At 57.5% G+C, this 69231-nt stretch overlaps 1 protein-coding gene across 10 annotated transcripts; it reads left to right on the top strand.

Moving 5' to 3' along the window:
- Positions 1 to 7284: 7284 nt before the first annotated feature.
- On the top strand, positions 7285 to 51671 carry PCDH1 (protocadherin 1). Of its 10 annotated transcripts, none has more exons than XR_014697981.1 (6): positions 7285 to 7648; positions 12309 to 13123; positions 14481 to 16673; positions 29808 to 30027; positions 31964 to 32298; positions 33150 to 33728. XR_014697981.1 is itself a non-coding variant. In XM_084535888.1 (6 exons), exons 1-5 carry the CDS (start codon positions 7603 to 7605, stop codon positions 49280 to 49282), a joined length of 3300 nt encoding a protein of 1099 aa, XP_084392014.1. In that variant the 5' UTR covers positions 7286 to 7602; the 3' UTR covers positions 49283 to 49299; positions 50827 to 50963. The 10 variants fall into 10 exon arrangements, 9 of the variants coding, with proteins under 9 accessions (XP_084392009.1, XP_084392010.1, XP_084392014.1 ...); XM_084535888.1 differs by lacking the exons at positions 31964 to 32298; positions 33150 to 33728 and adding exons at positions 49257 to 49299; positions 50827 to 50963 and having other exon boundaries at positions 7286 to 7648; XM_084535883.1 differs by lacking the exon at positions 33150 to 33728 and having other exon boundaries at positions 31964 to 32960.
- Positions 51672 to 69231: the final 17560 nt, after the last annotated feature.

The following is a 69231-nucleotide window of genomic DNA, read 5'->3' on the forward strand; positions in this document are numbered from 1 at the left end:
CGTCCATCACCCTCAGGGCACCTCCTGCACTTGGCCCCAGTAGCTTTGCTTTCATTTCTCTTGCACAGAGCCATCATTTTGGTGAAGCTGGGTTTGGTGGGTGGGAGCAAAGGCCATCTCCTGCCACACAGTGCTGTGATCCCTTCTCTCCAGCTCCTCCGAGGGCTGCAGCTCCCCGTGAAACCCCGCTGCTCTGGGACCAGGTCATGACAGTTTTGCCATGGGCCTCAGCTGGGTGGATGGGATCTTGTTATTCAAACCTCCCCTCTGACTTTCTGACTTGCCAGAGACATCAGTCATACTTCTTGCTGCAGAGAGGTCCCAGACACCAAGGAGCCTTGTCCTTGTCTGCTGGCAGTGCTGCAGGTGGTGGCCGGGGGGCAGGGGGTGGCCCTGCTCCCTGCCCCCCTCGCCAGCTGGTCGGGCGCACACGTGGGCTGTGGTGCCTCTCGGGGACCTTTGTCCTCTGCCGAGGGAGCTTTTCTGCTCTTTGCAGGAATGAAAAACTTTCCTGAATCAAAGTGCCTGGGGTGGCTTTGAAGAGTTTCCCTGGGAGATGAAACAAGTCTGTTTGCCAGCCAGAGCCCTCGCTGCTGCAGCTGGAGCTGCTGGTGGGACGCCGATGGGGCTGGGTCAGTGGGTGCTCCAACACCCGGCTCCTGGCATCCCCCAAGCCGGGTGCTTCAGTGTGCTCAGATGGCTTCCAGCATCTCCTCTCGAGGCCAAAGGAGCCATCCTCTGGGCTGACATCTCCACCAGGCAAAGCCCACCACCACGGGGTCTGTCTAATGCACTTCTGACTGGCTGCACGCTGGCAGTGGTGTGGGGCGAAAGGCAGCCGACAAAGGAACACTTAGGGGGACTAGGCAGAGATGCTGGAGACATCCAAAGAGCACTCATCCCTCTGCGAGAAGGTGCTGCACAAACCTACAAGTCCCTGGCACCTATCTCAACGGGGGAAATAAATTCAGGTCCCTCTGCAGCCAACGAGTCTGAAGAAAGCCTCATCTCCTAGAGGAAAATGCCCGGGGTGAGTTGTTCTGCTGTGAGGTGCTGGATGAGCGGTGGATGTGGAGGGATAAGAGATATTTGTGGTGTGGACTCGGGGACAGGCAGAGCTGCCAGTGTGATCTGGGACCCACCGGCACAGGCTGTACCTGCCAGCACGCCCAGGGGAGCAGTGAGTGCCTGGGAAGGCAGCATGCATATAGATTATTTGTTGTTTGATATTTCGCCTTTAATCCTTTTGTCCTAAAATAAATACACAAAAGTTCAGGGCCCTGCAGGTTGTGTCTGTTAGCAAGAGAAACGGATGACTGAGTCAGTTATTGCTTTGGAGCAATCGATGCCATTTGTTTACCAGGATGGGCAAAGTCTGGTCTCTGCGGACACATCCTGCACGGCTCTGCGTGAACCTGCCCCAGCACCGCCCCAGCACCCTGCCTGCACAGCCCTCTCCTCCGCCTCCTGCATGGTGCTAGGAAACCTTCCCTGCTGCCCTCCTGGGCTTTGGAGGCTGCTGAGGACTGAAGGGGTCCGCAGGGGGCTGCAGGCCCACAAATCTTCCACTTCAGGCTCTCTCTCAGGCCAGGCTCACGCCGTTTCTGCACGGGGCTGGATCAGGCCTGCCGTGCCCAGCCTGCTGGGCAGGGTTTGGGTTTGGTTTTCCAGAAGAACCCAGCGTGCTCGTCACTCGTTCCGCGCTGAGTTTCCCTTTGAGTCTCGCTCTGGCCTCTCCGGATTTTGCCCTGGAAGAGCGTTGTTGGCCCCGGGGATATCGCAGAGCAAACAGAGAGCAGAGATACGGCGGAGGACAGCCCCGCGCCAGAAAGCAAACACTGCAGTGGTGGCGTCGGGGCCACAGAGGTCCCCTCTGTCCCCTCCCTCCCCAGGCCACCACTGTCCCCAGACCCCTGCCTGGTGGCACAGGGGGGTCTCTGGCCTCAGGCCTACGTTGCCTGCACGTCCTCCATGCTTCCCCCTCCCCACATGGCTGCCCCCAGCCCACCAGGCCCCCAGAGCCCAGCGCTGCCTCCTCCTGCCCCCAGCACACACAATCCCAAGGCCTGTGGGAGCACGGCTGGCAGCCTGGGCTCCCCAAAACCCCCACGGCAGCCGGGAGCGGGGCCGAGGGCAGCCTCTCCCTTCCTCCCCACGCAGCACAGCTCCTCTCCTGCCCAGCCAAGCCCCTGTGGGCAAGTCAGAGCGTGAGCTGCGTGAGCCGAGCTGCGTGAGCCGTGTCTGCCACCCTGCCTCCTGCATCAGCTGCGGCACACAGGGCAGCTCCAGCCCCATGCCTTGTCCCCGTTTTTCCCCCTGGCTCCCCCAGACTGCGGGCACAGGGCTGTCAACCACGGCTGGGCCTCCTCTTGGCCTCAGGTGGAGGCTGGCAGGAGGCAGGCTGCCAAGGAGGAGACCCTCGGACTGAACAAAAGCAGGAAACGGGTGCGATTCTCCCTGCGGGGGTGGCATGGGTAGCTGCTGCCCCGGAGGAGGTCAAGATGACTTAGGGATGTGGTGGCTTCAAGGTCTTGCAAGGCTGTGCCTCCAGAGAGCCTCCAGAGCTCCCACCAGCCTCTCCTGCCCTTGGTGCAGCTCTGCAGCCCTGTGCCGGCATGATGTGAGCCCAACGTTGGCCCAGCTGAGGGTGGACACAGGCAGTAAAGCAAACCCCAGGGTGCCTTCCCCTGGACCCCCACCCTGGGCAGGGTGGAGGCACAGAAGGGGATATGGAGGCCCCACATCCCCTGCATCTCACAGACCCCACTCCTCACACAGGTGTACCCCCATGGAGTCCCCCACACAAGCCATTTGATGCTGTAGGGCACTAAAGCTCCTCTCAGGTCCAAATCCCAAGATCAGCTCAAGCTTTGAGTACTGTGGGCCAGTGGGCTTTCAGGAAAAAAAAAAAAAAAAAAAAAAAAAAAAAAAAAAAAAAAGCATTTCTGCTTTTTTTGGTGCTCCGCTCTAAGAAATCTGAAGAGGCTGGGTGCAGACTGGAGAAAACTTCCTGTTCTCTGCTGACGTCTGCCTGAACCCCGAAGCAAGAGATTGATTAATCATTGCTTGAGTAATTGCAGGGCACTGCGAACAGCCTGCTGGCCACGGCCTGCGAGGGCAGGGTGAGGTGAAGGCCCATCCCCACGCCGGCCTCGGAGGTGCTCCCAGAAGCTGGATTAAATGGTTCTTTTCTCTAAAAGAGACCTGATCTCCATACAAAAGCTGGAGCAACGCTGTGAGCCCATTGGCTCCCTAATAAAAGCTTTTCCAATGTTCAGGTGCCTCCAGCTTTCAATTTGAGGCTGAACCTGCCTCTCTTCAGCTCCTGGTCTCCTGGTAGCCTTCTGCAGGAACCAGTGGGGCTTTTCCAGGCAGGAGGACTTCCTTCGATCACCAGGCTTGTGCTGATCCCCAGCTCTCCCCATGGCCATGGGCACCCACAGCTAGCTGCTCCCAGCTCATTTTGGGGAAACTGCTCATGCTGCCCCCAAATTCCTCTGCTGTGAGCAAACCTGCCTGGCCAGGCACGGCAGATGGCCCTGGGAGGGCTTCAGGTGAGCTGCCCTGGTTAAAGCCCTCTCCACTCGGTGCAGACACACCCACGGTCCTGGCTTTCCAAAATCCAGCCCGCAGGCTTAATGCCCAGCCTTCGTATCCATATATATCCCTGTGTTTATCTGTATTCAAATGCACCCTGACCATTGAACCAGGTGATTCAGCAGGAAACCATCCTCCTTCCTCTCTGTCTCATCACTCCTGGTGTCATTTTCAAGCTTTACCAGCAAAGATTTCATATCTTCATCTACATCATTGATAAAAATGTTTAATAGCGGTGGACAAAGAAGTGCTCCCTGGGGGGAGGTAGGTAAAATCGTGCTCCGCGCGGATATCTGCCCATTAACGACTACCTCCGAGATCTGCCGGGGAAGCAGTTTTAATCCATCTAATATGTGCCCTGTTAATTCCTTATAATGCAAGTTTTAATCAAAATGTCAGGTGGAAGTAAGTCAAATGCCTGGGAGAAATCCGGGCGTACTATATCAACACAATTGCCTTTCTCGAGCAGCCCGGTAATCCTGTCGGAAAGAGACAACAGGTCTGTGTGACAAGCCGTCGCTGTGCCGGCTGAGACGCCGGGACATGGGGACCCCGTGTTACCACCACCTCCTGCACCCCAGGGTCCACACGAGGAGCAGAAAAACCACCGGTGACCAGGCAAGCCCCCTGGCCAGCACCCTTCCTGCAGCTGGAGCCCTGTTCCTCCTGATTTTCAGGGATGTTTTGGGGGGAAGGAGGTCCCCACGGAGGGGGATGAGCTCTGGAGGCTGGACGAGGAGGTGTGCGGTGCTCAGCCCCGAGGACCTGGCCCAGCACGGTGGCGGTGGAGGCCGGGATGAGGCTGGGTCCGAGTGCTGTGGGAGGCCGAGAGCTCGTGGGCTTCCCCGGCTTGCAGGATCCTTCATCCTCCGTCACCGCAAAGCCGGGGCCAGCTCTGTCTGCATTTGCAGCAGCCCACAGAAGCTGCCTCTGTTGTCTTATTTTTGTTATTTTTTCAGAGGATATTTTAGCGCTGAGCACATTCCCTCCTGTTGCCATGGCAGCCGTGACAGGGGTTATATACCGTGAGAAAAATACCAAAATTAATGAGTGAGCGAAAGTGCAGCCGAGAGAAAAACAAGGTTAAAAAAAGAGTTAAAACAGTAATAAAAACAATCTCACAATAATTCGGCTGCGAGCGTCCCACAGGCACGAGAGGCGCTGACCATCTGAGTCGCTCGGCCCCTGCGCCGTGCCCGGCTGCTCTGGCATGGCAGCGTGGTCCAGGGATGCTCCTCTCCAGCAGCATCCCACGTGTGCTCCGGGTCGGGGCCAAAACCGAGCCCCTTCCTCCGCAAACCTGCAGCCCTTCATTACGCGGCAGGCTCGCGGAGGAGAAGTTCTTTAATGTGTTCATTTCCGCGCATTTGGCTTTGGAGGATCTTTTGTTTTTAATTGTAGAAACAAGCGAATTGTCAGAACATCTGTGTTATTAGCATTTGCTGCCCAAATCCGCGCTGCTGCTTCTCCTGCAGAGCCCTGCGCTGATGAGAGAGAGAACAGAGGAGCCTTTGAACTCCTTGCAGCAGACGGCAGCCAGGTTGCTGCGTGCATGTGTCGGGGAGGGGGATTTAGTCTCTTGTAAGGTTCATTTGCTCTCTGTGTTTCCCTTTCTTCTTGCTTTCCCGGAGATTTAGCTGGATGCTCTTCCCTCGCGGGCTTTGTTCTCCTGACGATGCCCGCTGGCACCGCGAAGCAGCTGTCTCCGTGCGGCCGGGCCGGGTACCGCGGCACAGCATTGCCAGGGGTGGTGGCACCAGCACCGCCGGGTGGGACCTGGTTGGTGTCACAAAATACCTCGGGACAAGGCTGCTGTGGCCAAAGCGGGGGTGGGATGCTTCCCCCTTGCTCAGGTGGGCTCTGCTTTTTGGGAAACGGGGAGGCCAAGGCCTGGGGCAGCGGCGTGCATCAATGCACAGGGAACGGCGATGCTGGTGGCAGGACTCCTGGTATCCAGAGGGCACGGGGTGCTCCGGGAGGATCCAGGCAGTGGGCCAGGCAGAGAGGTTGAGGCAGATGAACCCCATGCTCCTACAACTCCTACGACATCCTCAAAGTGTGCCTGAGCAGAGGATGCATCTTGCAAACCCCGTGTGTGCCCGGCCTCCGCAGTAAGGAGCGCACTGACTGCCTGCATCTCGTGTGAAATGGAAGCCTCTGGTCACAAGCGCTCTCTGAAGCTTGCCTTCACCCCCCCCCCCCCCTCCACTGCCCTGGGTGCACAGGGTCAGGGCTTGCTCAGCTCTTCCCATCGCTCTGGCTCTCCTCCCTCCCAGGGGGACTGCCAGAGCCGAGATGTCAAACCTCCCGCTGTCCCCGGGGAGTTTTGTTCCCACTCCCTGTCCGGATCCCGGTTCACGCTGTCTCAGCAGGGTAAGCCCTGACAAACCCGCAGCTCCTTTCCCCACCCTTCCACGGTGGGCTTCGACTTTCCCTGGGCTCTCGCTTTGCATCCTGTGCTAAATTAGCTTCGGGAGAATTCCAGCCCGGAAAAAAATCCACGCGCACAGACGTGGTAAAGCCACCGGCACTGATTAGGAGCTGAGACGGCCCCGCTGTGGGGAAGCCTGGGTTTTCCTCCCAGCGGGGTCACCCCCCAGCCCCTGCCCAGCAGGGAGAAGCCCTGCCGGGGGCTGAGCTGCCTTCTTGCGGGGGAGATTCGGGGCTGAGACAGAGCCAGGGCTGCTCGGAGCCAGCCGGTGCAGCCTCTAGATGGTGCAGTCATCGCAGCCGAGCTGAGCATGTGTGCAGCGAAGGGAGCTGCGCAACAGGTTGCCGTAGCTCAGCGGGAAGCTGCTCCCATCCCCGCGCTGCGGAGGAGAGGAAAGGACTTTTCCAGCATCCCGGCTGCAGTCCCGAGGGGCCAACGGAGCAGGAGGAGAGATGCTGGGAGAGGGGGCCCTGAAGGTGCCCGGCTGTGCTGGGTGCTGGTGGCCACCCCGGCAGCTCCGGCTGCGAGCAGAGGCCTTCGGCAGGGCCAGGCTGCGGATCCCCTGCGGGGACACGGGGGCAGCGAGAGTGGGGACACCCTCAGACCACGCTGTCCCCAAGCCCCGGCCACGTTTGGGGCTCACCCTCACCCACCCCACGTCCCATGGGGGGCAGCGTGTGGGGTGGCACGGCTCCGCGCAGGCATTGCGAGGGCAGCAGGCGGGTGCTCGCTGCTCCCCAGCCCTGGGAGCCTGCAATAAAAGCGTGATTCACCCAGGTGGGGCGGGAGGGGATGGCTGATCCTGCACGCCTCACCCAGGCAGGGCTGGAGAGGGGAGGGGGGATCCGAGGAGTCCTGCAGGGTGCGCCCCCCGCACACCCCTTCCCTCAGAGGGCGCGCATGGAAGGAATGAATGAAGAAATTCAGGAAGAAATGAATGGGTCTAGCAGGGACCGAGCGGGACGCTCGCCCTACACCTGAGACCCCGGGGCGAGAGGGGCCAAGCCGGGGGCGGGTAGGGGGGGTTCAGAGGGGGATGCTGCGACCCCCTATAGGGTTTGGGACCAGGATCGGGCCCGCTCGGCCCGGCTGGGCTCGGGATCAGATAAGGAGCCGGAGCTCCACCTCCCCGTGGCGGCGGCAGGAGGCGGAGGCAGCGGGGACGGAGAGCGGGGAGGGGGGGACGGGCGGGCAAGGCGGGGGGGAAAGGGGCCGTGCCTGCGCTGCGCTTCCCTTGCACATCCTCACACACACCGAGGGACGGAGGCGGGCACGGACGGAGCTGCCCACCGGGGGCTGCCGCCAGCCCTGCCGCCGCCGCTCCGCCGGAGGAGCCGCAGCCCCGGCCCGGGGGAGAGGAGAAGGAGGAGGAGGAGGAGGAGGGGGGGGCGGTTCCCACGGGGAAAAAACATATAGAAATATAGATATATATTTTTCTCCACCCCCCCTTCCTTTTTTTTTTTTTTTTTCCCCCCCCCCCCCGTTTTTAAAAATTTGATTTTTCATCCGTGGATAACGAACCGGAGGAGCCGGGGGGGTGGGGGGAGCCCGGTCCCGGCGGGGAGGAGGAGGCGATGCAGACGCCGCTGGATCAGCGCTCCGGGGACCGGCCGCATCCAAGTAAGAGCTGCGGCAGGGCCGGGAGCCCCCACGCGCAACCGTGGGGCTGCCCTGGGGCCGTGGGAAAGGGAGGGACACGGGGGGGGCACCGAGGGGGAGCAGGGCTGGGCGCTTCTCGCCCCGCTCCCGGTATTGCCGGGGCTGGCTGGGGCGGGCGCTGCCACTTGTTGTGCCACACAGAGCCGTGCCCCCGCGTGGGTGCGTGGTTGGGCGGTGGGGGCGCAGCGTGGGGGTGTTTTTTTCCCCGTCTGGGTGCGTGTTTGTGTGCCGGGGGGTCGGGGCGCGTGTGTGTCCCCCTCCCACGTCGGGGGTGGCTGTGGGTGTGGGCAGCGGGGGTGAGAGCGCTGCGTGGGAGAAGTTGCGGGTGGGCAGCGGGGCCGTGTCCGTGCGGCCGGGGGGGGTCGCGGGGAGGGGGCTGGCAGGTGTGCTCGGTGGCCGTGGCACCCGCGGCGTGTCCCCGTCCGTGTGCGTGTCGCCGGGCTGCGCGGAGGAGCGTGTCCGTGGGGCGGGTGCGTGTGAGCGCGCGTGGCAGCGGGCTGCGTGTGCGTGCGCCGTGGGAAAGCCGCGATCGCTGCGTGGGCGCCGGGGCTGAGCGTGAGAGCGGGGCCGGCGGAGCGGCTCCCGTGGGCTCCCCGCGGGTGTCCGCGCAACGGGCGCGCGGGTGCGCAGCGATGCGGGTGCGCGCGGAGCCGGCCCCCGGTCCTAGCGGAGAGCCGCTGCCTCCGGCTCCTGCGGAGGAGGCTGCTCCGGGCCCGCCACGGCACCGCCCGCCCCCGGAGCGGCTGGGATGGTGCTGGGGGGGAGCAGGAGCCCGCAGCATCCCGGAGAGGCTCGGGGGGGGACCGGGAGGGAGGACGGAGGCTGCCCCCCGGGAGGCTCTGACAGGTCTCTGCCTCGCTGCCCGGCCGAGTTGCAGCGGCGGGGAGCAGGAGGAAGGAGGGCCCTGGGCTTCGCCCTCTTCTCTTTCTCTGTGTGGCTTCCGAGAGGTGGTTTTGGGGTGAAGCTGTTGGAAGCGAGTGGTGCTGGGGGCTCGGCTTGGGGGGCCTGGGCCCAGCCCGCATCGATGCTGAGCAGCCGCAGTGGCTGGAGCCGAAGGAAGCGGCGCGTTGTTGGGCATGGGACGTGCCGCAAAAAGCCAAGGGTTCGGCCCATCCGTGCCTCGGCTGTAAGAGTGAACATCGGTGGCTGTTTTGGGGGAAATATTGTCCTTAATCTCATCCCCGTGCTGCTGGCTGGGATGTTGCTCCAGCTCGGAGCACCGCAGCGGGGCTTGGGGAGGCCGGGGGGCTCGGTGCGTGCGTGCCCAGCGCAGCGTCTGGGTGGATTTGTGAGCAGGGCTCGGAGCCGCGCCGCCAGCCTTCGGCAGCAGGGAGAGGGTGGACTTTGGTGCCCGTTCCCTTTTGGTGCTGCCGGCTGTGGAACGGGGCCAAGAGGCTGTGGGAATCGCAGGCAGCGAAGGCTTGTTTGAGCAGTTGCTTGAATTCGCAGTGCTTTGTAACCTCTCCTTCATTAGGGCTTGGTATTTAGGGGGGAATGACTGAATTCTGTCAGATTTTGCATGCCACTGTCCTCTGAGAGCTTCCCAGTCATGCATTAAGCAGCGTGACTAACGCCTCTCTCATGTGGTTCGGGCTTTCTCGCACTCTCCCCGTAGGGAGAATTGTGTGTGCGGAGGAATAGTTGTTTTGGGAGGGGTTTTTATTTTTAAGTGCTCTGTATTCTGCCAGCAGGTCGGAAAAAGGTGGCTGGCACCAGAGAAGAAAGTGTGGGATGGTCCTTAGATCCCATGGGAAAATAGCCCGCTGCTGTGCACTGGCCCCTGGGAAGCCTCCGTCTCCTGCACAGACGTGCTTTTCCCCGACGGTGGAGCTTCCACCTCCTCCTCACACCCTGCTCCAGGCTCTCTACGTCGGCGCTGTGTCATCCCCACCCCAAGCACCAAGCACCCAGCAGGATTTGTTTCCCCTCGCGGATCTGAGCGCCCGGCTCCCCCCTGCTCTGGTTGGGGAGACGGTTGCGCCCTGCCTCCAGCCTCCCCGTTTTGGAGGCTCCCTCCACCTGCAGGAACTTGGGGTTCAGGCTGCGGCCCCTTTCCCGGAGCAGGTCGCGTGGCTGCCGGGCACTTTCGGTGACTCCCTCCCTGCCCCAGGCTCCTGGCACGGCCCCGCTGCCGGGTCCCTGGTGCTGGTGAGTCAGGGCCGTGTGATGGCAGAGCCGTGGCCCCACGGGGGGACTTTCACCTTTAGCTGAGATCCTCGCACCCAGGCTTAGTCAGGAGGCTACGTCACCGGAGCGGCCTCGTGCAAACAGTGCCGTGCCGGATGCCTCTCCCAGCCCGGGCACCTTTTGGGTCCCTGTTCTCTTGCTCCCTTCTCCTCACCCCTCCTGCATGGCCAAAGTGATGGGGTGGCGGTGCTCAGCATGGGTCCGGACCCACACCCACGGGTGCAGATCCCCCACTCGGGGTGACATCACACCAGCGCACAGCCCGCGGTGACGGGGGCACGCGCACGCCGCTCCCCCCGTGCAGGCACACGCGGTGCTCCCTGCACGCACACGTGCGCGTGGTGCAGCAACGCGAGCCCCGATCCGCTGCGCACACTCAGCCGGTGTGGGCATGGATGTGCTCCTCAGGGCATGTGCACACCCTGCTCGTGCACACGAGTGATTTTTTCCTGCTCTGTGTGGGTGCGTGAATGGATGCATCACGCTCTGTGCACACGCGTGTACATATGCACTCGCTCCAGGGCTTGCTTGAATCGATCCAAAGCTGCGTTGTGCTCCTGCTCGGCTCCCTACCTCCATCCCTGGCCCCGTGCAGGGTGGGGATGGCTGCTTTCCCTCCTCCCTTCCACCCGGGACATGCCTCCAGGCGGCTGTGTGTGTCCTCAGCAGGGTGGGAATGCCTGTTCCCTTGCAGGAAGGATGTTTGTAGGATGAGGGAGCAGAGCGGAGCTAGGCTTTGGGGCCATAGCTCCGTCTCCAGAAGCAGAGCTGCCTTCCCTCCTGCCGAGGGAAGAGCTCCCCACTTCCATCCCAGCAGACGCCTGTCCGTGGGCGAGCGCAGGGACAGAGGGGCTGTGAGCTGCTGGCTGGCAGGAGGCAGGCACAGGGCAGACGGTGCCGGATGCTCCACTTGTTGAGGGTCTGCCTGACGCTGGGGCGAGCAGGAGCTCGGCGCTGAGCTTGGCAGCAGCCGTGTGGCACCGCACAGGGGTGATGCCAGAGGAGCACCCACCCATCCCGCAGGCTGGGTGCAGCGTGTGGAGAGGAGCAGTGGGAGTGGCGAGAGCGGGTCGCAGCCGTGGGGCCGTGGCAGATGTTGCAGATTCTGATTTTGGAGCATGCAGTGAGGCCGGTGTGCCTGATCCCAGCCAGGGAAGCAGGGGGCAGGGAAGCTGGTGGCCACGCACAGCACCGAAGCGTGTGGCTCGGCACAGAAGGGGGCAGTCCCCATGGGGCTGGCGCTGCCCCTGCAGCTTTGGCACACTGGGAGGAGGTTTCCAGTGGCCGGGCGCCTGCAGTGCAGCGTGCAGTGTGCGTCTGCAATGCAGGGGGGCAGCACTTCGGGTGCCGTCTCTGCAGTGGGCAGTGTGGGCACCGGCACCCGAGGGCACCCCACTGTGCGTGAGCAGCATCCCAGCCTGGAGTGGGCAGCAAGGGGAAGGAGCAGCGCGCCTGCAGCGAGCGCAGGGGATGTTTTGGGGCTGGCGCAGGGTGCGGGGTTGCCTAGTGACCGCGCAGCAGCGGGGAGATGCTGTGCCGACCGGCGCGGCGTGCAGGGGCTGTGCGGTGCCGCCGCGCCACGGGGAGGCTCAAGGGCTGTGTGCGGGGTGGGCAGCGGGGCTACATCACTCAGGCTCCGTGCTGGGCACTGCCCTGGCTCCTGTGGGGCTGTGGGCAGGGGGCAGCGCCCCACATGCAGTGCGGGGTGGGTGATGTGCGGGGCTCCTGCATCCCTGCAGCGCTGGATGGGTGGTGCCTTCGCAGTGTGAAGCTGGCAGTGCTTCGCCAGGGAGGGCCGTGCCGCTCTGTCCCTGCTGTGGCAGTGCCCCGTGTCCCTGCAGTGCTGGGCTCGTGGTGTTTCTGCAGGGCAAGCAGTGCCCCGTGTCCCTGCAGTGTCCCACAGGTGTCATCCCTGCATCCCGGGCACAGCCCCTGTCCCTTTGCTGCCTCCACCACGCAGTGCTGGCAGGGCACACAGTGCCCTGTGCCCCCAGGGTCCGTGGAAGGCAGTGTCCCCGCAGCTTGTGGCACTCGGTGCCCCCGTGTCTCCGTGGTGAGAGGCTGTGTCCCAGCCCAGCCAGCTCCCGTCGGGTCGCTGGCAGCAGGCTGCGTGCAGCCCGCCCTGTCAGCGTGCCTGGCTGGCTGTAATTACAGCTTGCATGCTGACGAAGAGGGTGGACGGTGGCAGGAGTGGCTTCCTGTCCCTTGCAGGAAGGGCCAGGGTTGCAATGATGGGGTTGCTCACTCGGGCAGGGCGGTGCAGGAACTTGGTACATGGGGACCGGTCCTGCTGGGCGCTCGTCTGTGGGGGCTGGGGCCGGGCGCCCCTTCCCCTTGGGGGCACAGCTTTGGGACCGCGTCCAGCCCTGCCGGCTGCACTCAAAGCTGCTGGGGCTCGCGTCGCTTAACCCGCGGTGTCTGTGTCTCCTTGCAGCTCCCCTGCGGCGCAGGATGAGGCCCCTCGCCTCCTGCCTGGGCCTGTGGCTCCTCTGCCAGCTGCCTGCCCTGGTCTGCGGGACGCGGGTGGTCTACAAAGTGCCCGAGGAGCAACCCCCCAACACGCTCATCGGCAGCCTGGCCTCTGACTACGGCTTCCCAGATGCGGGGCACCTCTACAAGCTGGAAGTGGGGGCCCCGTACCTGCGTGTGGATGGCAAGACTGGGGACATCTACACCACGGAGACCTCCATCGACCGGGAGAGCTTGCGTGAGTGCCAGCACCTCCTGCCCGGCGAGCCCTGCTACCTGGAGTTCGAGGTGTCCATCACTGACCTGATGATGAACAACAGCCCGCGCCTGCTGGAGGGGCAGATAGAGGTGCTCGATATCAATGACAACACGCCCAACTTCGCCTCGCCCGTTCTCACCCTGACCATCCCCGAGAACACCAACATCGGCGCTCTCTTCTCCATCCCCCCGGCCATGGACCGCGACTCGGGTCCCAACGGCGTTGCCTCCTACGAGCTGATGGCCGGCCCCGACGCGCAGGAGCTCTTTGGGCTGCAGGTGGCCGAGGACCAGGACGAGAAGCAGCCGCAGCTGATCGTCATGGGGAACCTGGACCGGGAGCAGTGGGACTCCTATGACCTGACCATCAAGGTGCAGGACGGGGGCAGCCCGCCGCGGGCGAGCAGCGCCCTGCTGCGCATCACCATCGTGGACATGAACGACAACGCACCCAAGTTCGAGAAGGCCCTCTACGAGGCAGAGCTGTCCGAAAACAGCCCCGTGGGGCACTCTGTCCTCCAGGTGAGTTTGCAGGGGCTTTCTTCTCCTCCCCAGCTCTCCTTGCAAGGACAAACTGGGGGCTTCCCTATGGCCACGTGCTGCCTTGGGAGGGAGAGCTCAGAGGGCTGCATGCCTCAGGAGCCCGCAGCATCACCCTGGGATGTCACCTCTGCTGAAATGCGGTGGGACAGGATGCTCGGGAAGCTGCAGCCGGGGTGGGGGCTGCAAGGCCATGACTGAGAAGCAGCAGCAGGGCTGGTGGGTCCGCAGGAGCACATCTGCAGGTTTTGGGTAGGGCTGGGACTCATGGTCCATAGAGGAGCCTGGCTTCATGCCTGGCTGGTCCAAACGCTGTCTGCGGACAGGACATTGACCCGTTTGCAAGTCAAATTCCCTGGGTTGCTCCCTGGAAACTCAGGAGACAGGGAGTACTGCCTGCAGATCTGGGGGTGCACGGGGCTCTGCCCCATCATGGGGAGGTTCGGGGGGGGGGTTGGCAATGAGATAGCAGCCGACATCTGTTTATCTGCAGCTGCCATCTTAATAAGCGGAGCGTGGCCAGCTCTCATCTGTTAATTCTGATGTGGATTTTTAAGAATTCATTTTTCACTGTTAAGAGAATGGAAGTTGGAAGCAGATAAGGGAGCTGCGCGGCCGGGAGGAGAATGGGCTGAGCCGCTGCTGCTGCCATTGCTCAGCTTTTATCTTTCGGGGAAAATGACTTCCGCCTTTTTTTGTGAGTGGAGGTAAAAGGTGGAATTTACATTTAACAACTTTCGTTCTCCATCCAAATCTGCTGAGCAAGATAACGGCGAAGCAGCAAATGGTGCAGAGAAGAGGCTGCTTGGAGAGCCGATTAGGGAGGCAAATGTTAGACAAACCTCATCTCCTTTAGAAAGCAAATAATAGGCAGGTTTATGTGAACGCAGAGCTGCTGGCTGGTGGGCTGGTGCACCCCTGCAAGCAGGGAGGGAGCTGCGGTGGCTCTGTGCAGCATTGCCATCCTCATCCCCATCCTTGCTGGGGCCAGGAGGCTGCTCATGCCCCCCACTGTGGCTGCGGGGTAATGAGAAGGGAGAGTCTGGGGGAGCAGGGGCAGCCAGGGCTGTCCCTCCCCGGTGCTGTCTGGGTCTGGCAGTGCTGCTTCCTGGAGGATTCCCTGCATGCTGGAGCTGGCCGGGAGGGGAGCTCAGCCCGACTGGCACAGCCGGTTTCTCTGGAAGAGCGAGGGACAGCCTCCGTGCCGGGGAGCCACTCCCAGCCGTCCTGCCGGTCCCAGGCTCTTTGCCCCATAGGTCTTGGCCCTAGAAGAGGAAATCCAGGTTTTTCCCCCCAGCCTGGCCTCTCCCGCTCACCATCTTCTCCCTATGTCCCGCAGGTGAAGGCCAACGACTCGGACCAGGGCGCCAACGCCGAGATTGACTACTCCTTCCACCAGGCCTCAGACATGGTGCGCCGGCTGCTGCGCCTCGACCGCACCACAGGGCTCATCACCGTCCAGGGACCCATCGACCGCGAGGACGTCAGCATCCTCAAGTTCTCCGTCATGGCCAAGGACAAGGGGGCCAACCCCAAGAGCGCCCGCACCCAGGTGGTAGTCACCATCAAGGACATGAATGACAACGCGCCCTCCATTGAGATTCGGGGCATAGGGCTGGTCACGCACCAGGATGGCATGGCAAATATCTCGGAGGACGTGCCAGTAGAGACAGCAGTAGCTCTGGTGCAGGTGTCTGACCGAGATGAGGGCGAAAACGCTGTGGTGACATGTGTGGTGGCTGGTGACGTCCCATTCCAGCTGCGGCAGGCAAGTGAAACGGGGAGCGACAGCAAGAAGAAATACTTCCTGCAGACCACCACACCGCTGGACTACGAGTCGGTGAAGGACTACACGATTGAGATCGTTGCGGTGGACTCGGGGAACCCGCCCCTCTCCAGCACCAACTCGCTGAAGGTGCAGGTGGTGGACGTGAACGACAACGCGCCCGTCTTCAGCCAGAGCTTCACCGAGGTGGCCTTCCCTGAGAACAACGAGCCCGACGACCTGGTGATGGAGGTGAGTGCCAGCGATGCGGACAGCGGCTCCAACGCCAAGCTGGTTTACTCGCTGGTGACAGACCCCTCGTCCAAGGGCTCCTTCACCATTGACCCCGACTCTGGGGAGATCCGAGTGAAGGCGGTGCTGGACCGCGAGCAGCGGGAGCGCTACGAGTTCTTGGTGGTGGCGGCAGACAAGGGCAGTCCCAGCCTCAAGGGCACAGCGTCTGTGGCCATCAACGTCATGGACAGGAATGACAACGACCCCAAATTCATGCTGAGCGGCTACAACTTCTCAGTGATGGAGAACATGCCGCCCCTCAGCCCTGTGGGCATGGTGACGGTGATCGATGCTGACAAAGGAGAAAACGCCCGCATCCAGCTGTCGGTGGAGCAAGACAATGGGGATTTTGTCATCCAGAATGGCACTGGCACCATCCTCTCCAGCATCTCTTTTGACCGGGAGCAGCAGAGCACGTACACTTTCCGGCTCAAGGCGGTGGACGGTGGGGATCCTCCCAGGTCTGCCTACGTGGGGGTGACCATCAACGTCTTGGATGAGAATGACAATGCCCCCTTCATCACTTCACCCTCCAACGCCACCTACAAGCACATCCTGCCCCACACGAGCCCTGGCCAGCAGGTGAGCAAGGTCAAGGCAGAGGACATTGACTCCGGCGTCAACGCAGAGCTGACCTACAGCATCACGGGAGGCAACCCCTTTGAGCTCTTCCAGATCTCCCCGCACAGCGGGGACATTACGCTGGAGAAGGAGATCCTGCGCAAGCACCACGGCCTGCACCGCTTGGTCGTGCGTGTCAATGACAAGGGCAAGCCCTCGCGGCATGGCACGGCGCTGGTGCACTTCTACGTCAACGAGACGTTGGCCAACCGCACGCTGCTGGACACGCTGGTGGGGCACAGCCTGGACACACCGCTTGACATAGACATCGCCGGAGACCCCGAATACGAGCGCAGCAAGCAGCGAAGCAACATCCTCTTCGGAGTCATTGCTGGCATCGTGGCGGTCACCTTGGTCATCGTGCTGGTCGTGCTGGTGCGCTACTGCCGGCAGCGGGAGGCCAAGAGCGGCTACCAGGCAGGCAAGAAGGAGACAAAGGACCTGTACGCACCCAAGCAGGCCAGCAAGAGCGGTAAGAGCAAGAACAAGGTGAAGAAGAGCAAGTCCCCAAAGCCGCCCAAGCCCACGGAGGATGAGGAGGAGACGGGGCTGCAGAAATCGCTCAAGTTCAACCTCATGAATGACTCTGTCAGCGACAGCCCCCGCATCCACCTGCCCCTCAACTACCCGCCGGGCAGCCCGGACCTGGGGCGCCACTACCGCTCCAACTCGCCTCTGCCCTCCATCCAGCTGCAGCCTCAATCGCCCTCCGCCTCCAAGAAGCACCAGGTGGTGCAGGACCTGCCGGCCACCAACACCTTTGTTGGCACCGGGGACAACAACTCGACGGGCTCCGAGCAGTACTCGGACTACAGCTACCGCACCAACCCCCAGAAATACACCAACAAGCAGGTAGGAGAGCTCATCCTGAGGCCGGCAGCGGCCCCCCCGCTGCACCGGGGAGCCATCTGGACCGAGGTGTGGGAGTGAGCCTGGACTGGCCCCCGGCGCACGTGGCCGGGGGAGGCTGGCGGAGGACGGCCACCACGGGGAGGGGACAGGGAAGGGGACAGAAAAATGTCACAGCCCTTGTCACAGCGCCCGGGGCTGGGACCTGGGTGGCGGTGATATGAAGGGCACTGCATGCCTGTGCCTCTGCATGGGGAGCACCGGGGGAGGGAAGCCCACCCGCCTGGGTCCCTTTTGGGGACCGGCACCCAGCAGGGTGATGCCACCCCGGGGAGCACAGAGTGAGGTGCTTGCAGTAGCCGGCTCCCCGCACAAAGCATCCCGAAAAAGGGAGCTCTGTGGCTGCCCAGGCAGGCGGGGCTGGGCTGGGGAGCAAAGCGCTGCCTTTTTCCCAGGCTCGGGTTCTGCCTTCCCCTGGGCTTGGGCCCTCTGCCATAAGCCGGCGCGGTGAAAATCCGCCTCGGTGCAAGCAGCAGAGCCTGGCTGCTTTTCTCTACGCAGGGCTCCTCTCTGGTGGCATGGGGCCGGCAGGGGAGGGTGGCTGAGGAGCGGGGCACCCGGGTCTCTGCTGCGTGCTGCGGTCGGGTCACTGCTCTCCGTCTGGCCGGGGACTTCTGCGGGGCAGGGAGGAGGAAGGACTTGGCTGCCAAGCGGGAAGGGCTGCTGGCTGGTGTGCTTGGAGGTCGCGGGAGGACCGCAGGGGTCCGGAGCTTGCGGGACCTTCTCTCCTTGGGCTGTCTGGCCAGTTGGCTTGCACCACGTTTCTGCTTTGGCACCTGTCGGGTCTGTCCTTAGCGAGCTAGGGAGGGAGAGTGGGGACGGGTGCCTCTGGCTTCACCTGTTCCCGGCCCCGTGGGTGAGGACCGTCCGCTCCGCCCCACGCCGTGCTGTACCCCAAGTGCCCCCTCAGCGGCAGGCTGGGCTCCTGCCGTGGGGCTGAGCTCTGCTGCCCTGTTGGATTTGACTTCAATAAAGTTTTCTATTTTTGACCACTTGTGCCTTATTTTCCGTGCTGCCCCTGAAGCTGCTCTGGCTCACGGCCATTCCCCAGGCAGCTTCACCCCAGCCCTGGCACCCAGAAGAGATGTGAGTGTGGGCCAACCGCCCCTGCTAACCTTCCTCCCTGCCCCCCAGAGTGGCCCCCACAGAGGTCTCGGTGTGACGCCATCTGTGGGGGCCGTCTGTGTTGGTCCCCTTGTTCCACATCTCCCATCTCCAGCCCTCTATGAGGAGACGCCTTCCCCAGGACACGGCGCACCACGCACACACCCCAACGCCCCTTGGCCGTGCTCATCCCCACATCCACTTGAGACCCCCCATCTCCCCAGGCCAGCACGTGGAGGAGCGGAGCCCTGCCTGGGTAGCATGACCCAAATCCTGCCGCAGTGCTGCAATGAGGACGCGGATGCAGATGGAGCCCGGGTGCGTCAGCAGCGCCGGGGGGGCACCGACGCAAGGCGCTCCCCGCCACGCCACGCAGCGGGCACCCTCGCAGTGGAGGAGCTGTCCTCCCAAGCAGGCCTGCAATGGGGCAAGGTGGCCAAGCTCCCCCAAGACCATAGTTTCCCCCCCTCCCTGGCCAACCCCTCCTCATTCTCAGGGTTTTTGGTTCAAACGGGGGCATGGGGAGGCACCAGCTTCACCTCTTCCCCAAGGGCTCCAACCGGCCCCACCAGCCCGCTGGAGGAGAGGAGGTCTGGTGCTTGGAGAGATTAGATCATCCGGGGAAACCAGTGCTTCTGGCTCTGGTGGTTTCAGCCCGGTGCCAGCCTTGGCTCTCCCAACCTCCTCGTTTGTTTTGCTAACAGCGTAAGGTTTTATCTCGAACCGCTCAGGAAGCGTCTGGGCCTCCTGGGCAGGCACGGCTGGGCCCCGCGGGGCGATGTGGTGGCTGCAGAAGAGGAAAGGAGACAGCAGCACCCACCCCCAGCCCAGCCCCTGCAGGGCTGGGCCGGGCAGGCTGGGGACCTGGCTCGGCGCTGCTATCTGCATCCCTTTGGGAACCGTCTGAAAGCCGTTTCCCTTCCTTCCTTGCCCTCAGCAGCTCTTTGATGAACCTGGAGCAAGAACGCAACCTCTCAGGTGCTCAAGTTCTTCTGCCTATCTCCCAGCCTCCATCCTTTGGGGCATTTTTTTGTACTTTTTAATTTTTTTTCTCCTTTATCCTCTCACGGCTGCACAGAGCTGGGGCTGCCCCGGGTCACTGCAGCCCCCCCACTGCCCCAGAAGCCGGCTGGAGTGATGTTGGCTTGGGCGTGCTGCTGCGAGCTCAGCAGAGGCACCTGCACCTGCCTGCAGGCTCGGGAGCACGGCGCAGCTTTAATTACTCTCCGCGGGTGAGGGGGAATAGGAGGAATATTGTAGCTGTAATGGACAGAAATGAAATTGTCTTGTTGTAGAATTTTGCTTAGAGTCTCCATAAATTGCAGGTTTAGGTGTTGGCAGATGTTTGGGAAAGTCTCCTGCCGTCCTGGGTCAGTGGATTTTCTCAAGGTCGCTCACGTGGAATGAGCTGATAAATGGATCCAGCGCCGAGCTGCAGATGGAGCAGAGGGTTCAGGGGGGACCTGCCCTGTTTTCTCCTGCTCCGGAAAGATTTCCCAGTCTGCAAATCAGCTCCTGCTCCCCACATCATTTGGGGCTGGTGCAGGTTCAGCGTGGTTGTGGGCACTGGGGATGTGGTGCAGGGGACCCTGAGCATCCGTGGGGAGTGCAAAAGGGGCAAGGAGTGGGGCAGGTTGGGGTGCTCACAGCCTGTACCCCCTGCCCATGGGCTGGGATGCCAGTGGGGTGCAGCCTGCATCTCCTGCAGGAGGAGGTGGCACGGGGGCAGGAACCAGGCTGTCCCAGGAGGAGGTGGCAGGGGGTTGCATGCAGGCTGTACGACACGGAGAGGTGACAGTGGGGCGTACGGAGCACGGCGACTCCTCGGTGTGCATCCAAGGGGGCTGTGGTGCTGACCTGGTGCTGACCCTGACCGTCCTCGTCCCGCTGGGGAGAGCATCGGGTTTCTTCTGATTGAGGCCCCTGGCCCCGCTGCCACTGGGGACCTCACCCTTGGCTCCTCTGATGGCTTGCAAGGAATAACTTTAATCTCTTCCTCTGCATGGAGCCCCTCTGTCCTGCGCTCTCCTCACCGTTGCTGCACGCCGGGCGGCCTGGGGGGCTCGCAGCTCCCCAGATCCCCCAGCTGCAGCCGGTTCCTCCTTCCCACCCCGCTGAGCCAGGTGCTGGCCTGCTCCCCTCTTCCCTTTGCTTCTCAGTCCTGTCCCCCTCACCCCCCTGCTCTCACATTTATGCCCAGTTCCCTCTCCCCGTCCCTCTTCCTCCAGCTCTCACATTTACGCCTGCCCCCTCCTTCTCTCTCCCCTGCTCTCTCCCCCTTCCTCCTGCTCCCCCCAGGCAGTGATCTCCCCTTTCCCGGTTGCTTTCCCCTCCCCAAACCCCGAGGGATGCTGAGCCCTGCTGAGTCCCTGCTGGCTCCGGCGGGTCCCCAGCGCGATGAAAGCGCTGGCTGTGGCCAAGGCGCACTGATTGATATTCCCGGCACCGCTCTGCCCGCTCGGCCGGGCTCTCAGCTGCAGTGCTGCTCCCGGACCCGCCTGGAGCAGGGCCCAAGCCTGCAGCCTGTTTAATCAGGCACCCCGATTGGGGCGGGAGGAGAGATTTCTGCAACGCCAGCATGTGTTCCTGGGCATTTTCCCATCCCTCTGCAAGGGGGGGAGAAGCGAGGATGCATCTTTGGGGTGGGATGCAGCAGCAGGAGCAGAAGGAAGGGTGTGGAGGGTGGGGTGAGGACATGGCTGGGACATTTTGGGAGGGGACGGAGCGGAGGCTGGGGTAATGCGAGGGTTGGCGATGTAGGGCAGGATGGGGTGGGGTGGATGGGGAAGGTGCATGGAGCAAAGCAGGCAGCTGTGGGTGGGGAGGGCAGCCCCACGGCAGCACGGGGCAGCAGTGGTGAGGTGACCACTGGGTGCTCGTGTCCGCCCCGAGGCACAGAGAGCAGGAGCTGCCCTTCATGGCTGGTGAGCTCCTGGGCACTTGGGGGCCCTGTGCGGCCCCAGCAAACCCCTCTTTTTTGTTCTTTTGAAAGACAGCTCCGGACCTGAGCCCTCAGGCAAGCCCAAAGAGCTTTCCTCCCTCCCCACCCTCCATGCCCACACACACCGGCCATGCCCATGAATCCCAGGCTCGGCCCCTCTCCGGGCAGAGCAGCATTCCTGCCCCGTGCCCTGCCAGCCAAGCCCTCCCAGCTGTGCTTGCACAACCCCAGTGCTGCTCCTGGGAGGCACCGAGGTGGTTGGCAATTGCTCCAGACAGGACTTCCCACGGCCCCCCTCTCCCAAGATGCAGGAGCTGTCCTTGGCCAGGATGCTTTGACTTTGGCTGGGGCAGGGCAGGGTTGAGCTCAGTGGGGTTTGTGCTCTCTGTTTCCCCCCCCAAACGGGGCTGCAGGCCCTCAGCTTCTTCTTGTCACCTCGAGCTGTGGTGTCCATCAGGCCCTCCTGGTGTCACCTCTGCGAGCCAGCTTCAGGCCCCTCAGCCCCCTGCCCCCACCAGCGGGTTTCCCATTGACCCCATCTCCAATTTTCTGGAGGGTTTGGGAGGTCTCAGTCTTCACCCTGGAGGCCCTTGAGAAAGAAAACTCTGCAAGATCCCTCACAAACTCCCAGTTATTTTACACCAATGGCATCTACGGTGGGCAGTCCTTTGGATGCTCGCAGGATACGGGGTGGGGGACAGCAGTGACCTACAGGAGGGCAGGGCAAAGCCCACAGAGCAGCCCCTATCTTACAGCCAGCTTCAGCCATGCCCCAAGGATCCTGCCCGGAGACCACAAAAGGTGCCCCCCGTTAGCAAAACCCCCTTCTGAGCCTCTCCTTGCCAGCACGGTGCCTGCTCTGCCATCAAGGCACGGCACCGCGCACCTCAGCAGGATTCATCAAAGCCATCTTTAGGGCCGTCATTTTGGGAGGGCAGCAATTCGCCACCTCTCCCACAGGACCAATCCTGCTCCATCGCAACCAAGCCGGAGCAGCGTGCCCTGATTCGGCTCCACGGAGAGATCTCTGAAGGCCCAAGCAACCTGAAAGCCTGGAGCTATTTTGCTCCCACATGGCCTGGTTTTCACATGCTCCCAACTCCCCCATGCTCTTGAGCATCTGCAAAGCTGCTGCCAGGGAGGATCTGACAGATATCAGTCCCTGCTGCGGGGGTATGGCTTGTCTGAACTCAGACTGCAATCCTGCTTTAAACATCTTGCTAATATGATGTCTGATGTTCCCTTACACTAATCTGTTAATCTTTCTGCTTTTTCATCAAATGTGCTCAAGCCCACTAGAAGGGAAATCAGTATTTCAGATGTCTGAAGAGCCCTTCTTTGTTGTTCAAGGCTGGGTGAGACCTTTCAGGGTGTTGTAACACTGATTCAAGGTGCCTGGAGGGGCTCAGGCTGCTTTTCCCTGGGATTTCAAGAAGATGACAGTTTATTAGGGAACATCTCTTGCACAGAGAGCAGAGCTCAGGAACCTTTAGTGTCAAGGAATTTTTATAAGAGCCACAATCTGCAAGGTCTGGACCAGGACCTGACAGGATTTGAGAACTGGATCGGGGATTAAATTAAGGACAGCAGATCTGCAATACCATTAGGGTGTAGCTGGGATGTTTCTGACTCTCTTGCTCATCTGGGAAGATTGTTGTATAAGTGGGCTCTGCACAGGAAAGAAGTGAAGCAGAAGCCGGTCCTCTGAGATGTGCTCCACAGCCTGCATCCTTCCACTCACTGCTCTTTAGAACTGCGGTTTTACAGGGGAATGGAGAGGGGCAGGCACTTGGGACATCCTCAGGGGGCAAAAAGGACTCTGAAGTTGTGGCCTACAAGAGCCTCATGCTGAGAGATCCTGACACTGGGCGAGACACGTGCATTTCACAAGTGTCCTCGCCCAGCTGGCTCCCTTTGGTGTGACTCCCCTTGCTCTTCTTGCCTGTCATGCCAGAGACAACATTGCAACAGGCTTTGCACCTTCTACCTTCCCTCTTCAGTGGCCTCCCTCAAAATTCCTGCTTATAATGGGCAGTCAAACCTCTCTTGTCCAACCACACCTTCATTTTTCATGCTGGGAACCAGCTCGGGCCTTAGACACAATGCTGGGCAGGATCCTGATTGCTGTCAGGTACACGTGGGTGCAGCTCACAACCCAGGGCATGACAAGGGCGCATCCCTTCTGCCCACACTTTTTTGGGTGCAGCCTCCCTTCTGCCTGGATCCCTCCAAGGCTCCTCCTGGTCCCTGCCCCACAGCCCTCCTCCAAGCCAAAACACCTCCCTGCTCATCCATACGTATCCCATGGTAGCAAGAGATGCCAGATATAAGGGGACCAAAGCTTGTCCATGTTGCTTGTCTCACCTTTTTGACCACTCCAAATGAGGGCAATAGCTCTTATCCAACCCAGAATTGTCACCAGGCGCAGCTTGGTTGCAGAGCACCAACCTCAGGGCTCTGCTGAGGTCCAGAGCTGCAGGGCACAGGCTCGTGGATCAGACACGATTCCTCGAACAACCAGGAGAAGCTTCTGCCCTTTGCCGATGGAAACAGAGTTGGTTAGGAAACAGGCTTGCCATCAGGGAGAATTTTGCACTTCAAAACAAACCAGAAAGAATTGATAATCATTTTGGATGAAATCAGTCAACAGAAAATAGATAGGTAGGTATATAGACAGATGGATATAGAGAGGAGTAGATAGAAAGATAGATAGTGAGATAGATAGATATAGATAGATAGATTTCCTCATAATTTATAGAGGCAAAATTTCTGGCTGACTTTTTCATTTAATTTTGTAACGAGTACTAGGTTTGAATTCTGAAGTGAAAATTACCTTTGCAAGAGCATCATTTTTTTTTTCCTATTTACACTCGCCTTGCCCTGGCTTTGAAACGAGAAGCCCATTTGCAAGAAGATCTGATTTCAGCAAATTGTCGTGTTCTCCAAGCAGAGTCTTCTGCTGAAGCATCCCTGGTTCTCTCTTTAAGAGGCCTGAGTCTACTGCTGGGGACCCCCTGCTCTCCCCAGAGCCCTCCGTGCTATCTGTCAGCTCCACTGGGTGCAACTGGGAGCTAGATTAGCTCATTATTTTCCCAGCATTATTTTCCCACTCGGCAGCTGTTGGATTCCTTGAGGGCTTTGTTCAAGTGTTTCTCCCAGTCCTGGAACCTTTTGCTCCCTGGGATCTTCAGATGGTTGTAATGCGATGATGAGACCTCCTCCTGTGTCCCGAGCGATTTCTGCTCTGTACCAACCATCTACAGAATGTCTCTATTATCAGCTTGAAGGTGATAGACATTTCAGGACACCATGGTCAGTACAATTTAGACATTATCCCATAAAGATTATGACCCCTTTAGATTTTATGATTCACCCTTCAGATGATTTATTTCCATATTTTCCTTTCCAGTCCTCATTTCAAACAAAGAAAAGCCAAATTGCACATCCTTGATGGGCTTGGAGCTCTGATAGGCTGAGAGGTTAGGCAATCTCTGTCCCGAGGCTGTCTAAATGGGTTTCTAATTGCGTTAGATCTTGCTATGAGTTAGATAAATTCGATCTGACCAGGCAGGTTGGCACCGGGCTTTGGCGGCTTCTTTGAGCAGCATGCAAATTTTGGGAGGCTTCAGGGCACCTATGCAGAGTCAGCCCACATTTCACCCAGACTTATTCATTAAATAGCGCCTCGGGATCTGATGTCCATTTCAGGACGGCTGTTCTGCCATCATTATTTCAGCAGGACTGGTAACACCTCTCCTCTGAATGCAAGGTCAGCACTCGCTAATTGCCAGAAACGGAAGCCATGCGAGCAGTCACGCAGAAGAGCGAGCAGGTGCTTCTCAAATAATGCCTGCTTTTGGGAAGAGCGATCCGCGTGAGGTCCTCTGCGTCTTCCCTGCAGTTGTGGGTTCCTTCTGTGGCCTCCCCTGTCCATAGCCAAGGAGTTAGAAGGTTGTTGGGAAAAACCTCGCTTCAGACAAAGGGAAAGGGGTGGGCACGAGGAGCAGAGCAGAGCCACCAGCCAAAACCTCATGGACTTTGGGGGGACCAGAGCTGGTGGCCCCATTGCTAACGTGCCTTGTGCAACCACGGTAGATGTGGCAGAGGTGGCCCCAGCAAACCGCCCTCGGGGAGGCCAAACGGGTAGATCAGGAAGGGGAAGGGCTGTCCGCCCCATGCAGAACACCAGCAGGCACACCCGCAGCTGCTCGGACGAGCTGTAAAGCAGTCAGATACTCATGGCCACAAGCTGAGCTTGGGTCCTCTTTCCTCACACCAGAGCCTGGCCCCGAACTGTTCCTGGCAATTCTGGTCCTGCTTTCCTAGAGCCTCTGGATTTGGTTTCCATATTCCCCTCAGCATCCTGCTCCAGAGCCTGCGTTGCATTACCGTGGAGCTTCCAGGCACAACGCTAACAAATAAAATAATTCCCGCATGCAGCAAAGCCTCTGTATGCAAAAAGTCAGAGCTCTGTGGTTTTGGGCAGGATCCCGGTGCTTATCTTCTTATTTTTTACTGTAACCAGGGACGTCGCAGAGCTCCAGGTTGCTTTTAAAGGAGAGAGGAGGTTCGTGAATTAATCTGAAGTTGGCTAACTCCTGGGCCACAATGGCTCCCTTGTCACTTATTTTTATATTCTGGGCATCGGGTCTGACATTGCCTTTCACTCGCAGCCCTGTGAGTTGCTGCATTGTGGCGGTGGCCGGGGAAGCAAGCTCCTTTGGCAGCGGGCTGAGAGGCCGGGGAGGCTGAGAAGCTGGGGAGGCGCAGGAATGGGTGGAGGCTGCCGGACCAGCCTCGGTCCCGCTGGCGGGGCAGCAGCAAAGGGGTTAACAATTTTGACGTTTCCACAGCTCTGGCATTAATCCACGCCTGCACAGCTCCCGTCGGCAGGAAAAGGGCGCCTGGGGCAGGTTTTAAGGTTCCTTTTGTGCAAATTGGGATTTCTGGGATTTCTGGGTCCGTGCCACAGCACACGGGAGGCGTGGTGTGATGGGGCGATACACACATTTGGGGCACAGCATGGCCCAACCCTTCTCCCTCATATCCTGTTGCCCCTGGTTTGCAAGCAGAATCTGCTTGGTGCATGCCCTGCTGCGAGCTGGGGATGTTTGCAATGAAGCCGAGAGGAGGTGGGGAGCAGAGGGGGTCTCCTGGGTCCCCTCCAGCAGCCGTGGTCTGTCCTGGGGACCCTCATGATGGAGAAATGTATGAAGAAGCCCCATGGTGGGGCTGTACGAGGGGGTTGTTGCTGCAGGATGCCATGGGGGCTGTTCTAGAGCAGTAGCAAAGTGGAGGCAGCAGTTAGAAACGGAAAAGCAATAAATACCAGCAAACAAAGGGGAGGGGGAAGCATATAACAATTAGTAGAAATTAGTAGTTTTGGAGTGTAAAAAATTGACAGGGAAAGCCAAAAAACATTGGGGGAAAATCAATTTTGACAAGCTGAACACAATAAGGAGCACTTTAAAAATGCACTAGGAGGAGGCAGCACCAGCAATTGTCATTTCCAAATGGAGACTGCAAAATTGTTAATTATGTAGAAAAATGCAAAAGTATTCAGTAAGTAGTTCTAGTAATTTGGACCGAGACGGAACAAGGCAGGATGCGGTACCTGCCAATGCGCTGATAGCCGAGAAAGACATCCAAAATACCGTCTTCTTGGAACAGCAAGAGTTGGAATAATGCCATGGGCCAGCTGGAGCGGCGAGGGGGCACTGGGTGCAACCACGCTGCCCGGGAAGGGCTGGGTTAACAGCCGCGGCGGGGGACTTGGTGATGGAAACAGAGCTGACACCAGTCAGCACCGTGTGATGGGAAAGGATGCCGGGCAGCGTCCTTGCATGCTGGGTCCAGCTCCTGAGCCTCTCTCCTTGGGCATCTGCTCCTGGCCACCGCGAGGAGCAGGATCCGTGCCAGACGTGCTGGCGGGGCCGCAGCGGCAGGGCTCCAGCAGGGAGCTTCGCGCTCATGCACGATTACAGCGTGCAGCTGATCGCCCCGGAGTTTGATGAAGACGCTGAGTTGATAATGCTTTATGTTATTATTATTATTATTTTGAATTAACACTATTCATTAAATGTGAGGCATTGTCAGCTAGATGAAGATCTGGTTTATCAGCAGCTTTGAGGAGAATAGCAGGCGCTGGCTGGGAGTCCTGGTGGAACCAGGTTCTCCTGGAGGAGCTCTTCGGCAGCACGACGGTGCCCGCTGCCATTCAATGTTGCAATCAACGATCTGGAAATAAATATAAAATCACCGCTGATAAAATTTGCAGCTGACATGGAGATTGGTGGAGTGGGAGATCATGATGAGGATAGAGCAGTCATGCAGAGCGATCCAGATTGCTTGGTAAACTGGGCCCATTTAAACAAAGTGCATTTTAACGCAGCCAAATGCAAAGCTGTATGTTGAGAAACAGGGAATGCTGCTGCGTATCCTGGAAAGCAGCAGCTCTAAAATGAATTAAGGGTCACACAGCACGAGGAGCTCAGCATGGACCAAAGGGCTAACGTTGCCCTCGGGGGAAGATACCGAGAGGTGGGAGCAGAAGGAAAGCTCTGTTGAGGTGGTCTCCCTGTTATAGGGATCACCCCAATGAACAAGCCAGGATGTGGGCCACAGAATGGACTTGCTGGCTCAAAAACTGCCTTGCAGGTTGAGGCTTATGGAAGCCAGTTTGTTTAACTTCACAGCAGAAGATCGAGGGGTGCCTTGGTTGCCCTGCACAAGCAGCTTCTTGTGCAGAGAACGCTGCTGGCTGAAAGGCTCTTTAACCTCGCAGAGAAGGGTCAGACAAAACCCAATTTCTGCAAGCCTGTGCCAGACAAACGGAGCCAGTGTCTTTCCACGACTCCAGAACAAGGCTCTCCGGGCAGGGAGCTTCAGCCAGACACAAGCTGCTATTATTTTGGAAGCGCACTGGTCACAGCACGGTGGGGCCCGGAGCCCGGCTGTGCCACGCAGCGAGGAGCAGAGCCCGTGCAGGGCCTCTAGGCAGGGTCCAGCCTCCGCAAGAGGTGTCCTGCAGGTAGAAGCAATCCTCCTTGGTAGGAGGCCTACAGGGGCTGGGGCTACACAGGCTGTTTGTTTGCTTTACTGCAGGCAACCCACGGAGCCCTCGTGGATTGTCTGGGGCTCCATGGCACAGCCCAGCGGCACAGACAGGTCCCTGGGTGACCTCAAGACAAACATCCTGCTTGTGCATCCCGATATAGACACATTTTTTGTGAGGCTTTGACGCTGCTGATGGATCGTCGACCCATGATCTGCTGTAACCCCCAATCCTTCAGCTAGCCTGCTGCTTCTGTGGTGATTATTTTTCCCAAGTGTGCAAATGTGACAGATATATTCCACATCTGTCATCCGAGCAGTTAATGAAAATACAGGCTCGCAATGGACTCGGGACACAACCCGAAGAATTTCATTTGATACATCGTCCCAGCTGAAAGACCTGTCTTCAGTAATTACTTTCTGAGTACGACTTTCTAAATGCTTTGCATCCACCCTGCAGCGAAATGCACTATATTACCGAAGCAGAGAAGTACTATGCTGCACCTACACTATTTTCCTGCATTACTTATGAGAATATCATCTAAAATAGTGTCAGAAAACTTCCTAAAGCCAAGACATAACATTTACTGCTCCTCCTCCATCCACGAGGCCTGATGTCTTTTCAAAGGAAGAAGTTCAATGCCTTGACATGTTTGTTTGTGACAAACCTACAGTGGCTGTTACTCATTTCCTTGTTATCTTGTAGGTACTTACAAAGAGTTCTTTTATCTGTTTCAGTATTTTTCCAGGAACTGAAATTAAGCTAACTGTTTTATAATTCTCCAGCTCTTCTTTTTTCTCATCTTTATAGACAGGCGCTATTTTAGCTCTCTTCTACTCTTCTGGAGCCTCCCTCATTTTCTACAAATCCTTAGGAAAAAAAAAAAAAAAAAGAAGAAAAAAAAAGTTTTTTAAAAAAAAAGGAAAAAAAAAAAAGCCCTAACAGCTCTGAAGTTACTTAAATCAGGTCTCTAAGCACCTGGGGTGAATTTAATCAGGCCCAACCAACCTAAAAGCAGCTAGCTCATTTAAATGCTCCCTGTGTGTTCCTTCCCTTGGTTAGGTTTGATTCCTTCCCCTTCCTCGTTGGTGCTAGCTGTGTGGGACGCCTGATTGCCACTCGATTTTAGTAAAGGCTGCAGCAGAAAAGGTATTTAGCCTAAATCGTGCTGTCTTTCAGCGTGTTGGCTCCTCTGCCTCCCCACCACGTTCCGGTCCCGTCGAGCGGCTCCTTCCCATGTTGATTTTGTGTGTCATTCTCTCTCGGTGTTTGTGTTCTCATCATCCTGCTTTTGCCCTGTGAACTCGAGCTACCCTTTCTGCTCCTCGGTAATCATGACAAAGAGGGATTTTCTGGAAGGATTTGAGGAGGCTTGATGATGCAGCTTAATGGCTGTTTGCAATGAGCTCCTCCCTAGCATGAGGCAAGGCTGGGGAGAGAGCAAGCGTGAAGTAGGGCTTTGAAATGTTTAACGAGCAGACAAAAGAAGCGATTGTGACCCTTGATGGGAGAGTGTTGCAATGAGAGATGGCAGAGGCTGGAAGGTGAGGAGGGTGTCACCGGGGGCCTTGTGCTGAGCACTGATCCCATTAGAGAGGCTCTCGGCAGAGGTGGGTCTCCGAGAGCATCAAGGGCGTGTGGGAGGTCGGCAGCAAGGTGAAGATGCCTGATGAGGGTAGGGTGGGGGCCAGCCCCCCACCCGGGGCCCTGTGCCAGCGGGGAGCCTGCCCTGAGCATGCCTGGGGACTTTGTGTCCTCTGTGGGTGGCAATGGAGGCTGGGGCTGGAGGAGATGCTGGGCTGAGGTGCACAGGGGGTGCTCCCAGCCAGGATGGAGCCTGCAGCCCTGGCAGGGGGCTGGTGCTGCTCCCTACTGCTGCCAGGAGCTCTGCCTCCTATCTGGGGTCAGAACTGCCGACCTCTCACCCTGTATCATCGCCTGCTGCCTGGCTGACACATCGGCTTATCTCTTCCTCCAGTTACCTCATCGCCGAGTGACGTTCTCTGCGGCCAGCCAGGCCCAGGACCTGCAGGACCCCTCCCAGCACAGCTACTATGACAGCGGGCTGGAGGAGTCGGAGACCCCGAGCAGCAAATCATCGTCGGGACCCCGCATCGGGCCGCTGGCCCTGCCCGAGGACCACTACGAGCGCACCACGCCTGACGGCAGCATCGGGGAGATGGAGCACCCCGAGAACGGTAGGTGCTGGCGGCACGCGGCTTTGCACCCTTCCTGGGGACCTCCTTCAGCCTCAATGCCTTGAGGTCTGGGTCAGGACAGGCTTGCCCCGTGCAGTCTGGTGGGGCTGGGGGGCTGGAGCAGAGGCGAGGCTGAGAGCAAGGGAGCAGCAAGGATGCGGTGGGGTGGGGAGAGGGGTGAGGGCGAGGAGGCCTGGAGATGAAGGGGGGGAGACAAGGGCCTGGCACAATGTAGAGAGAGGGGTCCCAAAAGGCTGCTCTGAGATGGCAGCGAGGAGGCTGTAGCCCAGCCAGTGGTGAGGTTGCAGCTGGGGGTCCTGTGGGTGCCAGCCCCCATGGCAAAGTAGAGGACAGGGGACGCCCTGCAGCTCCAAGCCCCCAGGGAGCAGAGGGAGAGGATGTTCAGTGGTGTAGGGGGTGTGTAGAGTGGAGGATACAAGAGCAGGGGTGGAAGAGCTGAGGGTGACATGTCCTGTCTTTGGAAGCCCTCGGGTCCCTCTGCAGCTGAGAACCCCCTGGCAGTGCCAGCAGCCTCACGGTGGGACAGCCGGCTTTCCCCTGCCCTGGCACAGCTTTGCCCCCGGTTCTGCTCCTTGTGCTGCCTCTGTGCTGCCTGCCTGGCTACCCTCAACCAGCCCACTCCCCGAGCTATCTTCTCTGGCCAGCTTAAGTTGCTTCCTTGGGCTTGGCTCTGGCTGTGCACATAACATTTACGTTCCTGTACCTGCTGCCTTCTGTGCTCTTGTACTGAGGGGGAGCTGGCAATTTCAAAGGAACCTCTGGGAGGGGAAGGAGAGGTAACGTGAAGGATCTTCCCAAAGTCTCCTACTTCTGGGAGTGTCCTTGACTTTGGGACAGGACTGGGAGTGTGTTCAGATGGTCTCAGAGTTGGAAATCTGCTGGGTCCCCTTCCTAAGGAATGTGGTGGGCCCAGAGCAATTTGTGGTCCTGAAGGTCTAGCAGAGCATCTGCCCCTTCTCCCCAGGTGAGTTCCTTGGGGGATGCTGGAATTCCTGTGCTGGGATCGCAGAAGCAATGCAAGATGGTGCCAGGTCTGGCAAGACTCCCAAATCCATGCGTTGCTCCAGCAATATGGGGCACCCTCCTGTCTAGGAGTGTGTTACAGACCCCTTTCTTCCCTAAAGTACCAGCCAGTCTGCTGGGAAGAGCAGTGTGGAGACTCTTCTGGAACCCTGCTGCAGGACAGTGGTAGTGGGCTCCTCAGGTGTCCTTGGGTACCAGCCATGTGCATGCGGGAGGCTGAAGGCAGGCGTGCAGGGAGCTGCAGGTGGCTGCCCTGATGGGTGTAGGAGGAGTGGTGGTGGCTGTGGGGCTGGGAGAGGAAGGCTGGAGCCTTTGAAGGGGAAGGGTGACCTGGAAAAGATGAGGGAGGCGCAAGGTGAGAGAGGAGAACCTGGAGGGGCTGTGGCAGAAGACAGGGTGGGCACTCTGTAGTCCCTGCAGTGTTTGGTGCCTCCCTGAGGGGATGGCATGGGGATAATGGACCTGTGGGTGTTCAGAGGACAGGAGTCACCACACCCCACCACGAACAAAGCCAGGCAGGACAGAGGTGTGCACAGGCTCCTAGGGACGCCCCCAGCCTGTTTTGCTCCCTGCACGTGGCAGCCATTGGCTGCTCCGGTGCTGCCAGCAGCCGTCCTGCCCTCCACAAACCCTGCTCCATGCAGAGGCCGTGGCAGGGCACGGCTCTGGGGATTAACCTTGTAGTCCTGGTGCACTGCAGATAATCTGGCAGAGGCAGTTCAGTGACTGTGGGGGCTGGGGTCAGGGCTGTGAGGGGAGCCTGGCGTTGGGCCGTGCTGTTTGGCCATCATGAGGTATCCATCGTGTCGTGTTGGTTTGTTGGGGCTGTGTTTCACATGGCCTGCCCCAGACCTTGCTGTGACATGAAATTTGTCTCCTTTGCCTAGGGAAGGGTTAGACTGTGCCCCCCAGCAGCGGTGGTGTGGGACCATCATATCCCCATGGGGAGCATCTCACTGTGCTCCCGGAGCCACTCGAGCGGCAGCAGCCCCACTGGGGGGCCAGGCCCTGTTCTCGTGGTGCTGGGAAGACTAAGCTGCTCTTGACCTTATATTAAACCGAAGAGACTAATTGGATCCCACACACCCTATCTCGCGGCACGAGCTCAAGACTGACACGACTGTGCATTTTCTAGGCTTTCATCTAGTTATAAATATCCAACATAACAGGGCTTCCATTGCTTTCTCCAGGAGATTATCCCTGCAGCCGAACCAATCTGATAAGCAAGTATGCAAGGCTATTTATAGCTCTTCAACTGGAAGACAGATCCATGCCTCTTCTTTGTAGATGGTTCTTCACTTGATTAACACACAAATCAGTGTCCTCCTTTTTTGGACACCTTTTACTCTGCAGACTGCAGTAAAATGCTGTATTGCAGGGGCTGAGCCAGGTCCTTTTCAGGAGGAATTATGATGTTACTGATGGAGACTTCTCCAGTATCTTGGCACTGACGTGCCAGCTCCCCAGTCATCACTGGCATTTGTCATCCCTGCTATTTTATCTAGCTGCCCACTGCTTCCTCCCCTGCATTTTGCCACTCTGCCCACTCCTGTGAGGATGCTGGGCTCGGTCTCCCATGTGGCTACCAGTTGCCTTCCCTAAGGACAGCTGCTCCTGCTGCCTGGCTAAAGGGAGCCTTTGGTAAGGAGCCTGGGAGCAATTCTGTGCTGCAAAGGATCTGCCCCATCGTAGCACACACGGAGGCTGCATGGTGCAGGTGCTGTGCTCTCTCCTTTCTCCTGTGGTGGGAATTTGGTAAGACTGTAGGACCAAACTGCAATTTAGGAAGCATTACATGAAAGCTGTTAGGAGATGTGTACCCGAGGGCTGTTGCTCTCCATTCTGTGTGGTGTGGAGGTACCTGAGATGAAAACATAGTGGTTGAAGCATTTCTGAGTCATGTTCTTTAGCTCACAGAACAGGGGAAATGTTGAATTTGCTTTATCCCCATTATTTAAAGTGGGGACCCCATGCCACTCTTAATGCATGCCACTACAACCCCACACTGAATCTGTAATTAACAATCATCCTGTGAGCTTTTGCAATGCACTTAGTGCAGTAGTATCTGTACTTCACAGATGTTAACGAGCTGATCCTCACAGCTCCCCTTCCAAGAAAGGAACTCCATCATGGGTGGGGGATGATGCATAAAATGTTTATCTGCATTTCCTGGGAGGCTTGCTTGGGTTGCGTGCTCGGCCCCACTCCGAAGGCACCTCAGCTCAGCCCGGGTGAGTGAATTGAAACACCATTCCCAGAGCTTGGCTGCTGGGCTTAATAAGACCCTTTTGGTCTGGATTTCTTTCTTTTTTTTGTGAGAACGATTGGTGGGTTGATGGCAAAGGCAGGAGGAGCAGCTCGTCCAACCTGCCTGTGATGCAGGTCATACAGTTTGACCCTGCGACTTTGGCAGCGCGCCGTGGCTGAGCGGGAGCGCTGCTTTGAACAGATCCGGCTGTGACAGCAGGCTGGTGGCGAGCGTGTGAGAGCCCCGGTGAGCTATTCCAGCTGCGGGTCCTCTCTGCCCCCAATTTCACAAGCCTGTGCTTAAAATTCCACTTGAGCAGCTCTAGCTTCCATTTCTTTCCATTGAACCTGACAGTATCAGAAGATGCCTCACTTCATGCATGCTTGTAGATCACGTGCAAGCAAGTCAACATCTAAAGTTCCTTTTGATACACTCGAGCTGAGTGAAGTCTCTTTCTGCGAGCAGAGCCAAGGCAAGACGTTTTGGCAGCTGGGTCTCTCTTCCTTTCCTCCCACCCTTCCTCTGGTTCTTCCCAGCCACGGCCATCTGCTCACGATGCCACCGTGGCCCTGCAGCCCCATTCCTGGGCAGCAGCAACATCTGGCAGGGCTTGGATGTACGTGCTGCTTGCTGGCAGCCCTTCCAGGCAGCCTGGGGAGATTTTTCCTCCCTCTCCCCTTTGCTACATGTCTGATTGTAGCTCATGTCTTCCTTTCCATCGTATAATTTCTGTCTCCGCATGACCTCCCATTTTCCAACAACCTTTTATCAGTGTGGATGCAGCCAGATGATGGCCCACAGCTTCCCAGCACCACTGGGCGCAGACGTAATGTGGCTGCTGGTATTTATCCTCTTGCCTTTGAGCACAAACTGAGCTGCTTCTGGTGGTGCTGGGCTGTGTGTGCACCATCTACCCTGGTTGAGCACGGGTGGCTCAGGAGTGCCCTCCCCAGCCAAGGGCCCTGTCTCCACGCTCATGGTGCTGAGATGTTTTTGCAGTGCTGGGCAGCTGCTCTCCCCCATCTTCTGCTTAGTTTCAGCCTGGTCATGAGCTTCTCTTTAAGCGTCTTGCAATTATTGTTGTTCTGTTCCTTCCAGCCAGCAGATGGGACAAAAAAAATTACTTTGTCTCCTCCAACACAGATCTGCCAGAATGAAGTCTCTAGATCTTAAAACCTATTCTTCTTTTTTGCATTATCTTTAAATGTCCCTTTTGTCTCGCAGAAAGTGTTCCAAGCACATGTTCAGTCTGCGGATTTTTTTTCAACCGTACCCTGCAGCATTTCTGCTTTGTTGCAGAGTGCTGAGGAATGCTTTTGACTGGGCTCCCTGCTTGGCTGTGGGATTCTAGCTGGCTCTGTGCTGCTCCCAGCCAAGCACCAGTGAGCCTGGCTAGGACATCTGGGGCGCTGAGACCCTTCTGTAGCAGGAGAGGTCTCACCTTGTTGGATGTGGGTGGGACAGAGTCAATGCTGCTGTTCCTAGAGCAAAGAAATTTGGTCTCTGGCTGGCACTGCATGCCTGTGTCTCCTCTGCTGGGCACCACAAGGTCACCTCTGACTGCTGGCTTGGGTCTGGCTGGTGCTTGGACTCTGTAGCTGAGACTTCTTGGGATTTAAGTTTTACCCATCTGCAGCGTCCTGCTTTTTAGCACTCACTAACATCAGGGCTGGAGCTGCCCATTGTAGGAGTTCCACTGTTACGAGTGGTTTCCAAGCCCTGCTTTTGTTTAGGGTATGTGTTACGAAGGGCTCCCTATGACCATCTTCCACATCTCGTCTGCTTCTACAAATTATATCTGGGTTTCTCAGTGGTCCTCAGGTCTGCAGACATCTGCATTTCTTAATAAGAAATCATGAGCTTCTCTGCTTGCTTCACCTAATGTTGGTTCATCCCAAAAGATAGCGTCTGATTTTCCTAATAGCTCCTTAAGAGTGGTGTGGGAAAAGATTCTTATCGTGAGAGGCAATCTGAGAGATGGCTAATGGTCATGCATTACATCATCCTGGTTTCAACATGCCATTTCTGTCTGAGCTATTATTTCAAACTCGTTCTCACCCTATTTCTTCTTTTCCATATTTTCCAGCACCCTTGTCTGGGTAAAGTGTCTCTTGCGAAAGAGTCATTCAGGTCAGAGCAGCCGTGGCATGCCACGCCACCCGTGTCACCTTCCTTAATTGTACCGAGGATCCCAGGGGGAACAGTACAGCTGTTTTTTCTTCCCCCGACTCAATAACAAATACATCGCTACCAGCTACAGAGAATGCCTTTAATCCTCTCAAGACCTTCTGAGGAGGATGCCACTTGCTTCAGAGGCTGTCCAAAATAGCTTTAATAATTTATTTGACATTCTCTTTTGTCTCACAGGATTATGTGGTAATGCACATGTAAGATTGTCCTGAAGTTCTCCAAAGATCCTTGGCAGATCCTGGACATCTCCAGAGGGGTTATTTGAAGGAGCCAAATTTCCCTGCTGGATTCTGATGACTTTTTTCACCCTTTCTGTCCCTGAACTGTGGCTGCAGCTTATGAAAAATCTGGGCAGGACAGTTGCTCTGAGTCAGTGCCCCAGAGACAAAAGCTTCATATTTCAGTAGGAAGGTGCCTTCTCTTGGAGAATATATCGGTCCCTGTGGCTGTGTGTGTGCCTCCTGCATTCAGAATGGGATTCCTGGGATTTCTGCTATTCTTTCCAGCCCTGTGCTGGGCTGTGGCATCTTCCATTCCCTCGTGCTCTCTGTGGGAGGACGATGGAAAATGTCATCTCCCTTCTCTTATGTCCTTTGCATTCTTCCTGCTCTGAACTTAACCAGGTGGAGCAAGTCCTGTCGTTTTTCTTAGATCTATTATTTCTTCCATTTGGAAGGATTTCAAAATTCTGTGTTATTAAACCAAAACAGATAAACAGGTAAGAGCAATTTTGGAGCCACCAGGCTCGGTCAGCTCCGCAGCGATTGCTGAGGCTTTTCAGAGAGGAGCCTGCTGCAAATGGATGGGAGGAGACAGTTGTTATCTAGGACCTGTAAATGAGCTTATGCAGGGCAGAAGACTCCTGCTGTCCCAGACAAGGGAGGATTTCCCAGCCCACCAGGCGATGCCAAGTCCCTGCTCCAGGATAGGAATGCTTTCCTCCACCATGGCATCCCGGTGGGGCTGGCTCCCAGCTCTCACCTGCCCAGGCACATGCTCTGGCAGCTCTCTGGCATTTAAATGGGGAACTCTTCACCTGCACAGTGTCAGCTGCAAGACGTGGTGTAGGTTACAGCCACTCAGCCCACGCAGGGGTTAGGTTCTTTGCTATCGCCTGACAATGGCTGCAAATGCCAAAGTGTACCAGTCATCAGTAGCTATTCTTATCTGCACCATATCTAAGCACCCTTTCTTCAGTACCAAGTCTATTTGCCAAATAACAGGTTGTCATCCCCAAACTATTTGCGGGTTTAGGGCCAGGTCATTAAGCTTTGTTATTGGAAGAAGCTTAGAATCAAGTCTACAGTGGGGACAAAAGCGTGGGTCTATCCCCATCCCTGTATTGCTCCTCCAGAGAGGACGTTGCTCAGAATAAGGGGTAGGATGAAGCTCCTTCAGGCTCCTCGTTTGCATTTTCTGTAACACTTTGAAATACGCATTTGAACAGAGCTCGAGACCCATTGTCCTGTCTCTGTTCAGACAGGTGCTCTGGAGCAGTTGCAGATGGTCCATGTGACATCTACAGGAGATGGAGAGGCAGCCAGCAGCTGAGTTAGGCACATTTTGGTTGCCAAACCTGCTCACCACAGCCAGAACCCTGTGTGTTTTATTAGCAAAGGTGCCAAAACAGGCAGCTCCCCTCCTCTTGTCGCAGTTTGCCCATGCCTGTCCCCGTGCTGTGTCACGCCAGCACGGCTGTCCGGCCGGCTGCATGGCAAACTGGATGGGGGAGCGGAGCAGGTTGGTGTCCTGCTGGATTCCTTTCTGCTATTCTGGCTACTGTGGGGCTCCTTCAGGAGCTGAACTGGCAGGAAGCAGGGCTTCTGGAGAGGGGCGGTGAGCAGCCAGGTGAGGTCGGAGCTCAGATTTAGAATACGTCTAAACTAGAATAAGCAACGGAGAGTAAAAGTAACAGACAACCAGGATCCCTCAGCAGTCCCAGACTATTTGTTGTTTTCAAAGAGCTGCTCCCTTAGAAAGCTCCTTTTGAAGTAATTTGACATGCCATTTCCAGCTCCTCTATGATCTAACTCGGTTATTTCCCCTTTATCTGCCTCCGAATGCACCTGAGCATCTCTATAAGCCTGCCTGCCTGCCAGCACCTCCTCCCATGTAAAGGGACCTGCATTAGTGTGGGATTTAAACTTAATGCCCGAGAAGCTTATGAACTCTCCTATTTGAGCTTCTTGAGGACTTCACACTGCATTTTTTTCTCATAAAAATAGCATGTGCCTGAGTTTGAAGGATCGGTCAGCTGTAGATCCCTCAAATGGAAAATCCCTCTTGTCGGCATGAGATAGAGGATAAGGGATTCATTCCTGTCCCCAGTGAAATCAACGTGAGCTTTGCTATTGAGACAGGTCAAATGTCAGTCTCAGTTGTTCGCTCTTCCCCAGGATTTTATCCTTTGTGCTCTCACTATCAATGAATCTCTCTTCCTGTCTCCTTCCCACAAGCTCTCATCCATCCTGATTTGAAGTCACCTCCATTAAGTGGTTGTAACGCTAGCTCTTTGCTTTACTTGCAGAGAGGACACTCCATAAATCTAACATTAGTCATGGCATCTGGCGAGAGCTACCAAGGATAGGCTGCTTTGACTCAGAGGTTATCTAACCGTATCGGCCCCTGCGTTTGCCTTTCCTCTAAGGAAGCCAAGGCTCCCTGGCAGGATCTAGGGCTCATTTCATGTGAGCTGATGCAGCCCTGCAGCCTGCTCGGGGCTGGGGCCCACGTGGCCATGTCCCTCTCCATCCCCTCTGCCTGCTCTCAGCAGCACGAGCTCCTACAAGCACCTGCAGCCCCTCGTGTGCTTTGCTTGTTTCGCTGCCTGTGCGTGTTTGCTGTGCCTGGGGATCGTGGGGCTGCGGGCATGGGGCTTCCCAGATAGCCTGCAGCGGGTGAGGCAGCAAAAGTGCCACGAGTCAGGAATAAAGCAGCTCAGCTGGCACGTCCATGTGCCACGTTCAGGCTAGCTGCAGCCATTTACTTACTCAGGTTGTAAAAAGCAAAATGGGCTTTTGTGGATGGCTCTGATCCCTCTGCAGGGGAGAGGCTGGGAATGGGATGGGAGAGAAAAGCAGGACGCTGGGGCTGCATGGGCATGGGTGCACGAAAGCAGCAGCTCTCCATCAGTTATGTGACTGTGTCTGTTTTAAAATGCCCTTGCTCAGAAGTGAACAAGCAAGGAGGCAGCAAGAGGGGTAGGGTCTGATCTTTGCTCAGGGATGTGTCAGAACAGCATATTGTGTTGTTTTATAGCTGCTGAGGAAAGAGAAGATGGAGTAGGGAACGTAAAATGACAGCAAGTGAGTAGACATGGTATTTGCCTGATGTATTTTGCTAGTAATTAGTATAACACCAATTAAACATAAGTCAACTTTTTTTTTTCCCTTCAGTGGTATAAGTTATTGCTTGAAAATATGCCAGCTAAAACCAAGATATTAAACTTTGAGGGATATGGAGATCTCTGTTCCTTGAGGATCTCTAGATGAAATTACCCAGACAACAGGGATCTTGACAAAAGCAAGACTTATTATTATCTAGAAGGAAAATGAATAAAAGCAAAAGAAATTGTGTATTCCACGTCTAGCGTCTTGCTGCTCATTACACACACACAGGAAGGGGCACCCACAGAGATGCAGATACATCAGTGAGTGAAAGCAAATATCTCACTTTCCTGAAGACAAAGCTGCTTTGCCAGCATTGTTCCCCCCATTGTTTCCTTCAGCCTTGCCCGCCTTTGGGCTCTTCTCCACGGCATTTCTGCAGGCAAGCCCTGCTGCCCACACGCATTTTGCTTTTTTGTTCTCCCAGCCCTGTTTTCCCTCTTTGCTAATCCACATCATGAGACTCAGGACAGTTTGCCTCTCGGTCACTTGGCACATAAACCTCCTTAATGATGATTAATAGCTTCTTCCTGAGGGTCAATTGCTGATCTTAGACATCTCCAATCGCAGATGCTTTTGAGCTCTCTACCTGGCCAGGTCAGGGCTGCTCTTTCCAGCAGGTTTGCTGCTGCTTTGCTCAATGTTACACACTGATTTTTTTACTGAACTGTAAGAGCTGCTGCTATTATCTTCTCAGTTTTGAAAAATAACCTGAACAAATCTTGCCCTTGGACCCATTCGGGAAGTTCTCATCTATCTCTGGTGGACCATGAAATCAAAATCTCCTCCTGATAGTCTTGCTGTTCCCTTGTGCCGTGTGTGCCGTGCATTGGGGGTGATGGAGCTGGCAAATCCCTTCAGCCAGCGTGCCTCAAGTGTGAGATGAGGCTGTGTCCCTCATGCCTTGCCAGGTGTAATCCTTGCTCCTTCGTTAAGCATGTGTTATTCATTCAGTGCCTGGCAGCCCTCCTTACAGGGGTGCAGGCTTTGTGGTGTCCGACCCGCAGCCAGCAAGCTGCAGCACCCAGGGGTGGAGGGGCTGGCATTTTCCCTCAGAGAGGAGATACTCCCATTGCCCTTCCCATTCCCACCCTGTCATGAGGCTGCCTTTCTGCCATGCTAACAGCAAGCAGTTTTCATCAGCATGAGATGAAGGCTGATAATTTATTTTTTTTTCCAAACAAACCGCAGTCTGCTCTTTTCCCCATTCCCAAACCTTCCATTTTCAGAGATGAGCTGATGTCCTCCCGTGCTTGGGCTCACCTTTAGCAAGCTGCAGTGGCGTTGACGCCTCCTCTTTTTCCAGGAGATGAGATCTCCCCAGTCACGGCCATCAGCTGCAAAGCTCCCCGTGCCTCCGTGGGGAATCATGCCAGCATGATGGCAAGCCATTTAATTCAGAGTCGTTAACCACCTGGGCTGATTCCTTGGCAGGAATTTTGGCTGCACTGCGGGAGGATTTGGCCAGTGTGCGCGCTGCTTCTGCCGTGTGCCAGCCACAAAAATCTTTACCATTTACCATCCGCTGCGGACTTCCAACCTGTGAGCGTGTGGCTGTTGGGGGGCGAAGGACGTGTGTTTTCAGCTGGCCTTGGTGCCTGGTTCGTGCTCTCCCCTGTGGGCTGCTCCTCACCTTCCAGCATCCAGCAGCCTGACACTCTCATTGTGTGCCGGGGTGTTCCTCCTGGTTTCCTGGCTGTGTTTTCAGAGAGGGCTATCTGCTTGCGGTGGAGCACACCCTACCCAATCCTCTCCTCATTCCAAACCCTTTCTCATTTTCTCTATGATAGCCCCCAGCCAAAGCCGTGTGCAGGGTCTCAGCTTCAGGGTGATCTCTCCGCCTTAATGCTCACCCAAACTGGTGCGTGCTGTATTTTACCTGCATTAGACTCTCAGGGTGGATGTGGTGCTGGGTGCCCACACCCCATGGTGCCCAAGAGCATCAGCCCGGGTCTGGTGCCCATCTCCTGGCCCTTCCAATGCCCGCTGCTCACCTCTGGAGCCCTGCGAGGACCTGTCCTCTGCTTCTCTCCTTCCTTGGGGTCTGCAATACGGTGCAAGCAACAAGCTGGTTGCTACAGGCAGACTGCAAAAAAGGTGAAACAACAGGAGCCTGTGCTCTCTTTGCTCTTAAGCATCCCAGGAAAAATCCTGGAAAGGAAACAAAGCACCAGCACACAAATCCAAACTGCTGATTCCTCTCCAAGCTTCCTTGGGGCTTAGGCTTGAGCCCCTTCCAGGGGCGGCTTCTCCTCCTCCCCCTGCTCTGTATCTCCCCCGTGTGCTCTGGGGTTCCTTTGTCTGCAGCCCCCCCAGCTGAGGCCAGCCCTTTTCATAAAGTTGTGATTTCTTTTGTCACTTAAACACCTATGTGACTTCAAAGGCCTTGAGCAGCTCTTTGCTGCACGGCTCCCGGCCCCCCTGCAAGAACAATTTCCCCTGATTCATTGTCCTGCTAGTGAAAGATTATTAAATTGTTGATGGAGCTTAACAATGGTTTTGTTCAAAGGCAGACACACGTATGCCAGTTCTTTTCTCCTTGACACAAGAGCCGCAATACAAGCGTACAATGAAAGGCAGCCACCGAGGAGCAAGCGCTGAGCGCTCGTAAAGCCGGTGCGGTGTCCCACGTCCTGGTGCACCTCGCGGTCACCTCCCAGGCTGGCACGCAGCTGCCCAACACCAGCCTCTAGGTGAGGTCCAAAACCCGCTGCAAAAAGACTTTTTTTTTTCCTCCCTACGTTAATTCTTGCTCATACACTCGGGGTTGGGAGGGCCGAGGAGCCACGGTTGCCCCCTTCCTCTCCTTGGAGTGTGCCAAGCGTGTGCCCGCGTCTCCCCTCGCAACCTGCGGTGGGGATCATTATATAGACCGCGCAGCCCCGGGCTGCCTGACATTTTGCATTATACAGACTTATTTTCAATTGCTTATCACTTCAGCAGATTTCCAACACTAAAGCTTAAATTTTCCATGCTGGGTTTCCCTCAGGTTGATTTCTTTTTCTTTCTTTCTTAAGTTTTAGCTAAGGCATTCCAGCTGTTTTCTGAGAACAAGACATGCTGTCTCAGCCGTGCTAACAAACTGGTTATAAAAATTTCCTTTCAAGACACATTAGCTTAACTATGCTTTGGAAGAGAGGTGTGGAATTTGGCACAGAAGCTGTCAGCATCGGCTGGGGGTTGTTTACCCCAAAAGGCTGAGGTTTGCACCGAAGGGATGCCAGCATGCATCCCCCGCATGTAGCTGCGCCCACATGCCCTGGTGCAGCCTTCAAGCAGCATCGTTCTGCAGGGTCCCAGCTCCGTGGACATCCCTCCTGGGGCAAGCCCAGTCCCCAGCACTTGGGGGGGGGGTCCCAGTTTTTTTGGGGGGGGCTGGTGCTGCATGGCATGGGCTGCTCCTAGTCTGGAATGGGGCTGAGAGCAGCTTGCCCAAAGGGAGCCACCCCTCTGTCGGCTTCTCCCTTTTTTTTGGCATTCCCAGGGCACATTCCCTGCCCTTCTCCCGCTTCCCACCGAGGCTGCCACAAGCTCCAGTGCCCTCCCTGATGAGCTGCTGCCAGGAAGGGAAGCACGGCCGCAGCTTTAATTAAATGATAAGGGCAGAGCCCCGGAAGTGGGGAGATAAGTGCAGCGGTGTCTGCCACCGCACTTGCCTGGGCTCCTTCTAATTAGCAAGCAGAAGCTCCGACAAGGAGAGTTAACCCTTAGAGGGAGGCTGGCTGCAGTGGCAGGAGAGTACCAAGGCTGCTCCCAGGGACGGGGTACCAGGGGAGCTGGGGGGGGACCCCTGTGTGTCCCCCACTCCGTGCCACGGCAGCAGGATTAGACCTCCGCCTTTCACAGGCAAGGTAAAGCTCTGGGATTAGCTGGCCAGGTTCCTTCCGTCTGAAGCATTTGCTGCTTTAACACATCCTGTGCCTTGAGGGTGGCGTGGGGCCACCGTGCTGCTGTGCTTGTCCCCTCTTGGGGACAGTGTCAGGGGTGCGGGGCAGGATCCTACTGCAAGAGCTTGGGGAGAGGTCTCCAGGTGCTCTGGGAGGGGAGGAAGAAGATGGGGTAAGAGGACTGCTGTATGTGGGGAGATGTCAGCAACCCATAACAATAATAAGGACCAGGAGCTCTCCAGGGCCTGGTGCCACAATGACAGACCTCTGCTCTGCTGCTGTTCACCCAGACACAGGGGTGCAGAGTGCATTGCTTCAGAGGGCCACCAAAGGGCTCCTCGGCTGTAGGGTGGCAGGTATCTGGAGCTCTTGGTGGCCTGGCTCCTTCTGGTCACCTCGTCCCATCGGCTGGAGACCCTGGACCATGCTTCCTGGTGTCCCCAGAGAGCCCTGGTGGGACAGGGGGACAGGTCAGCCCCACGGACACAGGCTGGGGAGCGTCTGGGAGGAATCCTGTGCACAGGAGGTGTTGGCAAAGGCGAGGTGGGAATGTGCACGCAGCAATTGTGTGTCGGTATTTGGGCAGCAGGAATGCGCATACGAGGCATGCATGAGCTGACAGCCCCTGGGGACGGCAGGTGTTGTTCCTCTGCAGATTTACATAACCATCATTAGCTCCAGCAAGAGAGGACGTAAAAGGCAGAAGGGGAAGAGTGGCCGAGGAACCAGCTGGAAGCTCCTTGTCCAACCTCTGTGTGCTCCAGGAGGTGTCACAGGGGTTGGTGCTCCCCTGGTTACTGGGGGGGGTGAACGATGAGACCAGGAAGGTGATTTGGGTACGGCACGGTTTGGTTTGGTTACTGCGTGGCAGCCTGGCCCTCTGGGTGGTCTTTTGTTAAAGGTCTGTTGTTTGCAGGAGTCGTGAGCAGTTCTTGGCTGTCCAGAGCACAGTGTTTGGGCGTTATAGGCAGCGGGGTTTCATCTCAGAGGGAGACTGGCCGCTGTGTTTTGTAGAGCACAGGTGAGGAGGGGTGCCCAGCAATGCCCATTATTATCTTTACATTGCTTGAAATTTTGGCAAACTTGAATGACAAGGAAATGGTTTTTCATGGTGGATGTCTGTGGCTTCCCAAGTATTTTGAAAAGAGATGTTGAAACCTGCCCAGATATCTCGCTTCCAAAAGGAGATAGGAAAGGAAATGGCTGGGTTTACTCCATAGTAAAAGAATCCCGCTGCCCCCCAAGCCCCAAGCTTTGAAGATGCAATTTGCTGTGATTTCCTGACCCTTTCATTGTGCCTTCTCCGGTTTCCTGCAGCCCGTGGGGTGGAGTCTCGCTGGCAAAGGCTCTTCCCCCTCCCCAAAAAGCCCAGTTCATCTCCCAGGTTTTCCTGTCCTCTCCCCTGCAGCCCCAAAGGACCCCAGGGAAAATGTTTTCCACCAGACAGTGGCTCTGGTCTGCCTCACGAAGCAGACTTTCAAGAAGTGAATTAAGACTGCAGGGACAATCCTAATTTTGGCATTTCCTAACCTTTGAACCCCTGAATCCTATTAAGGTAGTTCTTAATGTAATTATTCTGTAATTTAATGTAATAATTCTGCTTTTTATAGCCCAGAGAAGGTTGAAGCCCCATGGTGCCAGGGCAGGAGATCATCCAGCCAGCACCACAAGTGCAGAATCTGTTAGAGGGGATGCGATTTGCTTCCCTGAGTCTTGCAGGGATTGCAGTGAAGATGGGGGGCAAGTGATTTTGGAGAGATTCCTCTGAGCCTCAGGAGCATGGGCAGGACCCAGAGCCTTCAGTCTGGATGCTCTCGGTGCCAGCGGTGCGACCCGCATCCCGTTGCCACGGCGATGGCTGCAGGATGCTGGTGTGTCACAGCCACCCGCGGGCTGCAGGTGCAGCAGTGGCAGGGATGTGGTCCCTCCAGCCCCAGCAGCAAGGGAAGGAGGTGGAAGATGTCCCCTGGGAGCCTGGGCTCAGGCCCTCGCTGCTGAGGCCTGTGACAAAGCGTTTTAGCGTTACGCTACCTGTGCCGGTGATGCTGAGGCTGGTGGGTGCATCTGTCCCCATTAATTACACACTGGTTCTGCTGCGATACCCTTGGCAGGATCTGGGAAGTCGTTTGCTTCGGTGCTGCAGTTAGTATATGCTGCTGTAATATACTCCAGGGGCCATGGTTTGATCCGTGTGTGCATCTGGGGGCTGACAGGCCATTAACTTTGGAGCGAGCTGTCTGCACTGGTGTTTAGACACCATTGTTCAGCGTTAGGGGAGCGCTGCTCGCTGCTGCAGGGTCTGGGGGAGAAGGCTGCGTGCGCTATATCTGTTGACTTTGGTGCCCAGGAGAGATCCATCTGTGTGCTGGCATCAGAGCTGGATCTTTCTCGGTATTTATTGCGAGCGCTGGTGATGCTCACCGTGGCCCAAGAGCTGTAGGTGTGGCGTGGAGCTGCAGTAACCGCCTTGATGGGCACTGTAGGGTCGCTCCCAGACACCGGCAGCCATCTGTCTGCGTGCTGTCACGACGGTGTTAAGTTTGGAAAGCCATCTGCCTGGGTGTTGTCGTGCTAGAATTGGTCCCCGAAGCCGTCTGCCTGGGTGTTGTAGTGCGAGGAGTGGTCCTGCAAACCGTCTGCCCGGGTGTTGTGGGGATGGCATGAGCTCATTCTAGGAAAAATAGGGACTGACGTGGACGGCGGGGAGCGCGCCGCTTGTGTGCTCAGCTTCTGATATTTCTCTGCTCATTGATCTCTGGAGCATCGCTGTGGAAATGGGCATCGGTCCAGCCGCCTTCCCCAAGGCCTGGAAAGAGAAATTGGTGTCACGCTGGTGCTGCGCTGGAGGAAGAGGGCTTGTGCTGGTGGCTACGTGCAGTGTGGGAATCGGGGACCAGAGGGGGCTGCAGGAGGTGATGCTCAGGCCCCCCCCGTGTCCAGAAGGTGGGCATCCACTTGCTGTGCCCACCTCGTCTGGGGGCCTTGAAGGGGAGGACCTGGAGTCAGGGCTCTGCAAAGCAACGCAGGGCTCCGCAGCCATCTGCAGCATGGCTCTCCCCTCCCAAAAGCTCTCTGAAGGGGAGGGGGCACTGAGGCAGAGCCCCTGAGCTCCTGTGCACCAAAGAAAGCTCACGACAAGTCAGGGGATGGGCTGTTGAGCATCTCCTGCTGCCAGCAGTGTAGGAGAAAGGCACGGAGAAGGGTGCATCGAGGGGAGGGATGGTGCAGGGGACACATCCACGCAGCACTGGGGCATGAAGACATGGAAAGCACTGGGGTTGCAGCATATAAAACCAGGATTTTGGGGCGTGCTACCCAACCGGCTGCACTGTGAGGAAGCAGCCCATGCAGCAGTGGTGCCTGGAGCAAGCGGCACCGCAGGGGAGAGGTATCTGGAGGGAACAGCGCTGTGAAACATGGCACCTGGGGGACGTGGTGGCACCGCAGGGGACCGGTACCTGTAGGCATCAGCGCCATGGGGGAACGATGCTCGCCAAGAGTGGTGCGGAGGGGGAACAGCACCTGTAGGGGGGAACGCGGCAGGGGAGAGCTGCCTGGAGGTAGGTGCTTGTAGGGGAGTGGTGCCTGGGGAGAGCAGGAGAAAGGTACCTGGCAGCGGGAGCGCACAGGGGAATGGGGCCTGCTGGGGAGAGCCTGCGGGTGCTGGTGCCTGTAGGTGCGAGAGCTTTGGGGGTGGGACATGGATGGTGCAGGAATGGCCCCAGTGAGCTAGGATGGAGCTGGGGAAGGGCACCCATGTGAGGGAGGTGTGCTGGAGAGAGCAACACCAGGGAGGAGCCGTTCCCATGGCAGGGACACGGGCAGGGAGGACAGTGCTGCTGGGACAGGGTGCCATGGAAGGTCACCACCATAAGGGACGTCCCAGCAATGCTCTGCAGAGCCCTGAGGGCTCGGTGCAGGAGGAGTGGTGTTGCCAGGTGTCCACACCAGGGAGTGGAGGTGATGAAGCAGCCTGTGCTAGGAACAGTGTCCTGCCTCGGCCAAAAGCCAGCAGTTTGAACAGCAAGTCCTGGCTTCCCCATCCCAGGTGGGATGGCCTGGGAGAGGAGCAGTGCTGCTGGGCTCTGAGCAGGGGGGCTGGATGAAGTTAGGGTCTGATGTTCTCCATGCCATCAGGGAGGGAAGACAAGTCTTTCCGATCTAACGCTTCAGGAACGCATCCTGCTGTGCCTCCCAGCTGCTCTCCCAATCTCCCCATAGCCCTGAGCCTCCCCACTCCCTCCTCGCATGCTGTGCTTCCCTCTTCCCCCTCCTGCGCTTCTCTGCATCCTCTGCTGTGCCCTGCTGTCTCACACCCCCAGTCCCATGTTCCTCCTTCCCAGAGCTCCTCTGCAAACCCTCGCCCCCAAATACCTGTCCTCGTGTGCTGCAGCATCCCTGCTCCCCCAGCCCTGAGCACCATGCTTATGGTACTGATGATGTCTGACACGAGTGGAGGAACCAAACCAGGGTGTGCACGTTGGAGATGGTGGCAAAAAGCTGTGGTCCGGGCTGGCTCTCAGCCTGTGCTTGAAGATACCTGGCTTGTAGTGGGCGAGGGAGCCCCAGCCCATCTACTGCAGGAGATGGAAGTGCCTGCTGAGTGATGCTGCCTGCTTTTGTCTTCCGTCTAATGGCACTCAAGTGCACTGTTGAAATCTCCCACGAAGAGCAATAACACTACTAGAAGGAGCCCTTGCAAGTGGGATATAGAGAGATAATTAGCAGCAGCACCAATATGTGCCTCTAAGGAGACGGCCCGGCACAAGACTCCTTCCCAAAGAGCAGAGGTGCCCTGGATGCCGGGAGAAGAGGGGGGAGAACAGGGCTGCTGCTCAGGGAACTTCCCCTCCTCCAGCCAGGGCCAGACCCAGCCCATCTCTGAATGCATGTCCCATAAAGCCCCCTTTTCATCTGAAAAGTTCAAAGGGATGCGACTTTTACTGCCCCGGCTCATTCCTATGCAATGAGGCCGAGCAGCCCCCAGGCAACTGGAGAGAGCCAAGCAATAGAAAGGGGGGAGCCAGCGGGCTGCAGATGCCCAAACAACCACGCATCCCTCGGGGCAGGGACGTTCAGCCTTCTGGCATGGGGATGCTGATAACAGGATGGGCTGACCCCTCTGGCCTGCAGTGAACAGGCAAAGCTCTGGGAAACGCAGCGTCTTCATTGACCTCGCACCCAGAATCGGCCCTTTGTGGGCAGGATTCCCACCAGCTTACCCCCAAAGATTTGTGCTTGCCTGTGGTGGCACATTGAACTCCAGCCCACCGGCATGTGCTGAGAATTAGGCCGTGGGGTCGTGTTTGCTGTAAATTGGGGCTATTCAGGAATTGCACCCTGCCCCGTTCCCGGGCTCTGGAAGTGGAGCTGGTTGTGCTCGCGGCACATAATGCGCTCCTTTAGCGGAGAGCGCGGTGCCAGCATCTCACTGCAAGAGACAACGCTGGAAAACGGCTTTCGTGCCAGAAACAGACAATGGGAAAAGCAGAATAAAAGACCCTGAACACCGAGTTCCTGCTTGACCCTGCGATTTCTCAGCTGCTATTGGCGCAAGGAAATCTCCACAGCTTTGTTCCCTGGAGAGGTGGCTTTATTTCAGCCCTGCCGGCACCCTCAGCAGAGCACCTTCCCTTGGAGCAGGAACTGGGGGCACCCAGGACTCCCCATTGTGTGAATGAGCAGCACCGAGGCTTTCTGGATGTGGAAATGATGACAAGCTGTCCAAATTTTGCATTGGGAAAGGAGATGACAGGAGACGGAGATGTTGCCTCTTGAACAGAAGTGAAAGGCAACACAACATGGCCATAGGTTGACCAACCAGCGGCCACCAGAGCATCCTGTTAGTCCCAGGAGGTGAAAACTGAGGTGCCCCACCTCTGGCTTTGAGTATTTCTCTCTACCCATGGCTTAGAAAAATAGATGAGGCAACTCTGCATGCTCTCAGGGTAGGACAGTTTGTCCATGGCTCTGAGAATGATCCTAAAGCCCTGAGCTGGCAAGCTGAGCTCTCACAGTGGCCTTTTGGGTCACTTTGGTCCCCGTGATGCTTGGTCCCCTGCTGTTGCACCCTGCAGCATGAGCATGGCTGTCCCCTGCGTGCGGGTTCCTCTCCGTGTGCCCACCCGAGCACCCACAGAAGCACATCCAGTTGGGTCGTAGCCATGTGCCTGTGCGCACATCTGCCTGCAGGGCTTGGGCCACCACGAGCTGGGTGGCCACAGGCTCTGTGAGCCCTGCAAGGGCCAGCTGGGAGGCTAGGATGAGGCTGGAGAAACCAGTGAGAGCTTGGCAGCGGTGGCCAAGCAGCCTGAAGGAGGCTGGAGCGGGGCCAGGAGAGGCCAAGGGACTCCTTGGAGGCAGTGGGTACCGAGAGGACGTTTTGGGGCTTGGTGCAATGCGACGGGGAGGGCTGGTGGAGGCTGGGGCTGTGCACTGATGTGACCCTCTCGTCCTTTTTCTGCTCCTCATTAGAGTCCCCCGAGCGGAGCAGGCTGTGAAGGGGGTCTGCACGGAGGTATGTCCTTGTGGCGTCTGCCAGGATATCGCAGCTAACACGTGCGCCAGCGGACGGGAGAATTTGGGATGCAGTGTGGGTTGTTTTAGGGCAAGATATGTTCCCACACACTGCTTCTCTGCTAACTGTGTCCCCTCGTCCATACCTGTCCCTTCAGCTCTCACTTTTGACCCTTTCCAACTGTTCCCAGCATCATATGGAGCCTTCTCCTGCAGCGACCTCATTGCAATCACGGTGGTGCCTGTGTGTGAAAGCTGTGCAGGGTGACTTGGGGACACACATGTCCTCGAGCCCCAGGCTGGTGGCAGGAGGGACGTGCTGCAGGGACAGAGCCTCAGCACGCTGCAAAGGGCTCTGGTTTGCCTCCTACCAGGGCCGGGGGTCCTGAGCAGCCTGCCCTTCTGTCCTAGCATCGGCACCAGCCTTGAGCCACCAGCAGGCGCCCGTGGCAGTGAGGTGTCCCGGTGGTGGCAGGGGGCTGTGTGGTGCCCTGAGGGAGCTGATGGCAAGGGATGGCTTTTGTCTGGGATGGCTCCTGAAGGTTTGCTCACCTTTGCCTGGAAATGCCATGCTGCAGCCTCTGCAGACCTGTGATGGGCACTCCCTGTGGCCAGGACATGTGGCCAGGGCACAGCAAGGCCTCGAAATACCTGGGATGGAGAGTGGCCAGTGCCTGAGGACACCAGCCCACGACGTGGTGCAGCTGGTGGCCACTCTCCAGCAGCCAGGGAGCTATGATGCCCTCAAATATCCAGCGCTCTCACGGGCCAGTGTTTGACACAGAGAAGTTTGGACACACCTGGGGCAGGGATTCACAGGTATCAGAAATGTCCAACCACTCTAGGGTGGCTGTGGGCTCTCCCAGGTGTGCTTCGTCATGTTCTCAGACTCTGGGAGACCAGGAGAGGTCTGAGGACCTCTATCTGGTTTCGGAGAGGAACCTCCAGTTGGTACTTGGGATGGCTGGGTGGCAAGCAGGGCAGGATGGCCCATGGCTGGTGCTCAGGAGACCTGGCTGTACCTGAGGGCAGTGAAAAGCCTGGCTGCATTTGGGACATGGACTGTCCCATGGATTTGGGACAGGACTGAGGACTCCTGTCCATGCATGACGAAGCTTTTGGGGTGTCCAAGGGTGCTGGACCAGGGGGGTACCTGTGTCCTAGGGTGGGCGCAGGGAGCTCTGCCTTGCCGTTGTCCCACCAGCACCCACTGCAGGGGTTTATTGTCCACGGGGAGCTGGGCTGAGCTTGGCAGGAGGCACCGGCTGCCAGGAGCCTTGGGCTCCCCACCCAGCCCTGCCTCCATTCCCTGGGTGGCCGTGGGTCCTTCCATCCCCGTCCCCCTGCTGTGGGAGGGCAGAGGCCTCCCAGCCCTGCTCCTCCTCCCAAGGGGTCGCGGGGTCCCTCTCTGGCCTGGGAACCCGGCCCTCTTGGTCACCCCATGGGTGCTGGGGGGACCTCCAGCCTCACCCCGCCAACCTGGCGGGTCCCGGCCATGCCTAATGATGCTCTCCCTTGCTTCTTGCAGATCTCCGGCCTCTGCCCGATGTAGCCATGACTGGGACCTGTACCCGGGAGTGCACAGAGTTCGGCCACTCCGACACCTGCTGGATGCCCGGCCAATCCTCCCCCAGCCGCAGGCCCAAGAACGCCCTCAAACTCTCCACTTTTGTGCCTTACCAAGACAGAGGGAGTCAAGAGCAAGTCGGGAATGGCAGCCCCAGACTCTCAGAAGAGCGCAGCACCAAAATGGCCAACCTCCGCCTGCTCCCCACGTACAGTGCCTTCTCCAATAGTAGCCATGAGCCCTGCAAGGACTCTCCCATGGAGGAAATTCCTCTCACCCAGACCTCGGACTTCCAGCCAGCCACCACCCCCTCATCCCAGACCAACAAGAGGGAGATATACCTGTGAGGCTGGCCCGAGGGGCCGGGAGCAGACGTGCTTCTGAGGCCAGCGTCCAGAGGAACATTTGAAACTTCGATGCTTTACGGGCTCCTGCGGCCGGGTCTCCTCCGGGTGGTGGTTGAGGTGCCCAGGGGCTGTGAGGACAGCAGGGCAGGGCAAGGCAGGGATGGAAGGAGCGCCTTTATAACCCATTTTCCGGGGCGGGTGGGAGGGGTGAAGGCATCCAAAACCCGATTTCTGAGCACTTGCGGGTGCATGCCTCTGAACTGCGTGGTCGGGGAGGGCTGGGCAGGCTCCTGGTGCGGAGGGCACGGCCGGGGAGAAGGGCTGACGTACCAAAGGTCCGCGCAGAGCTGGTGGAGTTCCTGGGGCATAGGACGAGGGGTGTCCCCGCGCACAGGGAGCGAGCTGCCCGGCTCTTTGCTGTAGACTCCTGTAAATACGAACCTTAGGAATGACATTCAAGTCCTGCCTGATCGAAACTTTTTATTGTCCTTGAAACAAAAGACATTTAAACGAACACACACACACACACACAATCCCAATCCACAGGGAGCAAGTTCCAGCTTTGAATGGTTTGCTGCGTGGAAGAGCCCGCGGGAGCGCAGCGTCCGGCCCACACTCATGTTCTATATTGTAAATAGAGATGTGACCAGTCCCTGAAACGGCAGCTGGGGAGCTGGAGGAGAGGGGCAGCCCTAGCCGGACTGTAGGGACTTGACTATTTTTCAGCCTGGATCTCTTTCGGAACGTTGTCACTGTGCCCACAAGCTGCAGGGTCCCTAGGGACTGCCCGGTGCCATAGGCGGGGGCTGCACTGGGGGTGTCCCTGGTGGCCCTGCGCCCGATGGCCGGAGGAGGGACGGGGAAGTCCCCAGGCAAGGGACCGGCTGGGTCCGGAGAAGCCCTCAGTCCCACTCCGCTGGCAGGGAGGTCGGCATCGGCTGTGGCGTCTCAGCCCATCGCCTTGTGCCTCCTGCGGGGCGGGGGATGCCGGTGGGGCCGGCTGTGCCATGCCTTCGACCTCCGTCCTGTCCGCCTGTAAGCCACCATTGCCTTCGTCAGGAGGAGCGTTGTCTCAGGGTCACGCCGGGGGCCACCACGCCCCTGCCCGCTGGTGTCCCACCGCCCTTAGGCCACAGGGCCGCTCTCACGGGCTCCAGCTTTCTCTTCCATTGTCCGGTCCCCGCTGCCCCCGGCTCCCCTGCAGGGTACCCGAGCAGGTGACACCGCGCAGGCGGCGGGGACGGCGCTCCTGGAGATGCGCACGCCGGAGCGGGGATGCCCGGGTGGTGCGTCCCTGAGCACCTCTGCCTGTTTTTTGGGTGACCCCGGCAGGAGGGCTCTGGGGGACTCACGCCTCATTCCTGGGTCACCCTTCCCCGGTCCCCTCCTCCCCGCTGGGACGTGGGGACGGGCTGTGCTGCACCCTTGTTCTTCCCGTACTCGCGCGTCGGTCGTCTTCATCTCTGGGATCTTCCTTAGGGAGCAAGGCCAGTGGTAGCTGCAGGATGGTTTCCCCCGCTGCTCACCCTCGGTCCGCGCACGGGGAGAGGCTGGGGCTCTTCTCACCGATGGCTCGACCAGCACAGGGTGGGGACACCGCAGGGACATGGCGCTCCGGTGCCACCCCACCGGCTGCTGCGGCCAGCGGGCTGCCCTGCCGGCGCTGCGGTGCCTGTCGGGGCCCCCCTGCCCACCTCCCACCTCCAGCAGCCCCTCTCTGAGCAGCTTCTCTCCCTTTGCTTGGGCAGCGGTGGCAGGATGCGGCCAGCTCCCAGTGACCTGCGGGGCCGTGGGGCCCCAGCCCTGCTCCTCGCCTGCCCTGGGGACCTCGGGGTGCCACCCGGAGGGGGCAGGACCCTCCTCCCGGCCCCCCGCTGCTGCTCCCCACCTGCCGGCCGGCGGCCCCATGGGGCAGGCGCCTCACTCCTGGTGGCCATCCGTCCGGGCGTCCCCGCTCTACCCGCAGCCACGCGGCGGGGCCACGCTCTCCTGGCCTGGCTGCCTGAGCAGGTCACGCTCCTGAACTTGTTTTTAATTGTAGCTCTGTAGTTTCAGGGCCTAACTGGGCAGAATGTGCAATTTGGCCGCGCTGGCCAGGATCTCTGACTCCACTGCCAACTCGACTGCTCACGCCTCCCCGCGGCTCCGGCGGCGGCAGTGTCCGGTGCCCCTCTTGGGGTCCCCCCGGCAGAGCCAGATCAGAGGGGTGCTTGTCCAAGACCAGCTTCCCCAGGCCACTGCCTGTGGGTGGGCTCCCTACTTTCTGCTCGGGGTCACCAGTAGGACCCCGAAGCTCCAAGCCCTGTGGCTGGGGTTGCTGTCTTGTCTCCTGGAGCGCCTGGCGATGTTCTCAGTGCGAGCGTGTTGCAAAGGGGGGGGTGAGTGCAGAGGGGACGGGTCCCTGGGGAGCCATGGGGATGGGAGAGATGGGAGCCATGGGAAGGGGTGCAATGGGGATGGGAGCCATGGGGATGGGAGGGATGGATGACATGGGGATGGGTGTCTTGGGGTTGGAAGCCATGGGGATGGTTGACATGGGGATGGGAGCCATGGGATTGGAGGTATAAGGGGTGATGAGTTTGGGGGGGGTTCTCAGAGGGGTGATGGGGCTGGGTCTTTTTAGGGGAGCACAGTGGGGAGAGGACTTGGGTGATGGGGAGGGGATGGGCATCTTGGGGGGGGGGGAATGGGGAGAAATAGAGAGGGCAGGGGGAGCGGGTCCTCCATGGGGTACCAAAGGGGGCAGTGGGTCTGGGAGGAGGAGAAAATACTGGGCATTGGTGCTGGGATGGGGGGCATTGGGGGGAGAAACTGATGGTGTCACTGGGGACCAGTCTTGGGGGTGGGGGGGTTGTACGAAGAAGAGGTGCTGTTGGAAAGAAGCTCATTTGCACAATTATAAGCCAGAAGGATAAAGCCTCCGTGCACGTGGGGGGACGCTCCCCACGGGCTCCAGCCTAGACAAGCACAGGGAAGAGGGGGGGGGTTGGACGCCTCTGCGGGGGGGTTCACCGTATCTCACACTGCACTAGGACAAGCCAGGGGTAAAACCAAAGGTGGGAGCCAGGGAGCAGGCGGGCTGCGTGGGAAGGATCTAAGCGACCCCTTTGTAGCTCTTCAGTGTTGGTTCTATTTATACGAGATTTCATTTCCTTGCTTGTGATGCCTTGTTTTTTGTACAGTTTTATGTACATGCAGGTGTAGCTTTTCTAAAGGAGAAATCCTATGGCAGAGTAAAGTACCCAACTATTTTTCAGATGGTGACCTATGTCTAAGGCAACGCCTCTTGCTAAGGTTGTATTGCTCTCAATGTGTGATGCATTTCCCTGTGCGGGGAAGGCTTTCGGCCTTGGGCTTGGTTTTCCCCAGGCGCTGTGAGCACAATTGATTCCCTTGTAACTCTTTCTGTTCAGAGCAGTGAGCATGACACCGTCGTGATCCCCTTTCCGTTCTCTCCTGTTCTGTTTGTTTGCTGAGCTGTCAGATGACCAACTCCATTGTAATTAGCCCTTCCTAAAGCTTTACAATAAAAGTGTGAAAACCCGGGTGCCTGTGCCTGGCAGCTTCTTCCCACACCTCTCCTCCCCACAGGAGAGGGCACATGTGGACAGCAGAGAGCCTCAGCACCTCCCACTTCCATCACTGCTCCCTGGGGACCATTTTTTGCCCTTCCACCACCTCCTTCACCCAGCAGATGGTTTAGGTCCTCTAGGCCCAAACAAAGCATCTGGGCCACCCCAAACCAGGACAGTGCCCGGCTCCCACGTCTGGCACAGGGGCAGGCAGCACAGACGTGCCCCCAGGTTACCCAGGAAGGGGTACACCACCCCAGGTCCTCCCAGGCCCTCCTGGCTTTGTGGCCCCTCACTCCTCGTGCTCCTCCCCACTTACCCCAGGCCCTGCAGCCCCCTTGACCCCCCATTTACACCTCCTTTTCTCCTCCTCCCACCATGCCACCTCCTCCTGTCCCTCCCACCTTCACCCTCCTGCACCCGGCTCCCTCCCGCGCCCCTGCCCTGGTCCCTGCATCCCCCCCCCATGCAGCAGCCCCCCCCAGTCTCCCCCTCAACATCCAGCCCCCCCCACGCTGCTCTGGGAACTGTTGGGTTTCCATGACAGCAAATATCGATCAGGAATGGATGCTGCTGAGAGGCTGCTGCGGCTGCCCTGCACCATTGGGTGCACGAGGCTCCCCGGTCAGTGCTGCCTTTAGGGTGGGTTTTGGTGCCTGAGAACCCCACATCTGGGCATGGAAGAGGTATGGTAAGACCAGGGTGGTCCCACAGGGCTGGGCATCATGAGGAGACCAAATGGAGTCATAACCCGGCCGTGGTGTCCTTGCTGGGTGCTCAGAAGTGTGCAGAGGGGGCAGCTCCTATTTCTCTTCCTCCTCCTTCTTTTCTTCTTCCTCTTCCTCCTCCTGCTCCTCCTGCTTTTCCTCCTCCTCTTCCTCCTCCTCCTCCTCCTCCTCCTCCTCCTCCTCCTCCTCCTCCTCCTCCTCCTCCTCCTCCTCCTCCTCCTCCTCGTCCTCCTCGTCCTCCTCCTTCTCCTTCTCCTCCTCCTCTTCCTCTTTTTTCTTCTTCTCCTTCTCCTTTTCCTCTTCCTCTTCTTTCTTGTCCTTTTCCTCCTCACTCTCCTCCTCTTCCTACTTGGTGGCCTCCCATGGGCCGGGGACATCTACAAAGGGGACAGCAGGGGATCAGCTGCTGCATAAGCTTTGGTCTGACCCGGGTTCTGCAAGCAAGTCTGCTTTGCAGGGGTCCTCACCTCACAGCAGGACCTGCATATGTTCTGGGAGGACACCAGACCAGGGCCACACGTTTGGGTGGAAACCTCAGATCTCATGTCTCCTGAGGGGCCCCCCATGCAGCTTTAGCTGTGCAGCTGCCTGTGCAGACTTGGCAGATTCATCTCCAGTGCTCGTGGGGCAAAGTGGAGCAGGGCTGGGATCTCTTTGGGCTTTGGCCAGGTGCAGTGGCACTGTCTTCCTGATGGAGACTGCCCCTCCTGAGGCTTTGTCCCAGCAGGGCCTTGCTCGGTACAAATCCCTGTGAAGTTTAAAGCAGTGCTGTCAGTAAGCAGAGAGGATTGCCTTCACTTGGTTCCCTGACTCAGGTCCTCACCTCTGGAGCAATGGGCATTTCTGCAAGCCCGAAACAGGGAACTGGGTGGAAATCACAGAAAAGCCTCATCCATTTTCACCGAATCCTTAAAGAAATTAAATGTTGCTGAGGAGGTTCCCAGACCAGGCAGACCTGGCTGAGGTGGCTGGATGATGACTTCCCATCATGGTGGCATGGTGAGTGACGGGATGGCACGGCTGTGGCTGCAGCGGGGGCTGTGGATACACGGCTGGCCTGGAGCAGGCAGTGGGCTGCTGCTGTGCCGGCCTAGTGCTCGGGGCTCAGGCTCAACATGCACATGGAACAGCTCAGGTTGGAAGGGGCCTTAAAGATAATCCAACTCCACCCCCCTGCCATAGGCAGGGACAGCACCCACTAGATCAGATTGCCCAAAGCCCCATCCAGCCTGGCCTTGAGCATCTCCAGGGATGGGGCATCCACAGCCTCTCTGGGTAACCTGTGCCAGGGCCTCACCGCCCTCTGGGTGAGGAATTTCCACCTGACCTCTCATCTAAATCTCCCCCCTTTTAGTTTAAGCCATTCCCCTTTGTCCTGTTATTATCTGACTGAGCAAAAGGTCACTCTCCATCTTTTTTATAAGCCCCCTTGAAATACAGAAAAGCCATAAGGAGGTCAGCCTGGAGCCTTCTCTTCTCCAGGCTGAACAGCCCCAGCTCTCTCAACCTTTCTTTATAGGAGAGGTGCTCCAGCCCTCTGATCATCTTTGTAGCCCTCCTCTGGACCCACTCTAACAGATAAACAACTTTCTTGTGCTAGGGGCCTCAGACCTGTATACAGCACTCCAGGTGGGGCCTCACAAGAGCAGAGTAGAAGGGGACAATCCCCTCCCTCCCCTGCTGCCACCCCTCTGCTGATGCAGCCCAGGGTGCAGTTGGCCTTACGGGCTGCAGGCACGCACTGCTGTCTTGTGTTGATCTTTTTGTCCACCAGAACCCCCGGGTCCTTCTCCACAGGGCTGCTCTCAATGAGTTCTCCCAGCCTGTGCTGACGTCTGGGATTGCCCTGGCCCAGGCGCAGCACCTTGCACTTGGACTTGTTGAACCTCATTAGGTTCATGTGGACCCACTTCTCTAGCCTGTCCAGGTCCCTTTGGATGCCCTCCCTTCCTTCTCTCATATCAACTGCACCACCCAGCTTGGTGTCATCTGCAAACTTGCTACGGGTGCACTCGGTCCCACTGTCCATGTCATTGATGAAGACATTAGACAGCACCAGTCCAAGGACTGGTGTCCCTGCAGGACACCGCTCGTCACCAGCCTCCACCTGGACATGGAGCCACTGATCACCACTCTGGGTGTGACCTTCAAGCCAACTCCTTAGCCACTGAATGGTCCACCACCCGATATGGAGACCAGGATGTCAAGTGGGACCATGTCAAAGGCCTTACAGAAGTCCAGGTAGATGCCATCAGTTGGTTTCCCCTTGTCAACTGATGCAGTCCCTCCATCACAGAAGGCCACCAGATAGGTCAGGCATGATTTACCCTTGGTGAAGCCATGCTGGCTGTCTTGGATCACCTCCTTTGTGCTTTGACATTGCTTCTAGGAGGATCTGTTCCAGAATCTTCTTATAGGAGAAGATTCTGGAACAGAACCCTTCACAGAGGTGAGGCTCAACAGTTCCCCACATCCTCCTTTTTAACCTTTTTAAAAATGTGAGTGATGTTTCCCTTTTTCCAGTCACCAGGGACTTCACCTGGCTGCCAGGACTTTTCAAATAGGATGGAGAGGCCATCAGCCAGTTCCCTCAGCACCCTGGGCTGCATGGCATTGAGCCCCATGGACTTGTGCTTGTTTGGTTCCATTGGTTGGTCTCCAACCTGCTCCTTGCTTACAGCGGGTGCCACTTTGCTCCCCCAGCCCTCACCTGCAGGTTCAGGGGAATGAGAGCCATGGGGAGCCTGACTGGCAGTGAAGACTGAGACAAACAAGTTGATGCGGCACCCCAGAGCAGGGCTGGACACAGAGAGGGCAGGGGTGGGCTTCACCCCCCATAACCCATGATGAGATCCCACAGGAGGAGCAGGGCCACAGTGCTGGGGAAGCCCAAAGCCCTTCTTCCCTGGCCTCATTCAGCTGCCTGCACTGCCATTAGCAGGATGAGCAGGGCTGCTGTGCTCGTGGTGGCTGCAGATTGCATCCCTGAACATTTTGGGGAGACCTGGGGGAGATCTGGGGGATTCTGGGCTCTGTGCCATGGGAGAAGCCCCTGTAATTGCCTGCAGGATGATTGGGATTTGTGGGAGTGGGGTGGGAGTAGCCCCAGGCAGCTCGTGGCTGTATCCCTGCCTGGTAATATGGACAGGGGGATTTAGGGGATTTACAGCTGGCCTGGCCCCCTCTGCAGGGGGCCCTCGAGCTGAAGCCCAGCAGAGCACACAGCCCTGCTCATTCCCCAAGATGACTGACAGGGAGCGGGCTGGGGTGCTGCTGGCTGTGTCCACTCGGAGAGCCGGGGATTTTACCCCTTTGTGAGCAGGGAACTGGCATTGCCCAAGCCAAGATTGGCTCCACAGCCAGATCTCAGCCCCCAGCAGCTCCAGGCCAGCCCAGCTTTCACCCCACTTTGCCGGTCTCACCCTCACCTTGAGCCAGCTGTGTCCTCTCCACCATGCAGCAATCCCCAGTGGGGTCAGTGCACACAGGACCCCCACTCTGCTTCCCACCGGGCTCACCTCTGCATCCCCACCTGCCCGCCACCCCAAACCCAGTGCCCAGCACCAGGCAGCTCAGCACCAATGCTGCTCACAGCAGGCAGCTTTCTCCCAGTCGCTGCCCTAGTCTCCTCCAAAAACCAGGGTAAGAGAGATCTTAACTCCCCGAGCCTACCTCTCCACCCTGATCTCATTATGGGCAGCCGATAGCTGTTGCAGAGCCCACTTTCACTTTGTGAAAGCCCCAGATTCATAAATCACCAGGTTTGCCCCTGGGGAAAAGGTTTTTCAGGAGGCTTTATACTGACAGTTTGCAGTGTCAGGGTGGACTCTAAAGCTTTCCTCCTGCTTGTCGTGTTGTCACAGCTCCAGCGCTGCAGGGATGCTCCAGAGCCCTGTGATGCTCTGCCTGCCTCTCTAGCTGATTTTCACTTCTCCTGCCCTATTAAATAATCCCAGATCAGAGGAAAGGGTTGCACAGGCTGTCTTCCCGGCAGAATGTTTTTTACCAAGGCCACACGGAGCTGGGACAGTCCTTCGTTCATTAGGAAATGGCTAATAAAGGTCATCTTGCCGTGCCCACACACTGAACACATCACCCTGACGTGCATCCCATCCAACCACTTCCATTCACCTCACTGCAGCAAAAATCGAAGCAAGCAGGAGAGCCTTGAAGGAAGCAAACGTCTGCGTGCCAGCAGAGCTGGGCTGCGAGCTGGGGAGGTGCAAAGAGCTGCGGCCAGACTTGGGGGGCTTGGCGGGGAAGGACCAGAGGAAACCTTTCCCTGTGGATGCCTGACCTTGGGCTAAGGCTCTCCATCCCATAACACATGGGTGGGCACTGGTTGCAGCACGTCCCCTGTGTTATCGATATAACCACCTCCACTCACAGCTGTGATGCATGGTGATACTTCTCGAAGCTCACCAGAAGGATGGCTTCTTTCCCCTTTGGCTGCTGGGGGAGATCTGCCGTGGGAGTAAGGCAGGCAGGAGGGCTGGCCATTTCCAAAGAGGAACACGGAAAGGAGAAGCTGCCTTCCCCTGCCTGGCATGGCCTGAAACCATTGTGTTCATGACTCCAGCCTGCAGGAGACAAAGATAAAACCCAACTTGGTGTTCCTGAGCTCTGTCTCCATCCCAGTGCGATGCTGGAACCTGCTCCACCAGCACGGACACCAGCAAAGGCTGAGCGCAGCAGCACCCTGGAGGCAGCGCTTGGACCCTTTGAAGATGTCACCTGCCAGCCCCTCTTTGGGACATGGAGACACCCGAAATTGGGATCAGCATCCCACCTCCCCAAGCCAAACTGGGAGAGGGCAGAGCTGCCACCAGGGCTTGGTGAATCCACCCCTACTCCACCCAGAGCTGGATGCTGGGGGGTTTCCTGAGCCAGAGGTGGTGGCAGGGGGATGGACGCAGGCGAGGCGCTGCTCTGAGAGCTTTCTCTGCTCGCCCTGACAGCTCTCGTGTAACCAAGCAGCCTGCAAGGCTCAGCGGAGACAGCGAAGGGCGTGGAGCCAGCACAGCATGCAGCTCTTTCGGGGCAGCTCGCCGTGGTGTGCACATCTCTTCCCCCAGGAAGGGGGTCCCAGTGAGGACAGGGCTGCTGTGCATGTGGACGTGTTTGGGGGGCCACAGGAACATCCCTGTGTGTCCTGTCCAGCACACGCCGCCCGTGCTCACACACGGCCACAGGCAGGTGCGTGCGCTGCGTTTGGCTGGGGGCGCCTATTATTCTTTATTAGTTTTCCTGTCTGTCTGACATATTCTTTATCACTCTGTCTCAATCTTTCACTCGCCCTCCTTCCCTCCCTCAATCATCCTCGATTAGTTTTTCTGTCTGCCTCCCCTTCCCGTATTCTTCGCCAGGAGCACCCTCTCCCCCCCGTCCTCCTCTCCCCCCACCTCCCACACCCCATCTCCCCTCCTGGCTCCTCTGCATGCTCCTGCTCCATCCCATCGCTGCCCCGACTGCAGGGCACTGGGGATTTTCTTTGCTGCCAGCAACAGCCTGGGGATGCTGAGAGCCTGCGGCCCCCCTACCGGCACGGATGCTGCTATGCTGCTGAATCGGTTGCAAATTAAGCCCCTGGCTGAAAGCAGCTCAGGAGCTGACATCTCCTTCGAGAAGGAGCAGATCCCCTCGGACGCTCGTGCCTTGCCTCCCACTTCCCCCATCCTTCTGCTCCTCCTCTATCCACCCCTCTGCATTCTCACACAGGGAAAGCAGTCGTCCTGTGCCCCATCCCTGTCCTGTGCCCCATCCCCGTCCTGCTTCGAGGTCAGCTGTGGACATCCCAGGCAGGGTTGGGGGCATGCAGGGATCTCACCAGTCACCAGAAAAGGCGCTGCATGACAGCCCCAGGCCAAATCACAGCCTTGATTGCCTCTTATCCCACTCCATGCTGCTCCTGGAGGGTGCCTCTGCCTTGAGGATGGCAGGGAGAGGTGCTCTGGAAAGCCCCTTTAGGTGAGGGAGGGATGGGTGAAGACACCCTGCCTCCCCCAACAGAAATTTTGCAGATATTTTGCCTCATCTCCTTCCATTTGGATGCCAGAAGGATAAAATCTGGCGTGTAGGAGGATCTGGGGAAGGACCCGGGCACACGGAGCCATCAATGCACCCAGCCTGCTGGCAGCCCTGCATGGATGGGTACAGGGACACAGACATGGACGTGGAGGAGACCCCCCCTGAGCCTGCAGGAAGGGGGTGCCTGCAGCTCATGCTGGCTGCAGCCAGCACCTCCCCAAAGCCATGTCCCTGCCTGCCAGAACCAGGAACATCTTGGCCAGCATTGCAGGCAGGACCCTCCGTGCCGCAGCAGTTCCCTTGTTCCTCTTGCAGGCTGAGAAGCCGTGCCGCTGCCCAACCCCGGAGCTGCTCTCCTCCTGCCTCCAGCAGCCAAAGAGCCCATTTCGGGGGGTGGTGGGGAGCTGATTTGCAGCCGGGAAGCCGCATCGACCGCGAGGCCTCGTTAGCGCTCATCAAAGCCCCGGGGCCCCCGCTGTAGCCTCTTGGCAGAGGGGTGCTGCAAGAGGCGATCGGCCCCGCTGCAGCCGATGCGGATGCTGATGGATGTGACAGGCGCGGGGGTTGCCAGGAGACAGCATCCTCCTCCTCGGGCGCTGCGCTGCACGGCCAACGCGGCCCCGCGCCGGTGACGTGATGCTCCTCCGGCACCGCTCATTGCCGGGCTGCCCTGTCTCTCCCAGCCAGGCCAGATACGGTGGGGAAAAGGAAAAAAGGCTACATGGGCATCCTGCAGCCCTCCCCAGCCTGCCCTGTGCCCCTCATCTCGCTCTAGCCTCTTTTGGGGGCAGAGAGAAAGAGCTTGCAGAAACCAGCTCCAAGGACAGCACCAAAAATGTGCCCGCAGCTATCACATGGTGAGTCCAGTCTGCTCCCGGTATGCAGGGTCCGTCACGGACCCTGTTCAGGTTTTGTTCACCATCAAACAGATTAGAAGAGGTCTTCACCATTGCTGGGCTGCAGGGGGAGAGGGGGAGGCAGATGGCCCCTCACACGCACAGCGGCCGGTTGGATAAATATCTGGCTACAAATTATCTGCTGATCTAATAAAAAAGATATTACCTACCTCTACAAACCTAGTTTCAAATTATTCCTTCTCCTCTGTTCAGTAGCCTACTGGGAGATCACTGGCAGGTTAATTTGCTATTGAACGGGTCCCAACTGGAATTAGCACTTCAGCCTGCCTCTGGTTTTGCTTGACAGTTAATGAAAGCCGCTGTTATTCACTCCTGGCGCTGGACTTTATGTGCTGCACCGTGTTTCACGGGTGTGAAAGAGCTGACCAGGGTATTTTTCTTTGGACTCGCAAGGTATTCAATGCTTACAGGACCCAGAAGGTGCTGAGATAGAAAATAAACTGCCATTTGTATGCTTTCACATGAGAACTTGGTGTGTTCCTAACAAAAGTGGCCTTTATCTGGGGACTGTCATTTTGATTATTTTATATCTGTACAGTGCCCCAGAGGTGTGCATGGAAAATGAAAGCAGATAAAGAGCCCGAGCCAGGCAGTGCTCTGCTGGGGGCATGAGTGGAGCCGCGCGCCGCGGAGGCCAGCACGGGTGGGCAGCCGACCGGCCCCGTGCCCCCCCAGCCGGGCCAGCACCCACCATATCCCAGGGCTGGGGGTGACCTCTGGCTGAAGAGGGGTGTCCAGGGACCCCGTGTGGGGTGCTCAGCAGGAGGTGGCTTCCCCTGCATTCACCCATCGCATCCCCTGTGAGCTCCTGCACCGACAGCCAGCTCGGGCATGAGGCAGGCACTGTGGTGGCTTCCCACGGGGCCATATTGCACAGGTCAGGGTCTGTCCCCATGCTGCAGCAGGGACATTTGCCTCATCTTGTGTCCGTACCTGCTGGGGACAGCAGTGCCTGCAGATGTGCCTGGCCAAGAGCCCTGGGACCCGTTCTGTGCCCGGCTGAGCGCTGGTCCCCGCTGCTGCTGCTGCTGCTTGGCCCAGGGCTCTGCTCTCGTTGGGATTCACCACTTCCATGCTTGCTCTCTGCAAAATTTGGGATGAAATCCCCACTCCGGGCTAAAGCCAGAGACATTTCTGGTACTGGCAGAGAGAATCTTGTGGCTGTGGGGAGGAGGATCTGGTTCAGCCAGGTTTGCTCAGCCCTGCAGAGACGATGACTGAAGGTCATGGAGAGGGAACCTGCCCTGCTTCCCAGGGTCAGGGCTTCAGGGGCTCCCCTTCCACTTCTCTGCAATAAGAAAACTGACCTAGAATTCAGTGTTTCCACCCTGGAATCATCCAGTGGATGTTCCTGGCACCCATAATTGCTGCTGCTGCTGTGCGACCTGATTAAGACCTTTCTTTGGCCTCCCATCCAGCTTCCCACGAGAGTAGCTGATGCATTTCCAGCACCAGAAACTGGCTGCTCTGCAAGGAGAGAGCCCTAACATGGGGGAAAAAACATCATCCCCCACTGAGCATGGGCTCAGCGACTGCTGGCATGCATGGAGAGAGGGCAGGGGTGCTGGGGATGAGCCCCAGGGGCTCATGGCACTGCTGTGTTTTTTTTTTTTTTCTTTTCCAGAAGTCTCCCCAGCCATCGGCTCTATTGTTGGGTTGAAGATGGAGCCGTAAAGTTATCGCGGCTGGGATCGCTGTCTTTTCATGCAGGCTTGTGTACTTCCTTTTTTCCAAATCCTCTGGTAATTTCCTGCTTCTCTGTAACTTAAACAACTCTATTGTCAGGCCCTGCTTTATTTCATAAGCTTGGTCCCACCCCACTCCGTGCCTCGTGCCCCCAGCCCTGCTGATCCGTGCAGGTTCACCCTGCCTGTGCTCAGGAATTATATATGACAAGGTTTTCTTTGCTTCCTTATTGTCTGAGGATGCTCTTTAGCTTTTTTATTTATTTATTTATTTTTGGTTAAAGGCAGATTTTAGAGCACTGTGCAGCAGTTCAACCATTTGAGAGTCATCATTAATTTAATCTTCTTCCTAATTTATTAATGGCCCCTACTTTCTCTCCAGTATTTGAGACTCCCCTGGTATATTTGCTAAAACCATCCTATTCCCCTTAACCTCTCTGGCAGGTTAGCCCGTTCTGCCTCTCCTCTCCTCCCTCTACCACCAGCCACCCCTCTCCCTGCCCACAAGCTGCCCAGGTCCCATCCCAGCATCTCTCTGAGGAGTTTCACCGCCTGCTCCTGGTGTGCTGCTGCTCAGAGGGCCGTGGGAAGCTGCCCCCCTTGGCAGAGTGGATTGGACCCCAAAGGCTCCATCCTTCCCTGCTCACAAGCACTGCCAGGCAGCCCTGGGCCCAAAGGAGAAGCTTCCAAGACCAAGAGCTGCTGGCATGAGCCAGCCCCACTCTGCACACAGAGTAAACTGATGAGCAAACAATGCCTTAAAAGCAGGAGTAAAGTGCTGAGACCAGTCTGTGACAGCAAATTATTAGCATTAATCCATCCCTGGCTAAGTCCCCTTCGTGGCCCAAGGTCCCAGAGACTGCAGATGCCTCTGAAGGGATCCAGAAGAGGGTTCTGGGAGGTCCCTGGCACTTGGAACATGGCAATAACAGAGCCAGGTCATGGGAAGGGGATCGTGGCTGGAGAAGGATGGGCGGCATCTGCCGGGGGTGGCTGTGGTAGGGATGCCACCGCTGGGACCTGGCCAGCCCTTGTCCAACCTCACCAAGCCCAGGTGCTGCTGGCACCCACCTCTCACCACTCCCCTCATGGGGCTTTGAGCCAGCACCCCCAGCCCCAAATACTCCCTCAGCCCCAAATACATCCCATGCCCCAGCAAGCAGCCATCACCCACGACACATCTCCCACCTGTCCCATGCACCGTGGCAGAAATAATGGAGCCATGCTTTCACAGCGAACGGTGAGAATGAGATTTTTTCTTTTTTCTTTCATTTGCAAACGAAACAGCCCCATCAAAGTCTGTGGTTTTTTTATCCTTTTTTTTTTTTTTTTTTTTTTTTTTTTTTGTCCCCAGTAAATGAAGTTCTGGAAGGATTTCTTCTGGATTAGACCAAATGTTCAGTGTCAATAAAGCCGAAATATTTCATTGCAATTTGGACTTTTTCAAACAGAAGTAGACAGAACACTGAAATTAAATTTGTTCCTAAATGTCATTTTGAACAAAGACAGAAATTCTTTAACTTGGAAATGTTGAAACAGACATTTTGATAGCACCAGAATAGTTAATCCTATTAAAATAAAATAAAATAGGAATAGACACATTGAATTTTTTTTTTTTATTTGGTCAAAACCACAGGAAAAATAAAAATTTTAGACAGTGTCACTTTGCACCATGTGCTCCAAGCAAGAGGATGTGGTCCGAGGCACCTGGGGCCGTGGACATTGCAGGTTTGGGAATAGAGAAGCAGCTATGGGGCTGTACCACCCCATCCACCTGCTGCGGGGTGCTGGGGGGTGACCTCGGGTATCCCCCCGTGGCTGCAGCAGCTCCACCTCCCTGCATGGGTGTCGCATGGTGTGCTGATAAAGCATCTCAGAAATAATCCAACAACAACAACAAAAAAATGTCTCTTTTCAGGGCGGTTCATTTTAGCACAAAATCAACGTAGGAGAAAAAAATATTACCATGGACTGGAACTGTCAGAGCACAAATTGTGTTCCCAGATTGCTGGAAATGGGCACAATGGAGCCTGGCCGGCAGCAGCTGGGGCTCCTCTGCCCTGTTATTTGCTCGGGATTGTTTCAGACCTCTCCCCGCTGCGCAGCTGCCCTCCCTCCTGCTGCACACTCCTGTGTGCTCCTCGTCCTTGCAATGCCCAGGGCCTTGGTGCGGTGGTGCCAGGTCCCTGACAGTCCCACCAGGACCAGGACCAGGACCAGGACATGCCCCAAGGTCCCTGGCCACCCAGCAGCAATCCTATGCCACCGCACACCCATTCCATCCTCCTGGGCACACCAAGTCCCTGTGTCTCCAGCTCTCAGCCTCCAAGCTCCCCAGGTTCTCTACCTGCTAACCAAAAGGTCACTTACAATACCTTTACTCTAAGTTGCATGGTATTTAGCAGCATGTTGTGACTACAAGGATGAGAATTTTCCCCTAAATCACTAACAGCTGTTAAATACTGACCAGGGAGCATGGCCACAAAGACGAAGAGCCCCCAGCTCCCATCCCCGGAGTATGCCCTGGAAAGGGAAAAAAGGGCAAAGCACAAGCACAGATGCTGAGGCCAGACCAGAGACCCACTCGAGGCTCAGCATTTCCATTTCCACCACCAGCAGCAGCAGGGGCAGCTCGGGCAGCACGAGGGCATCTTGGCTTCCTTCCCTCAGAGCGCTCCTCCCGAGCGCGGCGGAGCGGCAGGCTGCGGCGTGGAGCTGGGCCAGCACTGGCGTGTCAGCACACCCGTTCGTTTCTTCAGATGGGCAAAAGCAGAAATCAGCAGTGCTTGGACTGGAATGCCCTGTGGTTGCCTGAAAGCAGAAGCCAAGCTCCGATACAGTCACACAAACAGCAAGCAGACAATGAGAAGATCTAATTATAGAGAGGAGAAAAGCAGCCATCTAACCGAGCAGAAATTCATATTTCTACCAGCAGGCCTGGAGTGGAAGGCAGAAAGACAAAGGAAACAGGAAAACACTGCTCTGGGCTGACTCACAGCTCACTTGACCCCAGGGGAAAAATGTCCCCGTCTGCTGGAGAGAGCACTCCCCGTGCTGGTGCCCGTGAGTCCACCTGGGAGCAGGCAGGTATCCCACGGCCACAGCCCTGCTCCACACCAGGCAGCCTTGCAGGCTGCCTCCCCAGCCTAGGAGGGAGGCTCACAGCCTTGCAAACATCATCCCAGGCAGTTCTCCATGGCAAGATGTTCATCTTGGCAGGACAGGCTCTGCAGGTTTTACAGGACTCGCTTCCACCTCTTGCGTGCTCCCCAGGCAGCGCCTGCAGGCACATCAAGGCAGCATGGGCTGCTTGTCTGCAGGGACTGCCCTGCTTCTGCTCACGCATGGGGGACTTACAGCTGAGGGGGGATGGACAGCTGAAGCAGGACGGACAGCTGAAGCTGATAACGCTGCGGGACTGGCCTACCTGTGTCCCTGTGCCACAGGGCTTGAGCTCGTAGGGACAGCCCAGGACTGGGATCAGTCTCAGCGAGCACCTGGGTCTCCTCTATCAGCGATGTGCATCTCCTGACACCAACCTGGACCCCCACAGATCTCCAGGTGGTCCACAGTGATTTTTTTTAACCAAGGATGATGGCTCAAGGCTTCATGGTCACTGCTCACAAGCGAATATGCTTCAGAGAGGGGTGAGACACTTCTGGGAGGAAACGAATGTGGCTTGTGGCTTGTCTCCAGGAGTTCAGCTGGACACAGCAGCACCAGCAGCTGTCCTCTGCCCAGGGGAAGTTGAGTTCCTTTAAACTACCCCAGGGCTCCCATTTTAGGTGGTGACACCCCCCGAGCACCTGCCTCCACTTCCAGTCCCACCCAGGCAGTTGCTTTGTGGTGCCATGTCACCTCTGTGCCTGGCAGTGCTGTCACCAGCCTGACACAGGTGCGGGAGCTTTCTCCAAGAGCTGACGTCCACGAGGTCTCGAGTCAAGGAGCTGCTGCTGCTGCCAGTGCTGAAGATCTGGTCCAAGAGGAGTGATGAAGTGGAAGCAGAAACAGCTGGCGCCGGTGCTTGGAGAGCAGCGTCTGCACCCTGCCAGTGTAGCTGAATGTCCTGAGCTGTCAGGTTGGATGGAGAAGTGTCACCTCAGCCTCATCAGTCCCATCATGTAGGCAGTGCAGCGTGTCGGCAGCAGCATGTGCAGCTCTCTGCAGAGCCCCGTGTGCTTTGGGGAGGCCAAAAGAAACGGCACCGTGGAGGTGGTGTCAGGCTCTGCGTGGGGAGGTTTGCAGAAGGGCTGAGCTTGGCGCCTGCAGGGGTCCACTGGTGTTTTGGCACCCATCAGTACAAGCTGAGACATCAGCAAGTGGCCCTGGAGGAGATCTGGCTGCTACCAACACTGAGACCGGGCCACCACGCCACACAGACCTGCCTGTCTTGTGAGCTTTGGCACAGGCTCCCAGTGCGTGGCAGGTGCCGTATTTTGATGGATGGCTTTTTCACCCAGCTTGGTGCCAACCCTCTGGGCAGCAGGCAGGGAAAAGTGCAGTGATACATGAAGGCAGCAGCATCGCACCAGCTGGCTCACTCCTGAAGACCTGGAGAACCATCAGAGCGGGGTTGGAGGTCCCAGACCCTCTCCAGCATTTACATAACCCATGGCACAACCTGTTCCATGAACTTTGCTCGCCACCCCCCTGCTCCAAGCAGGTTGCATCCAGCTGCTCTCCAGAGATCTCATTTCCAGCCCCACGGGACTCGTGACTTGTTTGAACTCTTTTCCTTTGTGCCAGGGTCATCCATCAGCCTGAAGGTCTCTCTCCCTGACCCTTCTGGAGCCTTTTTGTCCCCTTGCAGCCATCCTGGTGGGTGGGTGGGCAGGGTAAACCCTTCCACAGATGGGGAGGGTGTCTGCACCACGAGCAGCACTGATGTGGTGTGCTCCTGATGTGCCTCACTAATGGGAGTTCTGCAGCACCGATGGGTTCCTCTCTCTAGAAAACCCTGCAGCTCGGCTCACGCGTGCCTTTTTCCCTGCTCAGCCACATTGGCAGTTCGTGGCTGTTCAGTGACTGACTCTCCCAGCAAGCTCCTTGTGATTTTCATTTACTTCCAGCTACGGCTGAAGTTCCTGCAT

The sequence above is a fragment of the Aythya ferina genome, assembly GCF_964211825.1.
Source record: "Aythya ferina genome assembly, chromosome: 14".
In the NCBI taxonomy this organism is placed as follows: domain Eukaryota; kingdom Metazoa; phylum Chordata; class Aves; order Anseriformes; family Anatidae; genus Aythya; species Aythya ferina.

Excerpts from the sequence above, each read along its gene's own strand:
- PCDH1 (XM_084535881.1), top strand. The coding sequence starts at position 7,603 with ATGCAGACGCCGCTGGATCAGCGCTCCGGGGACCGGCCGCATCCAA. Across the intron at positions 16,674-29,807 it reads AGAAATACACCAACAAGCAG|TTACCTCATCGCCGAGTGAC; the intron begins GTAGGAGAGCTC and ends CTCTTCCTCCAG. Across the intron at positions 30,028-50,826 it reads GATGGAGCACCCCGAGAACG|ATCTCCGGCCTCTGCCCGAT; the intron begins GTAGGTGCTGGC and ends TGCTTCTTGCAG.